At 39.3% G+C, this 72,089-nt stretch overlaps 1 protein-coding gene across 5 annotated transcripts; it reads left to right on the top strand.

Moving 5' to 3' along the window:
* Window positions 1-39,820: 39,820 nt before the first annotated feature.
* CUNH9orf72 (chromosome unknown C9orf72 homolog) lies at window positions 39,821-61,210 on the top strand. Of its 5 annotated transcripts, XM_023764741.1 has the most exons (12): window positions 39,821-39,882; window positions 44,837-45,324; window positions 46,848-46,907; window positions 50,182-50,277; window positions 50,885-50,949; window positions 52,386-52,458; window positions 52,925-53,041; window positions 53,140-53,194; window positions 54,778-55,013; window positions 57,900-57,957; window positions 59,215-59,324; window positions 59,426-59,553. In XM_023764741.1, exons 2-11 carry the CDS (start codon window positions 44,881-44,883, stop codon window positions 59,319-59,321), a joined length of 1,311 nt encoding a protein of 436 aa, XP_023620509.1. In that variant the 5' UTR covers window positions 39,821-39,882; window positions 44,837-44,880; the 3' UTR covers window positions 59,322-59,324; window positions 59,426-59,553. The 5 variants fall into 5 exon arrangements, with proteins under 5 accessions (XP_023620509.1, XP_006101295.1, XP_023620507.1 ...); XM_006101233.3 differs by lacking the exon at window positions 53,140-53,194 and having other exon boundaries at window positions 59,426-61,210; XM_023764739.1 differs by lacking the exon at window positions 53,140-53,194 and having other exon boundaries at window positions 57,843-57,957; window positions 59,426-61,210.
* Window positions 61,211-72,089: the final 10,879 nt, after the last annotated feature.

Below are 72,089 nucleotides of genomic sequence, written 5' to 3'. Positions count from 1 at the left end.
GAGACTATTAATAAAGTGAGTCATACTCACTGATATGAGAAAATAGGTTTTCTTAAATGCTTCCTCGTACTCTTATTAAAGCCTGGCACCTCTGGTACTAAGATAACCAAATGGGTACCCTGAAGAAAGCACTCTTTTAGCACAATAGCTGGTATTACTCTTTATGCTCTGAAAGATCTGATGATGTGTTATATATGTTGATAGTGCCCTGAGGCCCAGGCAAGAGGGGTCACTCCTCTGTGCCCTGTTCCTTAGAGGGCCTGGCATATCACAGACTTAGACAAAGACACTTATCAAAGAACACACAGAGGCCTCTGTCACTTGGGATGCAATGCTCAGTACCAGTACAGCACACACAAACCCATAAACATGAGATTCTTCATGTTTTGAATCTCAGTTCCAGATGTGCTTGTGAGTTAGATCAGTTTTTGAATATTAAACATCATTTATATGAACATTTTGCAATATCGAATGTTTCATATTAGCCTTAAATTTATGTTAATGTAGGTTTAGATATAATGTGATCAATATTTTGGCAATTAAATGAAAGTTGATCATAAGAAGTGCAAAACCTTATCATGAAAATACTTGAGGTTTTATAAATTTATAAAAAATAAGCTAAAATAATTCAAAAATTTAGATAATTAAACAAATATACACATTTATTTATTATACCTTGTGTTTTCTTTTAATTATGTTGGATAAATTTGATATTAAACATTCAACAAATCTGTTAAAAGATCCTGAAAAATAATTTTATTTTAAAAATTTTACATTTCATTTAAAGTTTATATGAAAATGTCTAAATTTTATACAGTTCAAATGTAATTGTGTTTGTTTGATCTTTTAGTATTGCTTTTCTATTGCTACTGTAACAAATTACGACAGTTGAGTGGCAACAATAGAAATTCATGATCTTTCGAGGCCAGAAGTGCAGCCTGGCCACATTCAAGGACTGTGCTCCTTTCCGGAGGCTCTAGGGGAGAACCCACTCGTGCCTTTCCCAGCTTCTAGAGGCTGCTTCCATCCCTTGTCTCATAGTGTCCTTCCCTCCATCCTCAAAGCCAGCGATACCAGGTTGATTTCTCACATCCCATCTCTGGCCCTTATTTCATGGCCTCGTTCTCTCTCTGACTATGGCTGAGAAAGGAACTCCACTTTGAAGAAGTCATATGATTAGACGGCACCCAGCTGGATAATATGGGCTGCTCTCCTCATCTGAAGAACCTTAACCTCAATCATATATGTAAGTCCCTTTTGCCATGTAAAAGGGCCCAAGGTTTAGATGTACAGATTTTTTGGGAGTAATTATTCTACCTTACAATCATTGAGAATGATAAGTCAAGATTATAATAGCAATACAATATGTGAATGTGAACCTCAAAAAGAAAAAATGAAAGGTGGAGAGAAAAAAAAATAAACTGAAAATCTCTGAAGAAACAACAGCCTGCTTAAAGGTTTAAAAACTGAAGACAGCCCTGACCGGTTTGGCTCAGAGGATAGAGCGTCGGCCTGCGGACTGAGGGGTCCCGGGTTCAATTCCGGTCAAGGGCATGTACCTTGGTTGCAGGCACATCCCCAGTGGGAGGTGTGCAGGAGGCAGCTGATCAATGTTTCTCTCTCATCGATGTTTCAAACTCTCTATTCCTCTCCCTTCCTCTCTGTAAAAAATCAATAAAATATATTTTTAAAAAAACTGAAGACAATGGGAGTGAACAGACATCTGTTGAGCATAAAACACTTAAAATCTGTGAACGGGGCATTACAAATTCTTTATACGATGGAGATTTAATTACTGATCAAAACAATTAAAATAAGCAAGAGAATTATTCTCATCAAACCCATAAAACATGAAAAAATCAGACAAAATTCCAACAACTCACATTGTTAACTAAATGAAGACTAATCATCAACCCCAGCAATGAGACTACATGAGCGTCTCCATCTGCGCTCTTGCTGGAAATCTGAAAGAACAGGGGTAAGTTGGCCTCACCTTGAGGCTGACCTGTAGGGATAGCCCCTTCCCCTCCTCTCCTCCACCCACAGGTCCTGTGTCCCACCCTCTCCAGCATCAGAACGTGGACTCAAATGAAAAATACAATGTAGAGGAGAGAGCAAGTTGAAAAAGGAGATGGGGTGGGGGGGGGGAGGTAAGAGAGAGGGTCTCAAGGATAACTATGCTCTTGGAAGGATAGCCACAGGTTATGTGAATCCCTAGAGCAGGGGTGGGCAACCTTTTTGTGAGTGCGTGCCAAAACCAGCAAATCTCTGACTCAAAATTCTTCTGCGTGCCAACCCTAATTTTTTGAGAACATGTTACACCTACTTGATATCTCTTAAGGTGTACATATGTGAAGAACCTTGAAGAAATAATAAAATTCATTCGAGCGAAAAAAACACAGTATATGATGATGAAAAATACATTTATTTTTTAATGTATACATATTATGTAAAATTATTTATCTAAGATGCACCTACACTGAATTTATCTGAAAAATAAAAAAGTTGATATTAAGAAAAAAATTGTAAATGGAAGATTATAAGAGAGGGTTTCACGTGCCAGCAAAAGTTACTGGCGTGCCATGTTTGGCACACGTGCCAGGGGTTGCCCACCCCTGCCCTAGAGTCAGGGGAAGCTAAAAGACCAGAGAAGCCACACCCAATGGATGCTACTCTGTGGATTCTGTGTTGGTTAAGAAATAGTTAACTGCCAGCCAGAAGTTCCCCTGCAAGGTTCCTTCATTCCATATAGGTGCTTGACCAGTGAATGGTAATGTCATTTTGTTTTAGCCTATCCAGTGGTCGGCAAACTCATTAGTCAACAGAGCCAAATATCAACAGTACAACGATTGAAATTTCTTTTGAGAGCCAAAATTTTTAAACTTAAACTATATAGTAGGTACATTGTTATTAACTTAATTAGGGTACTCCTAAGGCTTAGGAAGAGCCACACTCAAGGGTCCAAAGAGCCGCATGTGGCTCACGAGCCGCAGTTTGCCGACCACAGGCCTATACCATCCCCTGTTTGAAAACGAAGAGAGAAATGATGGGTTTATACTGTTAATTTCCTACCTTATTAAAATGGGGAAGCAAAAAGCGAAGCACAATGAAGAGCCCAGACTTTTACTTAATCATCCGTCCACAAAATGTTTGCTAATTCCTTGTCAGGCAGTGAATGACAAAGCTAGCTCACACTTGTGTAGAATATGTCTAAATACAAGTATTTATGAATTTGGTTATTTACTTATAGGGGAAAATGAGACATTCTCAGGCAAATCATTTTTTATTACAAATTCCAAATGAGAATCATAAAAGGACACTTATTATAGCAATAATAACTATATCTGGATGGAGCTCTAATCACCAGCTACTGACACAATCAATGCCCAGAGAAAATAGTTCATCTTTTATTTAATTCATCATTAAAAGCAGCAGCTGGACTGCCTGTTCAAATCTCTCGATCATTTTCTACTGGGTGGTTTTCCTTTTATTAAGTTGTAAAAGCTCTTTATATATTCTGGATAAAAAGCCTTTATCAAATATGCATTTTGCAAATATTTTCTCAGTCTGTGAGGTTTATTTTTTCATTTCCTTGATTGATAGTATCTTTCAAAGAGCAGTTTGTCATTCTATGAAATTCAATTTATCAATTATTTTCTTTCATGGTTATGTGTGTGAGTGTGCATTTGTCCTAAGAAATCTTTGCTTAGCTCAAGTCTAATCAAACTAATTACATAGATTAGTTCCTATACTTTCTTCTATAAATTTTATAGTTTTATGTTTTGACTTTAGGTCTCTGATCCATTTCAGATGCCAAATAAGCACATAAAAAGATGTTCACCATCATTAGTCATCAGGGAAATGCATATTAAAACCACAAGGAAATGCCACAGGCATATATTAGAAAGGCTAAAATTAAGAAGAAAAAAAGGCATCTGACCACACCACATGCTGATGAGGATGAATATCGACTGGAATTCTCCTGCAGTTCTGGTGGAAATGCAAAATGGCACAACCAAATTGGAAAACACTTTGGAAGCAGCTGCACTGACATGGAAATTTTAGTTGGAAAAATCTTAGGGACAAAAAGTATTTCAGCCACTTCCCCATCCCTCCACCTAAGGAGCTTTCAGATGAGGAAAATGTGGGTCAGGGAGGAACTGTCTGTATCCTCTTGTTATTATTATCTTGATGCTATCATAGCCATCACCCTTACTACTAGCTGTCTAGTGTGGGTATTTTTCTCTCTCTCTCTATTGCTTTTCTTATGGCACAATTATTATATGTGCCATACAATAATAGAGTAAATCATGAAAGTCCCCTCATCATCCCTACCCTAATTCCCTCTCTTCATGAGAATAATTCACTATTTCAGTTTAATAAATGTTCTTATAGCTCTTATAGTTTTTAGCTATATGCATACATGTATGTATAGATAGGCAGATGTGTGATTTTTTAACATAAATGATACCAAACTATAGATTTTGTTTTATGACTTGCTTTTTCAACAAAATTACATGTCTTAGAGAAATATATATAGTGAAGTCTAGGGAAGAACTTGTTTATAACCTTGTACACTTCCTCTTTATATATACACTAGAGGCCTGGTGCACAAAAATTTGTGCACTCGGGGGGTCCCTTAGCCCAGCCTGTGCCCTCTCGCAGTCTGGGACCCCTCGGGAGATGTCCACCTGCTGGCTTAGGCCCACTCCCCAGGACATCAGGCCTACACTGGAAGTCAGACATCCCTCTGGCAGCCCGGGAGCCCTTGGGGAATGTCCACTTGCCAGCGGGAAGCAGGCCTAAGCTGCAGTCGGACATCCTTAATGCTGCTGAGGAGACGGGAGAGGCTCCCACCGCTGTACTGGCAGCCATCAGCCTGGCTTGTGGCTGAGCAGAGCTCCCCCTGTGGGAGCGCACGGACCACCAGGGGGCAGATCCTGCATTGAGCGTCCGCCCCCTAGTGGTCAGTGTGTGTCATAGTGACCAGTCATTCTGTTCTGCTGTTAGGGTCAATTTGCATATTACCCTTTTATTATATAGGATAGAGACCTGGTGCATGGGTGGGGGCCAGCGGTTTGCCCTGAAGGGTGTCCCAGATCAGGGTGGGGGTCCCCCTGGGGTGCCTGGCCAGCCTGAGTGAGGGGCTGAGGGCTGTTTTCAGGCTGACCACAGCCCCTTCAGGGTGGGGGGGTCCTACTGGGGTGCCTGGCCATCCTGGCTGAGGGGCTGATGGCTGTTTGCAGGATGGCCACAACCCCCAGCCACCCAAGCTCCCAGTGGAGGCTGGCTGGAAGCAGGTATGTGGGATTTATTTATCTTTTATAATTGTAACTTTGTTGCCTTGAGCGGAGGCCACAGCCGGCCAGGGCAGGCGGGAAGCTTGGCTTCCTCCATTCCCAGGCAACCAAGCCTCCTGCTTGCTCCAGCTCTGTGGCTGCCAGCCGCCATCTTGGTTGGGTTAATTTGCATATAGTCTCTCTGATTGGCTGGTGGGCGTGGCTTGGGTGTAGCAGAGGTGCGGTCAATTTGCATGTTTCTCTTTTATTAGATTAGATTATGTACATCTTAATCACACCTAAGTTACTTTAATATCCTTAAAGCCAAGTTCTATATACATATTCCTTATTTTTCCATGTATAAGACACCCCCCACTTTTCCAACCCAAAATTAATAAGTCAATATTTTAAACATAAAACAGAACACATTTTTATTTAGTAATTGCTGTAGGTAATGTTTACATCCAGTGCTATGATATTATGCAGCATATCACTTTATTCAGCCTCTGTTGCATCACTACTCTCTTCTTCATCATTATTAGTTCCAGACATATCAATTACTTCACCTTCTATTGTATCACTGCTGTCTTCTGAGTCACTGTCTATATATGTGAGATCATCCTCATAAACTGGTGGCATTTTCTGAGCTACCTTTGTGTTCTCATGGCCAACACTTCTCTCCTCATGAAATTGAACCACCGTTTTGCCTTTCCTGTAAAATCAACAATGTTCATTTCGCTTGCAAACATTCTCGCCTGACATTGAATAAGCTTGGTTGACACACATAAGCCACTCTGGTGCTGCTCCATTATCCAAGTCTTAAGCCTCTGCTCCAAGTTTGCCCATTTTGCTGGTTTTCCTCTTACGGCCTTCTTCTTTTTTGGCATCTTAAGGAGTTGTTCTTCCTGTTTTCTCCACTGTCTGATGATACACTCAATGGGAGGTCCAAATTGTCTCTCTGCAGCTCTATTTCCATGCTCTTTTGCATAGCTGATTACATTCAGTTTGAATTTTGCAGAGTAAGACAATCACTTACCGGTGTTGATCTTTTTTTTTTTTTTTTTTTTTGATATCTTTATGGGCTCAGAACACTCTGGTCTCTGTTGCATCGGTGCACTCTCCACCTCCACCTCCAATTACAACATCAGCTGATGTCAGTAACAATAAGGCTCGTGATTGGAAGAAGCCTGTTTGACAAGGTATGTGCAGCTACACAGCCGCACAGCACCCTCCTTGGCTGACTTCCGTGTATAAGACATCCCTTGATTTTCAGTCTAATGATTTTAGAAAAAATAGCATCTTATACATAGAAAATACAGTATATTTTATTTGCATTCCTAATAGGTCCCTGAGAAACACATTAAAAATACAAACAAAATATCACCTAAAAACTATCCTTTTTAGGTGATAATCAATCATTAAAGAATTCCACAAAATCATTTTAAAGAAATTCTTTGAGCTAATATCTGGTTTAAAGATGTTTCTTAAGTCAGAGCAGAGGTTGGTTAACATATTCAGGAGCAATGGACTGGGTGGATGCAGAACTACAGGTATTGGAAGAGACTCCAATTAGAATCTATATAAATAGTTCCCGAAGATCATCAGTGCAGACATCTGAAGACAAGCCAGGGAAACACCAGCTTTGGGCCTCTCAGATGAGATGTCAAAGTATCAAAAGAGTTAAGCCCAAGATGGTGCGTGCTAATTTAGGAGCAGGCGATACTGACAAGACCAGACAAGCAGGTGGACTGGCAGCCACCATCAGAGAGGGTTGGGTTCAAGGCTACAGGTAGTCACGATGGTGGAAAGGGTACTCCACCAGTGTTCTAGAACTGTGTTCCATACCAGTGCATCCCAAACATTAATGTGCATGCAAATCACCTGGGAAATTTGTCAAAATGCAGATTCTACAGTGGGTCTGAGGTGGGGCTTAAGAGTCAACATTTCCCAACAAGATCCCAGATGATGGGGACAGTGCTGGTCCCTGACCCACACTTTGAGCAGCAGGGGTCACTAGGCACAGAGAAGCCCCACTTTTCAGAAGAGTGGCAAAATGGGATAAAAATTTGAAAAGTAATGTAATATAGATGTCAGAGTGTGAGACAACCACTGTCCTCCTGGGCAGTATTCCAGCTGGCTCCTAAAATGAGGGTAGGGTTGATCCAGTATGTACAGGGGTCCAGGAGGCTGAGACTATAAAAAGAGTAGGACTCCACAGACCGGGAGATAGGAAGGGCCAGTGACATCTGCTGCTTTTGAATTTGTACATAAAGAGCAGTCAACTGCCACACAATAACTGTGTCCTCAGCATCTTGAAGTCTTTCCACAGATTGCTGCTTTCATTAATGGGGCCCTTTGCTGCTATTTCTCCTTTTCCCTCCAGCTATCCACATTTTGGCTTTCCAAACCTCCATCAAAAGGTGGCTGCGGAAATACTGGAATGCAAACATGCTCATTTGTCTACTTGTTGCCGAGACTGAACAGGGAAGAAATTGAATGGAACGATTTTCAAACTTTCTTCCTTACAGCTCATTTAGATAAACTAATAGACCTAAGATCCACCTACAACGTGGGCTCCCAATTTTCAATACAGAAAGAATCCAGTGCTTTAATGACACAAATAGATCACGACTAAGTGCCTTTTAGTGACATTCAGGGAAGATCAAAATTTACAGAAATATACATTATTTTCTTATGAAAAATGCTCACTTCACAGCCCATCAAGAGGAAGCCCATGGCCCAGAGGAACCCATTGATCACATGCTCACTGGCATGAGGGAGAGGCTTCAGAACTTTGTTCTGAGAAGCCATGAGGCTCCCTGGAGGTTCCTCATGGCCTAGAGAAGTGTTCACCTGGCAACCCTTGTTTTAATCAAAGCAGCTCTATTTTCATCGGGCGAATGCACCACATTGGGCTTGAAGAATAGTCTCCAGGGCTAATGCAGAGTTTGAGAATCACTGAGTCAGAGTTAAATTTCTGTGTATTATCTTTGGACTTGACTTATTCACACTACACCACCACCCCCCACAAATATAGATAATACAGAGTAAACTAAGTTCACAGAGAAGATGTTCTCAAATTACTTTATGAGATAAACTTGTGCTGCAAATTACTTGGATCTAAAACTAATACGTAAACGCCAAGAGCAAGTAGTGGGGATACTATATACACACACTGAAGCATCTTGAAAGGGAAGAGCCTTGGGCATTGTGAGAGGTTAGGCATTCAAGTGTAACGCTCCTGCCTCTGATCGTTATTTTTAAATACAATTTCATTACAGTGCATCCATAAATCAGCATCCAGGACTATGAAGGGTTTCTAGTAAGAACGAGATGCTATAGATATGGGACTAAATGAAACACTGTAGGTCATGACATGGACTTTCACACCTTATTGTCCATGGGAAGAGGTCAGTAACGCATGGCATAATATACTAGAGCCATAAGAATTACTGAATGCTTCCCAGGCTTACTTATAATCAGCCACAATGTCAAACAAAGGAAGATTCTAATAGCAAAATGATCAATGCACAGTAATTGCAAAAGTGAACTTGAAGGGTTTCCCTGCTTCCACTTCTTTCTGCAGTAGAACAGCCTGAGCAATAGCTTTTGGCAGAAGGCTAGTGCTTATGAGGTTTTCTTAAGGCATCATTTTCCAATTAAAATTTATTTCACAAAGACCTACATCCTTGCCACCCTTCAGAGAGAACAGATGATTCAGCCCTTGATCTAATAGCAACCATAAGTGAAATTCTCAGTCTCAGAATCGGCTGAGCTTTTGTGAGATAATTTTATTTTGGCTTTACCTGGGGATTACTTATTTCATGCCTATCCCCCCAGTAGACTGAAAGTTGGATGAGACTGGATCAAATCTGCCTTCACCACTGTAAACTCATTACCAACACAATGCCTGGCACATGGTCCTCACATGAATATTCTCTCAAAAAATGTTGAGAGAATGGATGTACTCATCAGGAGAGCATCTGACCTCCAAGGCCAAGTTCAAGGTCCTAGTAGCTTCAGCTGTAAGGGATCCTTCTCCTTTCAGTCCTCCATTATACATTTGCTTGGCCTGTGTTATGTGTGTATCCTCCTCACAGCCAAGGGTTTTTTGTTTGTTTGTTTTTATGACAGGACCCTTTTTTGTGCGCATGTATAAGCTTTAAAATGCCTAAATATAATAGAGCCTCAGTACATATTAATAAACAAATGAATGAGATTACTAAGTTTTCTAAGATGTTACAGCTATTCTAAAGACATTTAACACATTATTTGATAATAAAACTCTAGTTAATTATGGAGTCCTGTATAGAAGTGGCTGTACATTTATTATTAATAATAAGCATATGTTTACCAGTGTGCACAACTTGTAGTATGAGTCTGTTTTGCTTCCCTGCACATAGACCACAAACATCCTAAGAAACAAACTGCCACCCCAAAGCTACTGCATAACACAAGCATTTTTAATCCTTGAGGTTTTTCAATAGCTAAGCAATGTGTGTGTTTTTAATGCAGTAACACTGCGATGCAGACATATTTATTGTCCATTCACAAAGCCATTCCTCAATATGATTACAATATGCCTCCCTGAATGTCATTAAAAATGAGGGTCTTATTTTTCTAGGATGGGTTAGCTAACATTCTGCATGAAAGCAAGTAATAGAAAATATGATTTCTCAAGACCCCGTTAGCCTTGTGATTCTGTACTACAACCTTACTAGTCCAAAGTCAACATATGCTTCCTCAAAATCTTTTCAGTAACTCATTTTATTCTTTGGGTAACACATGTTCCCAGGAGCTTAATAAATATTATTTTTGCAACTTATTTAGTGACAAAATAATTAGTCCTTGGTATAATCTTATCCTCTGCTTTGCCATTAGAAAAGAGAGATTCAAACTATTTTAACCAGAACTCAATTCAAGGGCAAAAAGCAGTCCTAAAAAGTGTTAAAATTCAAATATGTAATAACTGCATGTACAGTATGTGCATTCTAGAAAGGGATTTTATTTTAAAAGATAAATTGCACCTTGTTGAGGAATTCCAATATCATCTGGATATATTAATAACTGAAATGCTCCTGATTTTACCAAGAGCTTCCAATGAAATCATGAGCTGCATAGACAAGCACCCTGGAGGAACAACTTTCAAACCATATATTTTTTTATTTCCTCCTGGGATCTACAACAATGCTAGAGCATTAAAGCTGGTGAATGGATCACACTATAACTTTTCCAGCCTCTACTGCCTTTCATGTGTCCATATATCAAGCTTCACAGAAATAACAGATTTTATTCTTTACCTCATTATCCTCTGATTACTTCTCTTGGTTCCTCCTTTGCCTTGTAAATCTTTATTTTATTGGTGGAAAAGGCCACATCTTTGCATCCTGGTATTTTAATTTCACATATGTCACAGACTTTATTTCAAGTGGCTATAAAGTCACCAATGATCATTTTTTAAAAATATATTTTATTGATTTTTTACAGAGAGGAAGGGAGAGAGATAGAGAGTTAGAAACATCGATGAGAGAGAAACATCGATCAGCTGCCTCCTGCACATCTCCCACTGGGGATGTGCCCGCAACCCAGGTACATGCCCTTGACCAGAATCGAACCTGGGACCTTTCAGTCCGCAGGCTGACGCTCTATCCACTGAGCCAAACCAGTTTTGGCCCAATGATCATTTTTAACAATTACATTATTAACTATCATTTGGGTACTACATCAATTAACTAACCATTCATCTTATTGGACATTGGGTCGTTTAAAAATTGTTGCTATTTTGAATAATGACTCAATGAAAGTTTTTGTATATATAACTTTTTTTTTGTTGAGTTATTTCCTTGTGATACATCCCAGGAGTGCAATTACTTTAAAAGGGAAGTACTCAGGAGGGTAATAACTCAACACATAATCCCATTAAGAGGGAAAAATTTTTAAGTGGCTAATCTTTTTAACCCAATAAACAGTTTGTATTTACATTTGGATTTAGAGACCACTTGGTGGTTATAGCTTCACCTAACTTTTATAGATCCTACTAGTGGCCCGCTGCACGAAGATTCGCACAATAGGCCTTCCTTCCCCTGGCTGCCGGCACTGGTTTCCTCTGGCACCCAGGACCCAGGCCTTTGGTCTGGCCACAGCAGTGAGGCTTAGCTTCTCAGCTCCAGCTGCTCCCAACCCCTCCTTTTTTTTCCAGCTCCTTGAGCGGAGCCCAGGGCGGGCTGGAAGCCTGGGTTGCCCCCATTGACCCAGGTCCCCAGCCACTCCTTGAGCGGAGTCCAGGGCTGGTGGGAAGCTTGGCTTCCTCCATTGCGGGGAGCAACCCAAGCCTTCTGCTTGCTCCAGCTCTATGGCTGCTGCCATCTTCAGTTGTCTTCAGTCTTTGCTCTGCACCTATGCAAATTAACCACCATCTTTGTTGGGTTAATTTGCATAGTTGCTCTGATTGGCTGGTGGGCATAGCGGAGTGACACCAATTTGCATGTTTCTCTTTTTTAGACTGTTAACTAGCTAAATGATTTAAATGATTTAAATCTAATTTCACTGAGTTTTAAATTCCTTGATATTGGACAAGACTAGATTGTGTGTTTCAGACTTAGATACCAACCACCACACTGGAAAAGTGAATTCACATGAGACCTATTATTATTATGTCTGGAAGGTTAATCCTCCTCCAAGTGTCTTTCCATCTACAGTGACCAGGGACCAACCTTGATTAATTAATTAACTGCTGGAAGTACCATTGAAATATTGGGATCATATGGCTCTGGATAGAGAATTAACAGGGAAGAAGTTCACTGACAAAGCATAGGAAATACCCAGTTACCTGGTGTCTGTTCACATAAGGAATCGGCAGTCAAGATTTGTAAAAGAGGTGACTGCCTTACGAGGGGTAACCTACTGGACTTCTTAATGACTAGAAGCAAATGGGCTCAAGTAGGATGCAGATAGAATTCAGATAACAACCCACTGGAATAATTAATAATAAAAATGAAGTATTAGTGAAAATTAATATAAGTCTGAGAAAAATTAACATTAAAGAAGCCTTACAGAAAACTAATATTTATACCCAATTCAAGGACATCATACTAGAAGGCAAAATACTCTGGTCCTGGCTGTTCCTTCTTCCTATTTTTTTATTCTTGGGGCCCCAGGTTCAATGTTAATATTAAAATCTGAAGTACCTGGAAAACTAGAATAGTTGAAGATATTCAAGACCTAATAAAAATACCTGTAGCTCTATATATCATGAAATATAACATAGAGACAAAGATCTAACCCTCCCCTAGCCAAACTTTCTTGAAGACCTTGTTATAGGAGATGGAAAGTAATGTTAATGAGAAAGACATAAATTTAAAGACATGGGGGAAGATAATATGTGAAATCATCTGGAAACGGTTTGCAAAAATTACTTTGGTTCAAGTTTAAGTTAAAATCTAGTTTGCTCCTGCATTGTCACCAGGCATCATAAAGTTGATAAAGCCTTCAAAAAGTGTTCAGGCCAGCTAGACCTCTGTCTTCTTCTCCATGCTATCCTGGGATCCTAAGCTCTTCCAACTTTCATACTAGCATTTCCTCAAACTATATAATAAAAGGCTAATATGCAAACTGTCCCCTCAGAAGTTCCACTGACCGGGAGTTTGACCACTCACTATGATGTGCGCTGACCACCAGGGGGCAGCACGGAATGAAGGAAGGCCCCGGCCAGCAGCCAGAAGGCCCCAATAGGCCCCGATTGCCAGCCAGACCTAGGGACCCTACCTGTGCACAAATTTTGTGCACCGGGCCTATAGTATACAATAATACACTCTTAATATTTAGTGTGATGACTGATCTATCAAAGATATTGCAAAATTAATGACTTCAGGTTTAAGGATTAATTTACATAGTTTAGTCAGATTTTAGAGTTAGATTCCCTGATTTCTTTAATAATACTGCCTGTCTTTTTTTACATATTAAATAATCTTTCTCTATCAAAGACAATATGAGGTAGATCAGAAGAGAACTTGATTTTAAATGATCTGGACTGTCAAATGGCCACAGCAGCTTTTGGAGTCCCATAGGAGGTGGCCAAATATATACCTATTATTTGAGGTACTGATCATAAAATTCATAACACAAAATCAAATGGCCTCTATTTACTCTTTGGAATGACAAATTAAGTGCAGAACACTTTTTATACATCTCTCACAGAAGCTACTGAAGTAAGCTTGTACTTGCTTAAGCTGTGTCTCTTCAGTGGTTTTATTTCCTACTACCTTGGAAAAAATAAAACTGCTTAAAAGATTAACAGAGACTACATTTTACAACCCTTTGGCAGAGACAATACGATGTATTTACCAATCTTCCTGGAAAAAAGGTTTACTCAAATTGTTTTCAGCACCAAGGACAATGCCTTGAGCACAAAATACATTTTACATTCAATAAAAGCCTGTAGAATGATAAATTTGTTAATAGATGCTGGGGCTAGCCTCAGGCAAACTAATGTGGGGAGCCTTGTTTTTCATTGAAACAATTATTGCCTTGCTTTATTCCCTCTGGCATTCAGGGCTCTGTGTTCCCTTTTTCCTATCCCCTATGAAAATCTACTTTCAGAGGCGAGAAATATCTTCCCTACTCTATACATAAGGAATAAAATTAGTGTTTATCAAACTATCTATGACAAAGGACTCATTGAAGACCAGGACTTTTGCAAAATGCAATTAAAACAAGTTACTAGAAAATAAAATTTAAAAATCAAAGATATAAAAATACAAGTCTTAATGTTTTTATTATTGGCTTTAAAAGACTTAAAGTTCCATTTCAAGAAATAAAATAAAAATAAACATCATGTAGGAAAAAATAAGGATCACAGCCTGGCCCAATATGCTGACTACACTTCGCCAAACACTGGCATAAATTACTAAGGAGCAAAATCTTCCCCCTGTGGGCATTTCCATTTCCATTACACAAAGAGATGCCCCTGTTTATACATATTTGAGAGACAGAGAATGTGATCAACTAACTAGTGGCAACTGCAGGCTGAGGAGAGAGGGGGGGGATTCCCAGGCCCCTCAGCCATCAGCATGCACAGGTCCAGGCCTGTGCTCAGGGCATGAGCAGCATTCATAGGTCCAGAGAAAAATGTCAGCAGCCAAAGTTTGACAACATTTTCATACTTCAGTCACAGGAAACTCCCAAGCCTCTCATCTGAAGCATGTGGATCCTGACTTATTCATTTGCTTTCATTGAACTGGCTGTGATATTAAGATCTGTTGATTTGATTTGCATTCCAACCAGCGAAATAAGTCAGATTATGATTTATTCATATGTGGGATATAAAACAGAAAACAACAAACTAACAAACAAAACAAACAAACTCACAGACAGACAACAGAAGCTGGGTCACCAGAGAGGAAGGGGGTTTGGGGAAGGATGAAGAGGGTAGAGGGGTTAATTATATGGTGACAAAGGGAAACTAGACTTTGAGTGGTGAGCACATAGTGCAATATACTAGTATAGATGACATAGAATTGTACACTTGAAACTTGCGTAACGTTATCAACCAATGTCATCCCAATAAACTTAATAAAAAAGACTCTGTTTTCAAGTTAACATGTGAAGGTACCAAAGGTTTAAAATGTAGACATTTTTAAATGTAAAATTAGCCCAAGTTAAGCAGCTCTGCTCAATAGCAGATATATTTGCTATAATATGGGGAGAAAGAAAACTAAGATTAACATTACCAATCAGAAACAAAAACAAGACTTTGAAATGAAATAAATGCATCCATTTGGGGCCAATTGAGAGATTATTAATAAAGATTGTAAGATATGTTAAACATTAGACTGAATGAAGATAATGTTTGTAACTTTAATGTGACAATTTTATGTGATGAGAGACATCATGGACTTTGACTTATTGTTTATTGGCACAGTTCTAGAATTATAATTCTGACTTTGTCTTGAATTAAGTTGATGAGAGGGCTAGAAACAGTACATATCAGTACATCGTTCATAGGACTGTGGAATAGGTAAGGTTTGTATTCTCCTCCTGCTTCCCTCGTTTTAGCACCTCCGACAGACTTTGGAACTCTCCTGATATTGTCCTGTACTTCAGATCCTCCATCTGATCTTGGACTCTCAAGGGTTTCCATCCCTGACCCACAACCTTCCCTCCCTGCAACTTTACAAGCTGGTTCTAGCCCAGTGATTTGGTTTTGGCTTGTAAAACTCTGTCTTTGCCATTATGTAATCAAATTGGAGAGCCTCTACTTCATGCCCGTGGCTGGGTCTTGCGGCCAGGAGACTGTGAGTCTTTGGCCAGTCTCTGGTAGGAAAGTAAAAAAGAGCAATGAAGACAATTATTCCATTGATTTCAGCTATAAATACCACTTTGCCTGAGTTGTCTGAATGATGAGTATTCTGTGCAGATGCTGCTCTCTAGTGCAATAGAACTGCAAATAATGCACATCTATTTCTTATACTCCCATTCAACATACCCCCAAAGGTTCAAATCTATCAAAACACACGTAATATGACAGTTGGTTCATAATGTAAGTATGGGGAAGAGGAGGGAAATTTCAAGCATGAGGATGCTATAGAGCAGCGGTTCTCAACCTGTGGGTCGCGACCCCTTTGAGGGTCGAACGACCCTTTCACAGGGGTTGCCTAAGACCATCGGAAAACACATATATAATTACATATTGTTTTTGTGATTAATCACTATACTTTAATTATGTTCAATTTGTAACAATGAAAATACATCCTGCATATCAGATATTTACATTATGATTCATAACAGTAGCAAAATTACAGTTATGAAGTAGCAATGAAAATAATTTTATGGTTGGGGGTCACCACAACATGAGGAACTGTATTAAAGGGTCGTGGCATTAGGAAGGTTGAGAACCACTGTTATAGAGGAAGTAAATATGCTTAATTTAAGTAACATCATGCTAACTTAAACAGGGGTCACCGATAAGGAAAGTATTACTAATCCATCAATAGGCAATTACTAACAGTTTACTCAGAAATAAAGTATGAAGGTTGAGAACCACTGTTATAGAGGAAGTAAATATGCTTAATTTAAGTAACATCATGCTAACTTAAACAGGGGTCACCGATAAGGAAAGTATTACTAATCCATCAATAGGCAATTACTAACAGTTTACTCAGAAATAAAGTATGAAGACAGAGGAAGAATAAAATGTGGTCCAGGTGAAAAGATATGAAATAAGAAAATACATATTTGAGAGAGAGAGAATGTGATACAGGCTCTAAACCCATACTGTTCAACACAGTATTCACGAGTCACATGCACAGTATTCACTAGCCACATGCACAGTATTCACTAGCCACATACATAGTATTCACTAGCCACATGCACAGTATTCACTAGCCACATGCACAGTATAGACTAGCCACATCAAGCACTTGAAATATGGCTAGTCCAAATTGGGACTGCTGCAAGCATAAAATGTAAACCAGGTTTCTAAGACTATTTTTAATCAAAATATTTCATTAATGATTTAAAATTGATCATATGTAGAAAGAAAAATATTTTGGCACTATTAGAATAAAATATATTAAAAGGTATTTTACCCGTGTTTAGAAAATGTAAAAATATGCACATGGTTTGCATTTTATTTCTATTAGAAAACATAGCTTTAAAAACTGTATTTCAGAGGAATGGGAGCTAGGTAGAGAATGGAGTAATCTGGGTCCCATGGATGAAATAGGTCTTGAATAGGTCTTACTGAACTTGGAGAGACAGAGAGAATAAAAGGAAAGTAAGATCTGGGAAATGTCGTGATGGAATGAAAGTGGGGAGAGAAGGTAAGACGGGCACAGAGGGAGCGGGAGCTGCAGTTTGGGGGAGATTACAAAGAACAGCCTGACAGGGAGGAGGAAGGCTGGGGGGCTGCAGAGAGATTGAGTCTTTGAAGCCAGGCAGAGGTTTGTGGGTTCCTTAGAAGTAAGGCAGCCCTTGAAAGGGTTTGAGTCAGGGCAATTACGTATGAAAGCTGAAGTTTATGAAGAACATTTTAGTATTGAGGTACTTAAACCTCTCATCATATCAGAAAGTTCTTATATAATCACTAAATTCAGATTTGCAGTTGACAATACCAAAGTATACAGCTCAGCCACCCAATTCAGTAAGAAATAACGGCACATTCTCACAAATGCAATTAACCTTGGCCTTTAGTTGACTTTTTTTTTTTCTTTTGTCGTTTTCAAATGCTACTGAATAGATGTGCTGTAATTTCTAATTGTGAGAAGAATAAGAGAGTGGAAACTAAAGCACGCAAGAGGCTTGGAAAAGCTTTCAGATGATGCTCTCTAGGCTAATGGTCCCCTTTCGTTGTCTTTGGGAAAGATGCCTTTTCTTCAAAGCCCTTCGAAATGATGAAGGGTGCACTGATAAACATCCATTCCTTCTAATTTGTAATGTTTTCCAGTTTGTCTTCCTCTTTTCCACCCTTTATGTTGGTCCAGAATGTGATTGTCACAATATCTGGGTGAGTAAGATTGTGAAATGCGGCCATAAAATAAGTGATTATTTCTAAACTCATCTTTGTCACATTGTAATGCTCCACAAAGCACCTTTCTCGGGGCTACGTTTCATTTTAACTGATCCCATCAGCACCATATCTATATCCTGAGTGACTTCACAATGCCCTCTCTTTCGATAGAAGCCAATCAGGTTATGGGTTTGTTAGTAATAAAAATTACCAAGGAGCAGTTTGCAGATGATAAGAGCAATGCAAATTCTAAAAGGAAGTAATAAGAGAAATAATGAGCATCTTCATCACTTCTTGGAAGTGAGCAATTCCAAGCTCCCTGAAGCAACAATTAACCTATTGTATTCAACGATAATGGACAAATATTAGAAATGTTGATGTCAGCTTTCAAACTCTGTTGGCATCACACTGTCATTTAAAAGTTAAGTTCTCCCAAGTATTCTTTGTCAAGTTGCTTTCTACAGTACTCTTTCCCTGTCAGGACAGAGCCTTAAATAAGCAGAATAATTTTGTTCTTGTTTTAATGATTTGTTTACTGGTTCATTCCAGAGTGTGAGCTACAAAAGGGGGAAGTGTCATAAATAGACTTTTGTGTCCCATGATTTTCCACTATGTCACTATTGGTATCATTTCTCATTGCCAAAACTATTTGCAGAGCCTAGTAAATGAGCATTCAGCAAGCTGCTATGGAGACTTCAGCACTAACTAAAGCACAGACCTCACACATTTTTCCTTCACCCCAGCCTCCTTGAGCGTGTATCTGCTAAACTTTTTATGACATATCACACAGCGAGGAAAGTTAGAGGCCAGCAGCCCTAATTACGCAGGCAGCTCTCCTCTCTCTATAACCAAGAAGAATTAGTTGGACTGGAAGGGGGGTCTCTGGGGGAGTTGCGAAGAAGAATGAGAAAGATGTGACAGAATCAGAAGAGACTGAGAGGGTTTCCTTTTAGGAGACTGTTTTTGGTTGGAAAGTAGACTTAATGCATATGATTTACCTGAAGAGACTTTAAAGGGCTCTTTTGAAGAAGTCCATGAGGAACTGGAGCTATCTTGCACGATGTAGATTCTAGCAAGCTCATAGGGCTTGGTGAAGGAGAGGCAGGAGCTAGGTATTGTCAAATATGCAGTACCAGCCTTCTTCCCTCCACACTTGGGGCAGACAGACAGCTTACCCAACCACAGCATCGTTATTAAACAGATCCCAATAAAGCCTTCCCAATAAAGAGATCCAGGCACCACAGCTGATAAATGGACATTTGCACTTGAGGTGAACTACATGTCACACTTGCTTTACTTTAGGCTTAAAAGTAAAAGACACCACCCATTTTCCTTTTCAGTTTGATTCATCTAATTCCACTTAGAGAAATAAAGACAAAGCTTCAAAGGAGAGGAAAATGAACAATAAGTTAATACACTTAGAACATGATTATAAAATAGTTATCAAATTCCTATACTTAAAATGTGCCAAGTATTATAAATGTCATTCCTTAGCCCCATAATAACCCTTTGTAGTGGGCATTATCATCATTTCTCTTTTTGTTGTTGTTGTTCCTAAAACTGGGACTAAGAGAATTTATTTTCCCCAAATCACTGACAAAAGAAATTAAAGAAAATGTAAATATGTGGAAGCATATACCATGACAGAAACACCAATCAGAAAGGATATATGTGCCCCTATGTTCATAGCAGCGTAATTTACAATAGCTAAGATTTGAAAACAGCTTAAGTCCCCATCAGCAGATGAGTGAATTAGAAAACTGTGGTACATCTACAGAATGGAATACTACACTGCCATAAAAAAGAAGGAATTATTACCATTTGCAACAGCATGGATGGAACTGGAGAGCATAACGCTAAGCAAAATCAGCCAGTCAGAGAAAGATAAATATCACATGATCTCACGCATTTGTGGAATATAATGAACAACATAAACTGATGAACAAAAATAGAACCAGAGTCATAGAAGCATCAAACAGACTGTCCAACCTATGAGGGAAGGTGGGAGGTGAGGGGGTAAGAGATCAACCAAAGAACTCGTATGTATGCATATGAGCATAACCAATGGACACAGACAGTAGGGGGTTGAAGGCATGTGCTGGGGGGTGGGAGCAGCCGGGGAGAGGTCAATAAGGGGAAAGGAGACTCATGTAATACTTTAAACAATAAATATTTTAAATTTTTAAGAAAGGAAGAATTAACATCATTAAAATGTCCATACTACCCAAAGCATTTTACAGATTCAATGCAATTCCTATCAAGATATCAGTGGCATATTGCACAGAACTAAAACAAATATTCCAAAAAGTTATAAAGAACCATAGCAGTCTTAGGAAAAAAGAACAAAGTTGGAGGAATCATGTTACCTGATATCAAACTGCACTACAAGGCCATAGCAATCAAAACAGCCTGGCACTGGCATAAAAACAGATTCATAGATCAATGGAAAAGAATAGAGAGCCCAGAAATAAACCCACACCTTTACAGTCAATCAATATTTGACAAAGGAGGCAAAAATACACAATGGACTACAGATAGTCTAGTCAATAAATGGTGTTGGGGAAATTGGACAGATATGTGCAAAAAAATGAAACTAGGCCACCTTCTTACACCATACACAAGAATAAGCTCAACATGGATTAAAGACTTAAATGTTAGACTCGAAATCATAAAAATCCTAGAAGAAAACATAGGCAATAAAATCTCAGACATTTACCATAGTAATATTTTTTCTGATATCTCTTTGGGCAAGGGAAACAAAAGAGAAAATAAACAAATGGGACTACATCAAACTAAAAAGTTGTTGCACAGCAAAGGAAACATCAACAAAATGAAAAGACACCCCACAGAACGGGAGAACATATTCACCAACACATCTGATAAAGGCTTAATATCCAAAATTTATAAGGAACTTATAAAACTCAACAAAACAAAAAATCCAACTTAAAAATGGGCAAAGGACTTAAATAGACTCTTCCCCAAAGAAGACATACAGATGGCCAATAGACTTATGAAGAGATGCTCAATGCCACTAATCATCAAAGAAATGCAAATTAAAACCACAATGAGATATCACCTCATACCTGTCAGAATGTCTATTATCAATAAATCAACAAACAACAAGTGTTGGTGAAGATGTGGGGAAAAGGGAATCCTTGTGCACTGCTGGTGGGAATGCAGACTGGTGCAGCCACTGTGGGAAGCAGTATGGAGGTAACACAAAAAATTAAAAATGAAATTGTCTTACGATCCAGCGATTTCACTTCTGGGAATACATCAGAAGAAACCTGAAACACTAATTTGAAAAAATACCTGCATCCCTATGTTCATTGCAGCATTATTTACAATAGCCAAGATCTGGAAACAGCCCAAGTGCCCATCAGTTGATGAGTGGATAAAATAGCTACAGTACATTTACACAATGAAATACTACTCAGCCATAAAATAAGAAAATTTTACCCTTTGAAATAGCATGGATTTACCTCGAGAACATTATGTTAATGAAATAAGATAGTCAGAGAAAGATAAGGACCATATGATTTCACTCATATGTCAAATCTAATGAACAAACTAAATGAAAAAGAAAAATAGAAACAGACTCATAGAGAGTAGGCAAACAGCTCTTGGCAAGGGTCACGGAGGGATTGAGAAAAAAAGAGAAAGAACTTATTAACATGGACAACATTGTGATGATTATGGGAGGGAGGTGGAAGTGGAAGCGGGGATATGGGAGATAAATGATGATGGAACAAATAAAATAGCCCTGGAGGAGGGTTGCAGGTTCAATCCCTGATCTGATCGGTGAGCTTAAGGGAGGCAACAGACTGATGTATCTCCTGTGGTCGATGTTTCTCTCCCTTTCTCTCTTTCTCCTTTCCTCTCTCTCTAAAAACTACTTAAAAATAAGTAAAAAAATTTTAAAACAGAAAAGAAGTGCCCTGGCCATTGTCTCTCAGTGGTTAGAGTGTTGGCTCATGCACTGAAGGATCCTGGGTTCGATTCCTGGTCAAGGGGTCAAGGTCACGTATCTGGGTTGCAGATTCCATCACTGGACCTGGTTGGGACCCATGCAGGAGGCAACCAATCGATGTGTCTCACATAAATGTTTCTCTCTCTCTTTCTCTCTCTCTCTCTCTCACTTTCTCTCTCACACACACACACACACATAAATGTTTCTCTCTCTCTCTCTCTCTCTCTCTCTCTCCCTCTCCCTCTCTCTCTCCCTCTCTCTTTCTCACCCCCTCCCTCTCCCTCACTCCCTTCCACTCTGTCTTAAAAAACCAATGGAGAAAATCTCCTTGGGTGAGGATTAACAAACAAACAAAAAAGAAGTATGCACTTATTTAATATATTTCCTTTATTTATGGAAAGTGATAGTGGTTTCATTTTTATAGAAGTGATATAAAATCTTCTTTTAAAATAAACTACATTTCAAAAACTAACATTGATTTTAAGAAAGTAATAGCTGGAAGAGATGGCAAATGAGTAAAATACATCCATTTATTAGTAAGTCAAAGTGAAATAGCTTGAAATAAGTGATATTTTTCCTGGCCACTCCTTAAAGCTCACACAAAAGAGGTAGTACTCAAACTCAGACATACAAGGTGAAGAAATGGCTTCCTAAACCAGTCATGTGCTTCCTCTTCTAAGCTCTTGAGAAATTCCCTCTGTGTTAATCAAGACCTCACAGGCCACCGGGGGAGTTTTCTATGCTCTGTACACTGAGATTGCAGTTGGGAAATGAAGAAGAATCTGTCCTGCACTGTGTTCCCTCAAGGTCAGGACCTGTGCTTCTCACGGTGACAATTAGCTAACGTACACAATTAGACCATGCAAATAAGGTAGAGGAGAAACCCAGCAACCAGTGTCCTTCCCCACAGCCTGAGCAATGGTGGGGCTGTTAAGGTGGTAGGAAGGAAGGGGGTATAATGGGACAAATGTTTGAGGGCAAGTGGAGTTTTGAATGAATTCCTGAAACCACGTGATGCACAAATGTCCCCATTACCCCCGAAAGGGTAGCTTGCTCCTACCTCCAGCGACCGCTGATGAACAACAGCAGTGTACATTTCCTGAGTGACTTCCTGATTTTTTTTTATTTTTAGAGATCACGTTATCAACATCAAACTAGCTCTAGCCAATGTCATCTGCTGATATCCTCAATGGCACTAAATTGAATTCTAACATGCACATCCCCACACACACATTTTAATATTTCTGAAACTGGACTGGACTTTACACCTGAATGTACATGAAATGTGGTCTTTCTTTTTCCTTCTTCATTGCATCTCACACCTGATTTCCCCTTAGAATTGAGTAAATATAATGCTCACATGTGTTCATGAGAATTAGGGTCAGTCATCATTTTAGAAGTATGTCACCAAATATAAGTTTCTCAACATATTATTGGCTTTGAACTCATTTCTTTTTTAACTATTAAGAAAAAAACCTAACACAGTTTTTTAGAAAAAAAAATGCATTTGAAGAAGAAACCAAGCTGGTAGAAAGAAACATAAAAATAATCAAAAGAATGCTACTATGTCCCAAAGGCTAGAGTCACCTTACTATCAAGAGAGAAAGACTAGATCAAGGAGAACCAGATAGTGCACAAATTGAATATTCCAGTGCTCATTTATCTTTATTTTTAATAATTCCATTTGTATGCATGTGTTAGATCACAAGGAAATGATGTTACTCTTCATGCTGACTTCTCATATAAATTACAAATAAGTTTTTATGATAATGATTTATGGGGTTAGCTATTTCTCTTGCTGACAGAGAGTTACCTACAAAGAAACAATTATTCTACTTCTGAGATGGGATGTCATGAAAGGGATGGTTTCCAGATGCTTTGATTAAAAAAAGATTACAGAATATATGCAACATAAAATTCCAAAGCAGGCAAAACTAACCGTGGTAGCAGTCAAGTTGGCTACTTCTGGTGAGAAGGGATGGGGGAGTGATAGAGAAGGGACTCGAAGGTCGCTCCTGGGGAGGGGAAGGCTGGCAGTGTTCTTTTCCTTGACCTGGATGGTGATCTCACAGGTGTATTTACTTTTGGTGATTCACTGTGCTGTATACCTATGAACCGTGCATTCTTCTGTATTTGTGCTCTATTCTTCAATTTAAAAAGAATTTTACAAAATAAATGAAACAGATATAGGACTTCTTATAAATTATTATTTGTCGACCCAAATGAGGTAATTTATTCTGCCTTCAGGTAAACTGTCCTACTGGCTTTAATATTACATTGACTAGGGGGTAATTAATTTTAATGTTCTCCCAAACCATTATCTATTTTCTAGCATTATCAGAATAGAACATCTCTCTTTATAAATGATAATCTTTGGTCATTCTCAAAGAACAGCACGAAGCATGAAAATCAGAATTATTGATCTTGTGTTGTATAATGATGTTTCTATTGATGTGAAATACTGTAGTTTCTATAGAATTGTAGACCTTCTGTTCTAATACACATAACCGGTCCTGGAAGACACCCACAACTAGAAATGACTTCCTTCAGTAAGCAGGTCCAACAGGATAGTTTAGGGGTAGGGATGCTGGATTCCGCCGTCTCAGCTTACCCAGGTTACCGAGGTTCAGCAGAGGCTCAGTAAGTACCACCCTCTTTCTGCCCCCACACAAAACAGGGAAGATGCAGTGGATGGGGCTTTGAGCAGGAGTGAAAGAAAGACAAGAACCAGCAGAGGACTCACGTCTCTGGGAACCAGTCAAAATGGGAGACTAAAAACATTTGTTTGAGATTCTGGCACCCACCAACATGTGTGGGGACATACAATTGTCTCAGGTGCCAAATTTGCTTGCTTCACCACTGAAGTTGAGTAGTGTCTGTTAGAGATGGGAACACAGACATGTAAGCCTCCATATCTCTTCCCACTCCCAGAGTAAGTAGATTCATGTCAGTGGATAAGTCCTGGTACTCCAAAAGAAGCTCTGTATGCCTGCTGAATAATGCTCACCCCCGCTCCCCCACCCCAGATACATTCATGTCCAAATCTCTGGAAACTATGAACATTACTTTTTTTAGAAAGGGTCTTTGCAGATGTGATTAAGTTAAGGATCTTGATATGAGATTATTCTGGATTATGCAGGAGGGCCCTAAATTCAATGACAAATGTCCTTATCCTATATAATAAGACCCTAATATGCAAATCGACCGAATGGTGGAACAACTGGTCACTATGACACACAATGACCACCAGGGGACAAATGCTCAATGCAGGAGCTGCCCCTGGTGGTCAGTGCGTTCCCACAGGGGGCAGCTCAACCAGAAGCCGGGCTCATGGCTGGCGAGCGCAGCGGTGGTGGCAGGAGCCTCTCCACTGCAAGCGGGTGGTAAGGAGCAAGGGGTCTCAGACTGTGAGAGCCCTGGATTGTAAGAGGGATGTCCGATCGGGCCTAAGCTGGCAGGCAGACATCCCTCAAGGGGTCCCAGACTGCGAGAGGGCACAGGCCAGGCTAAAGGACCCCCCCGCTCTCAGTGCAGTATTTCAAACACCGGGCCTCTAGTAAGAGATAAAAGAGGAAAAAGCAATATGAGAGTTCGGTGGCAGTGGTTGGAGATATGTGGTCACAAGCTAAGGAAACCAAGAAATGCCTATAGCCACCAGAAGTTGGAAGAGGAAAGACAGGATTTCCCCCTTGAACCTTGTAAGCATGTCAAATTCGCGGCCCACTGGCCGCGAGTTTGACATGCTTTAGGGACTGCAGGCCGGCTCACACCTTGCTTTGGGGCTTCTGGCCTCCAGAACTGTGAGAGAACTGATTTCTTTCATTTTCAGCCACCCAATTTGTGGTAATTTCTTACAGTAGCCCTTGAAAACTAATACAACTCCTTAGTACACCTTGAAAGACACTGCTTGCTCATCAAGAAGCCCACAGTGCCCCCTGATTGAAATATACTCATCTTTGGGTAAATTCTAGGCATTTTATTTTGTCCCAGGGGGGCAAGTGGTAGTGTATCTCCACAGAGGAACACAAGAAGGCGAGAGAGTGTGCCAGGGACACGTAATTGTCCCAGCTTCTCCCTGCACACACCCCTCTGACAGAGAGGGTGAAGGCTCACTTGAACATTCTATTCTCTTATCTACTTCATTAAATGAATCATCACACAAATATGATGGTTCCAAACCCTCTAGAGTAGGTAACTGGTTTCTAACTTCTGAAAGGAGCCGAATTGCTATCAAGACACGGTAACATTCAAAGTAATGTCTTTGAACTCAATTTCACTGAAAATGTAATTAATTACTAGGAATTATGGTGCCTCCTTTGCCTTTCCTGCATCTGCACCATTCTTTCTTATTTATCTCAGCTACACTGCCAGTCTCTGCCCCCTTTCTTTGCTCACTCCGTTCCCTCTAGTCCTGATCACTCATAGAAACTTCTGCATCTGCTGGGTACGTGGCAGGGTTCAGCCTTTCTCTCTCCTTTGTACCTGCATGACTGGGCCCATGTCTCTTCCACCCCTTCTTCAACACTGTCTGAGTCTTGCTCACCTCCCTTACATTTTTTTTTACTTTTTATATTCACCCTCAAGTTAGTCAGTGTGTGACTTCGATCACCCACTCCTGGTGATGGAAAAATTATTTCACTTTTGTGAAATAAGTAGATTAGATCTTCAATTTTAATGAAGGTAATAAATGAATTTTGGGAGGAAACTGTAATGCCCTCTGTATAAGGGCATGCTTTAGTTTTACAAGGTAACAACAATGCAATAGCATTGGTAAGCAAAAGCAATTGTAGTTTTGCTTGTATCTAATTATCATTTTTCTATCAGGCGTCCTTATTTCCCTTGCATGTATCTCAGAAAATGTAGCTGTTTTCTGAAAACATGAAGACCTCTGTCTTTGAATACCTGGATTCAAAAGTCTGCTCCAACGCTTTCTAATAATGAGTCCAAAACAAATCACTTCACTTCACTGAGGCTCGGCTTCTCATAGTTAAAATGAGGCTCATAAAACCTACCTGACTTACGGGGATGCCTTGAAAACTTCATTTTAAATGATCTTAAGCAAGAAACACAGGACTTTTTGAAACATCTGGAGAATGTGACTGTGTATGAGCGGGAAAGCCCCAGGTCAGCTATTGATTTGGAAGGCCCCAGGTGTAACCCTGGTGATTCTGATACCTGGCATGTGTGAATCCTGATGCATGTTAAATATACTCTTTCCCTAGTCACACTTTGGTAGCAGAGCCATTAAATGAGGAGAGAATTTATTACAAACTCAAAGCCTGTGATGTCTGTCTTCCCCACCCACCTCAGCTCAAATAGCCTTTGGTACATAAATATCTAGATTAGCAAACAGGCTGCTGAGAGGTGAGCCAAGAGGTGGTCTCTGTTGGGTGTCCCATGCCCTCAGAACGGTGTTTCAGAAATTAGGTGGCGATGTTCCAGCACATGCTGATTTGTACATACTACACGTTTAGTGTACCTCAAAGCTCAGTCATTAAAATTAGCATGCTTTTTAGACATACATAAAAAGTAACCATGCACAGCTCTTTATCCCCCCTGACTGTTGATGGTTTCTTAAAGAGAAAAATTAAATTTTTACATTTTACTGGTACTATCATTTTTTTTTCAGTCCTAAAGATGATTAACAGACATGTTTATCCTGAGAAGAAAAAGAAAGCCATTGCCACTGAAGAACCTATCTGCATGACCAAGTTTTAAAAGTAGCATGACAGCAACAAAAAATGAGGGAGCCTTATAGTTACTTCTGAGTGTGCCCTGTCCACAGACACCACCCGCACCAGCGTTAACAACTGGTTCCTCTTGTTTTGGTTTGGTTTTCCCTGCCTTTTGTGTGCAAAAGAAGTGCTTGCAAAGTTCTGTGCTAAAAAATATCTGTAAAATAAAAATCGCTTCAAAGCAAGTTCTCACAAACTGGTGCTAGCTCAAGAAATCATTATCTAACTATCAGAAATCTTGATTAAAAGTGTTTCATGGATTTTTAGGTGTTTCGTTTTTATTGTTGTTTGGTTTGTCTTTTGGGAGGGCCTCTTTCCCACACGTTGGCTTTCTGGGCACTGCTTTGCCTTCTCACTGAGATGACAGCAGTGTGCGTGAAAAGAGGTCATACCCTGCCCTCTCTTGGTCCTTCCACCAGCCTCTTTTGGATATAGTGTGTAGAGCAAGGGATTTTTTTCAAGTGTTAACACAAGGAAAGAAATAGCAGAGCTTAATTGGTTTATACTTAGCAGCAGTAGCTGTGTGAGGACGGTGGATGATGAATAGTTAGTAACCTGATTTCACTGAGAGAAATCCAGCCAGACTTTGTGACAGTTAACCACCACCAACCAACCAACCAAACAAACAAAAAAACCTACCTGACATGGAACTGGGTGGATTAGAAGTAACGTATGTGAAGCACCTAGCACGGTGTCAGGCATATCATAATTATGATTGAGGTTTAACAGAGAAATCTTTTTAGAGCATTTCATGAAGATTAAATAGAGATTAAGGATAAACAAAAAAAAAGTCTGTTGATTTAGTTTTTGTTGGTTTTGTGTTTGTTCGTTTGTTTCTCCTTTTGCCTATTTGATCAGTTGTTTCTCTGAATTAACCAAATCAATCTACTGGCTTGGAAATTAATATGGTCACAGCTATTCACAATCAATCCATATTTATGGATTTCTACTAGGTGAATTTCTGGAAAAAAAGATGAAGTTGGATTCCTCACTTCATACTATACACCAGGATGAACTCCAAATGGATCAAAGATCCATCTGAATTACAAGAGAACTATAAAAGAAATATGGAAAACTTTTTACAATCTTGGAGTAGAAAAGACCTTTCCAACTATGACTCATAATTCAGATGTCAAGAAAAGATCAACCAATTCAACTAGATTTAAAAAAAGGGGGGGAGGGCAAAATCAAGAGACAAAATATTGGGAAATTATTCTATAAAGGGCTAATCCCCATAATATTAGTATGTTTCTGGAAATTGGAAAGAAAGAAAAAAGACCAACAATCCAACAGAAAAATGAGCAAAATATAAGAGTGGGGGGGAGGGGAAGAAAATGCAATTGATGCTTAAATATATGAAAAGATTTCAATTGTAGTCATGATAAAAGCAATGCAAAAAGAATACCAAACTAAGTTAGAATTTCTCACCAATCAAATTTGCAAACATCCAAAAGTTTAATTAAACATTTGGTTGGCAAATTTGTGGGGAAATCTGGACTCTTCGTGCACTCCCAGGGGAGTGAAAATGATATAACACCTATTGAGGAAATTTGGAAATATCTTTAAAAATTATAAATGCATTTATCCTGGCAATCCTACTTCTGGGGACTTATATTAAAGATATACCTGCACAGTTATAATATCACTTGGGTTGCGGGAAACGAGTTAAGTCGGCTCTCGTGAATTGCGCGTACTCCGCGGGAGCCGTCTTAAAACTCGGTTCATATAGATTTGCGGTGGAGTGCGGGAAACGTGTAAACTCGGGCCGATTGTAACTGCGTATTACCAAATATTTCATTTCAATCGAACCCATACTTCAAAAGATATAGGCATTTTAACGCGCCATCTTATATTTTGGCGGGAAATTCACCCCTGCACAGTTATAATATAATTAGAGGCCCAGTGCACGAATTCGTGTATGGGTGGGGTCCCTCAGCCTGGCCGGCAATTGGGGGGTGACCAGGGCAGGCCGAGGCGGGTAGGGACCTCGGGAGTTGGCTATGGGAGCGCACTGACCACCAGGGGGCAGCTCCTGCATTGAGCATCTGCCTCCTAATAGTCAGTGCACATCATAGCTACTGGCCAGTCCTCAGGTCTTAACAGTCGCTTAGGCTTTTATATATGTAGATGAATGTGTCAGGCTCTTCATTACAGAATTGTTTGTAACAGCAACAACCTGGAAGCAACACACATGTCCGTCTAAAGAGGTCTGGTTCTGTAACTATGGTTAACCACAGAATGGAATACTCTGCAGCCCCTTAAAAAGATGAAGAAGCCCTTTTTGTATTGTCATAGAAGGAACACACAGATAGTTGAATAAAAAATATATAAAAATGGCTGCAGTGTATGAAACGTTTTATCTAAGACAGGAAGGTGATATAAGTACATATTTATATTTGTTAGCATTTCTATAAAGAGGTACTAGAAAAACACAAAAATTAAATAGGAGAAAGTGGTTTCCTGCAAGGTAAGAGATGTAGAATGGATGAGGACTGGGGGAGCTAGAGTTCCCAGTGTATTCATTTTAATATCATTTTGATTTTTTAACATGTGAATGTGTTACCTATTCATAAAATTAAACTTAAGATGTATGTATTAATTACCTGCTATGTAGAAAGCCCTGTGTTCAGTACTACAGTACTAACACTTTTAAAGCAGCTACAATGAGTATTTTCAGCATCTATATGCTAGACATGGTATTTTGCATTGGCTGGTGGGGGTCGGGGAGGAAGGGAACTCATGGTTTATAAGTTGTATTAAAGTTTCCACCTTTGACTTGTACCTCCCTCCCTCGGGGCATAGCAGGTATATGATCTTAGGAAAGACAGACACATGAATAAAAAGATAAATTTCAATAATGCAGAACAGTATTAAATAAGTACTGAAGAAAAAGTGCTCTAGCTCAGAAGAGGAAAAAGTTCCATTGAACTAATCCAGAAAAGCCTCAGAGGAAGTAAAAGGTAAAATGGGTCTTAGGTATAATATAAATTTTTTCACAAAAGGTTCTACAGAACTTTTTCTGTAGAAAAATATTTTTTTAGAACTGCTCTGATTTTATTGATTTTCTAGAGGGTTGAGGTGAAATGTAAGAAGGAAATGCCCCCATCATTTCTATATTATTTCTATTCCTTTCTATTCAATTATCAAAAAGTGAATAATGTTGCAAAATTAGTTTTTCCTGGTCATCTTAGTACTTCATTAAAACAAAAATAGTACATGGAAGTAACAGTTGGATTGAAACTCATAATTTTAAAAAGCCTCATTTCTTTATTTTATTCCTGTCTAATTTAAAATTATAATCATCTCAGGAACTTTTCTCTTTGACAGCTTTTGCAGACAACTTCTCTGTGTGGCTTGGCCAGAATCAGAATTGTAAGTTTCCATTCCTGTTCTACACTTACAAAGAGGCTTCATTTTGTAAATGCTCTTAAGGCCCAGTGAGGAAGAGGGAGCACACCCCTGAAGGAATCATTTGTCACACCTCTCGGGATTGGAACCGCTCCTCTAACGCCTGAATGGCCTCTTGCACAGCCAGTCCTTCCCTGACCCTTTACCCACAGAAACTATTGCCACTGTCATCTCGAAGCAGCTATACCTGCCAAGAAGTTCTTAATGCTGACCTGGAAAATCTCATATCTTCAACCCAGTGGTTCTACTGCTAGCCTCAGAGCCCACCATAGTGGAAGTAGCCACTCCAGAAGAATCATTCTGCCTTACAGTAGCTTGGAGATAGGATGTGGGGGTGGGGAGATGAAGGGGAGCAAATAACGAGTTTTCTTCTTGTTGCTGTTAGTTTGGTTTTAAACACACCTTTATAACTTTTACATTTAAAATAGTTAGGTACCAATATTTAGATTAATTGCAAAATATGATATTACAACAAAGAGTAAATGTGCTATTTAATCAGCTAATTGACCAGATTCACATGAAAAATAACATTTTCAACAGCATCTTAAACATGTAAAATGATTAGCAGAATAACAATTGTCTGCTAAGGATGCACTAGAGAATTTCAATAGCCCCCTTTACTGTAGAACCAAGGTGTTCAAAGAAATAACATTTAGTGCTGTAATGATAAGAGACAAGCCAATTCTCTTCCACTAAAGTTATGGCTGCACAAAAATAAGGTGTTTGAACACTTTCCCTGGAGAAAAAGAAAACTGTTTTTGAATAAAGTGCTGCCACCTAAGTTGGTAATACCCCAAGCAAATTTGATGGCTATGTAAGGAAAGAATTAGCCTACTCATTTGGGAGTTTAGTGGTTTTTGGAACGCAGAAAGTGACAATGAGGTTGGGAATGGGTTGGCTTTGGGGCTTGCTCTGCTTTATAAATAATAATGAGCCTTTTCCAACATGAAGTAATGTGAAATAAAAAAAAAATCTGTCCCTAGAGTATAAAATTACCTCTTAACCCAATTTGCATTTCTCCACTCTGAGCACATTTTCTGAGAGTTCTACTTAGAGAACGAAAGCTGCTGTATGATAATTAATTTCAACGAGCACTTGGCCGACTGAGCTGGACACTATACAAGCTGCCCTAGACAAGTGAGACTCTGAACTGCACTTTTTCCTTCACAGTGACATTACTTAGGCATTTAAAAGCACCCGAACTGCAACTTCACTTGTTCTTTTAATTCTTCATTTGGATTTTTTTTCTTTTATTTCTCCTTGAATACACAAGCAGTTTGTAACAACTGTTACGAAATGCGGGAGATAATTGGATCTTGGTGTACCAAAACTAGAAAGGTATTAGGTATTTGCTATTCATCAAAGGGACCAAATGTTTTCTTTTCTTTTCCCCCGGTGTTCAGAAAAGAAATGTGCACATCTTCCGACATATAATGTGCAGTTCATTAGTGGAAAAGGGGCTGTAGAGTTAGATCCTTATGTCATTTCCCATGCAGTATTCTCATTCTTTTCTCAAAGCACTATTTGGTAAAAGCAAGTGATAGTCTTGAGATGTGATCAGCAATGTTAGAGCACTATTTCTCTTTTATATCCCTGCACATGGAACATGGGCAAGCAAATAACAAGCCATTTCTGAGCAGAAAGATAAATTCTGAAAGAACTCATACTATGATTTTTATAGTAATAACTTACCTTTCATCTATGCACCCAGTTCAGTGATTTTCAACTGGTGAGCTACAAGAATTTTTAAAACATGCAATACCTGACTACTAAGTTAGGGGCACTGACCTCTTTTCCCTTACACTGTCAAATAAAAAAATGACAACAGCCAACACAACCAGCCATCTGGTATGAATCAACCAAAATTATAGTCAGATCGGCAAAAAATAAATTTTGTGTGTGCTGCAGAATGTTAGTAGTTAGTTTATGTGTGCCATGAGATGAAAACAGTTGAAAAATTGCTGATCTAGTTTATTGTTCTATGCTAAATTATTTATACATGTTTCTGTTTATAATTTGTATGAAAAATTATAAAATCTTAATTATGGCGTAAGACATTCTGTAATTTCCCAAGCAAGCTACTAAAAAGATGAATAGCTCTCTATGTATTTTAAGATGAAAAACAATGACATGACAATTCATTCCTTTTTACATTTCTGAAAACAGATTTACTGCCTGTGATTCAGTTGCTTGCTCTCACAGAGTTCTAATTAACTTTCATGATAAAAACTTGTCAAATTCCATTACTTCTATAAAGGCCATACTATCTTTCATAATCAAATTTTAAACCCATGATTAATGCCATGGGTACAACAACAGGTTAAAAATAATATGTCCGCATTTCTTATCCTTTTATCTTGGCAGTATATGAAATGCTTACTTTTATCTATCTAGAAATTTTGATGCTAAAGTGGCCTGTTGTTTGTGTCACCTAAAAATACAATGACACTCAAATTAAACTCTTCCTTATCATGTCACTTGAGATCATGTGCCACATTTGTAGCTTAGTAAAATTCTGTAGACAAATCTATGCCCTGATTAAAGAAATTTTGTTATTTTTGTTTCCGATGGGAACTTGGGTTAAACTGCATTCAACATCTACTGAGATCTAACATAAGCAAGGCACTATGCTTAGACGCATGAGGCAGACAAGGGTGATTCAGACAAGGTCCTCATCCTCAGTAAGCAGTCTAGTGAGCAGATAAGACATACTAGCCTTATGCTGATAAAGCAGAAGGAGCTCTTACCTGTTCACTAGTGCAAAAAGGTGTTGGTTACAGAGTTGGCCCAAACTAAAGGTGCCACCTGAGCAAGTCTCTTTGCCCTCTTAGCATCTTCATCTGTACATGAGGAATAGACTTATTCAACAAACACAAATTGAGCATCTACCATCATAGTAGCCAACCTTAATGGGCAATTACCATGTGGCAGTTATCAGGGTAAACATTTCACATTGATCATCTCCTTTAATCCTCAAAGCAACCCCATTTTCAAGAGGAGAAAATTGAGGCTCAGAGATGTTAACTAACTTCCCCAAGATTACAAAGTGGTTGAGTGGGATTCAAGTCTAGGTTGTTTCAAGCCCAGAAGCTGATGCTTTTAACTCCTACAATGTGTTGCTTCAATCACCTCTAATAGCTTCTAACTCAATATTAAATGACCATTGTTTGCCCCCAAAATGTAAATATCCATACAAAGAGTTTGGTTTTTACATTAATAATGGAGATTAAGAGTGCATAATAGAATAACACATTGCTTCCACCTAGGGAAATCTAGGAAGACTTCCTGAATGAGGCAACACATAGCTGAAAATTACAAAGGAAGAGTAAGATAAGAGTATTCTAGGCTGAGAGAACTAGGTGAGTGGTTACAGAGCAGTAAACACTCATGGATCTGCAAGAAACCTGGGGAAAGGGCAGTAAGAATGAAGCCTTGAAAAGTCAGCCACAATCAGATTGTGGGGAGCCTAGAGTCATGCTGAGGACCCTGGACACCACAGGAAATGGGAAGCTACTGAAAGCTGAAGAATATTAGAGTGAAATGATTAGGGATTTTTGTTTATTTGAGGATTATTTCTTTGTTTTGTTGGGTTTCTTATTGTTGTTGTTTTTAATTACTTACAAATAATAACAACAGTTGTCAAGGTTGCCAAATACAAGATGAAACTACAAAACTAGTATGACTAAACTAGTGACAAATAATTTAAAATGTCATTTTTAGATGACCCAATTTTCAATAGCAACATAATTAAAATATAACTTGGGAAAAATGTCACAAAAGATGTGAATTGTCTCTTCTGAGAAAATTATAAAACCTAATTAATAAATATAAGAGAATTCGTAAGTAGAAAGATATACCATGTTCAAAAATGGAAAAACAATAAATTGATCTATAAATTCAATGCAACTCCAATGAAAATGTCACAAAGGTTATTTGTGGAATTTTACAGCCCAGGCAATCCTTAATGTTTACATGAAGGAGAACGGGCCAAGTTTGTCAAGATAATTTTGAAGAAGAAAAAGGACTGATATCAAAAACCTCCCCCAGATGTCAAAACATTTTAAAACTAAGTGACCTGAGAATGGCCCAGAGACATTACTGTGGTTTTATATTTCTTTGTTGGGTTAAAGAAATCATGTGGAGAAGGGAGATGGGAAAGATGACACCGATGACAAAGGAAGATGAGCTCCTCCACAGAGCCTCAGGCACTTTGAATAGGAGTGAGCCTGATCCTTAAACAGAGGACCCAAACTCTTAAATAAAGACAAAAACTATTTTCAAAAGAAGCACTTGCATCACAGGAGCCTAGCGTAAGGATAATAATTCTTAGTAGCTAGGAGTAAATTTCAATCAGCCATCTGGCATTGCTAATCATTTGATGTGTGCTAATCACAAAGGAGTCAGAAGATGAAATTGTAAGTACACTGTTCTGGATCTCAAATAGCCTTTGACAAAGTTGAGAGGCAGAAGTCACACATGAAATAAGTAAAGAACTACCTACAAAGCAGCATACTAGTAAGTAGAATAAAGAAAAAAAAAGTACTGAGAGTTGCAAGTATAGCAGTATCAAACCATAGGCAGATGTGCTCAGGGAAATATTCTGAGGTGGGTCTGGGTAGTATATGGCTGCAGAGGGAGTCATCATCATTGAGACAACTGCCTGCATTTGTCCACCTGCTCACCTGCATTTGTCCACCACGACTTAGGCACCAAAACCATCAATGTGCACTGTTGACTGCACCTACATTCCGTCAAATTATGACCAACTTGTCAAAATACAACTTCAAAATCTATCTTTCTCTATAAGAAATTAACTAATGACCCTGTCTAAGATTTAAGAAAATGATAGGCTTGTCTTCCTACTTCTTGTTCTCTTTTTTGTTGTCTTTAATAATGCTGCACAGAGGTAGAAATTTCTTCCCCCGGGGACTCTTTATTTTGGGCCTTACATCACTCACAAGTGTTGCTTTTGAGGTGCAGAGCACCAACATGGGCGGAATAAAGGTTTAATGCCTGGTGGGGGTGTTGATTCCTTTCTTTGAGAAATTTATTGGCTTACTGTTTAGACAATCATGAGTTCCAGGAGGATCTGAAAAGAAAATATATTGTATCTTAATGATGTCCTCTTTCAGGGCTATTGCCTACCTTGTACATCTTTAGAAATACAGACTGTTCGCTTTCTAAACCATTTATATTACACTAGCTCACAGAACCAACTTTTATATCCAGGAACCAAGATTTCAACTGGAAGAACCTTAGTTGGGTGCTGCTCGTCCATATTCCAAAAGGTAATGTACCATATTGCAGGTATACTGATAAGTCTGCAATGATTAAGGCAACCACATAACATCTCATTACTTAAAAGAAATTAAACTCACTGGTTTATACAGCTATAGTCCTCATTCATGTCCAACATCAGATCACTCACATGCCAGTGCAGTTGAATATAATGTGTCATAATCTTGGTAAATGGAAGGTAATCAACAAGTCCTCAGCTCCAGCTCTGAAGCAGCACATAATCATTTCTGAAATACATTAATAAAGAGAGATGGCTTCCCGACAATAACTGACACTTGCAATGTAGTAAGAAGGTTCCCTGAGTTCTGATATTATATTTATTGGAATTATAAGTAGGTACATAGTTTAGAAGGTTTATAAGTCATTATACTGCTTGTTATTCATGTGTAGTTACTAACGTTGATACTAGAGCCACCATTTCTCGAATGTGCTGTTGCAAAGTCATAGCTTCCTTGATCTCAGATGAGCCCCACAGCAACCCTGTGAGAAATTACTCCGCTTGCATTTTGCAGCTGAGGAAACTGAGACAAGGAGCAGTAATGCCCAAAGTCTCATAGAAGACAATGCTTACACCAGCTCGGATTCCAGAGCCCAAGCTCTTAACCATCTGCTCCCCTAGTTGTAGAGCCTTTTTGTACGATTATTCACTAACTATATGTAGAAAGGTAGAGAGTCCCCAAATTTCTAAATAGGGCTTAGGGGTATCGTTCTGCTTGGAAATGGAGGACTAGGGCTCTTGCCTGAAGCTATATTTCAATAGCAAAACCTATTTTAACTTAGCTGGTACAGTTATTTGGGGTAGTTTATTTGGGCTGATTAACACTTTGGAGGGGAGAAGAGGTAAAGCCCTCTCAAGTCATCCTTTGGTACTGCCAGTATGGGTCATGTTACTACACACTTAATACCATTTTCTCTTTGGTTCCCTGGAGAAGGAATGTGTGCTAGGATTTATCCTCCTCTTACACATTTGAGCTTTACACATACTATGGACAAACAATACTAAGTCATAATCACTTTCTCCCCTCATGATTTTTCTTAAAAGATTATCTTTCATTTTCATGAAGAGTAGCTTTTTAAAAAATATATATTTTATTGATTTTTTTTACAGAGAGGAAGGGAGAGGGATAGAGAGTTAGAAACATCGATGAGAGAGAAACATCGATCAGCTGCCTCCTGCACATACCCCACTGGGGATGTGCCCGAAACCAAGGTACATGCCCTTGACCAGAATCGAACCTGGGACCCTTGAGTCCGCAGGCTGACGCTCTATCCACTGAGCCAAACCGGTTAGGGCCCCTCATGATTTTTTTGATCCAGTCCATTGAAAGACATACAAGGTACTGCTATGCAATACCTAAATACTTGTTCATTTAGATGTGGTGGAAATATTCACATTCATTGGCTACAAAGCGTTAGGCATACAAAGCCACTTTCTTTATATATTGCCGGGGTGTTTCTCAGCATCTAGAAGGGTTCAAGAATCTGGAGAAGGGCTGAGAGTAAATTAATAAAGAGACCAGACATGAAATATAAATTTGGAAGGCATTTTGGGGAGCCAGAGGACACCTAGCTTCAGTAACCAAGTTCTCTGAATCTCTGACCCCTAGCTTTTTATTAACACAAATTGGCCTAAAGCAAAGCAGATATACATATCAAAGGTAAGGTTTGGTATACAGTAGGCACTGTCATGTTGGGGGAACTGCCCTTGGCTGTCAGGCAGCAGGCAATAAAATATGCAAATCTTTAGGTTTGGGGAAATGCTTTCAGCTATTCCAGCAGGCAAAAATATGCTGAATATAGAAGCCCATCAACCTTTTGAAGACTTCTTGCATTTAATTATGCCCTGCTAGAATTAGCTTCCAGCATTATATCTTATTTCTCATGGTCATGCAGAAAACTTAGGCCGTGGTGTTTGGTCATTTCTCTCTTAGGAAGCATAGTTGTTCTGGGTTGATAGTGCACAAAACCAGAAACCTGTGGAAGACGCAAGGAAATTGTTTTGCCTTTAGGCAAAACTGTGAAATAGAAAAAACTATTCTTCCCTCTGAAGTCGGCTGGGACTTGATCGGAGCCCCGACCTTATTCTGAAGTGGGGTGTCAGCATAGCCCCCCTAGGTCCACCTGAGGAAGCCGTCATCAACTCAGGTCCAGCAGGTGTGGGCAGGACTCCGTGGAATTGCACAAAACCGGCCCGAACCAGCCAGCTCGGTGGCTTTGGGAAAGTCATTTGATCTCTCTGAACCCCAGTTCTGCCCTCTGTGAATCAGGAATGACGCTCTATCCGAGATATGCCCGGAGGATTAGGCATAATTCTTCGTGTGGACTGAGGAGCACAGCACCGAATACAGTGGGAACCAGCTAAGTGGCAGCTACTTGGTGTTATAAGCATCGGGCAGTGGGGAAGGCATGTGTTTCTAGGTTTGAGGAGTCGTTTGTATTTTTATTCCTCAGTGAATGATCAGGATGTGCTGAGTGATTTTTAAAGATGAAAACTGTGATGTGCCACTCATCTGCGGAGAATAACCTGCAAACGCAGTTGCAGACCAAAGGCTGATTTCACTCGAGGCTTAAAAAAATATTGCAACACATCAAACAGAATGAATGGTAAAGCGCACTTTCAAAGGTTTAAAAAGAACTCACTTTGTGCAACTAGTAACAATGACTTTTAAAGGTGTGAAAAGCACGCTTGAGAAAACGTTTACATGTAAAGCAGACAAGACTGTGGTGACTACGTCTTGTGGGAAAAGGAAATGACCTAAGTCAGTGGTTCTCAACCTTCTGGCCCTTTAACTACAGTTCCTCATGTTGTGACCCAACCATAAAATTATTTTCGTTGCTACTTCATAACTGTAATGTTGCTACTGTTATGAATCGTCATGTAAATATCTGATATGCAGGACGGTCTTAGGTGACCCCTGTGAAAGGGTCGTTCGACCGCCAAAGGGGTCGCGACCCACAGGTTGAGAACCGCTGGAAGTGGACTCGGGGTGAAATTACAGTACTTATTGTGTCACAGGGTTAAAAATAAAGACATTCATTTATCAAATATCTGTTGAGCGCCCACCCCCGCCCAGCACACACACCAATTCACAGCACCAGCTCCGCGGGCTTCCCCGGCTGACACCTGAGGCCCCATTTCTGCAGAGCTCGCCACCAGCTACGCAGCCGAGCAAGTGCTCCGCCCCGTCCGCAGGCCTCGTTACCGCCCGTCACCGCCCGGGAAAGCGCCCCGAGGGAGCCTACGGTGTCCCACGAGGACAGGGAGGCGCTTCACTCGGAAACTTGTCCGCCCGAATTAAAGATGGCGCCTGGGGCGTCAGGTGTCCCTGCTGCGCGGCCCTCCCGTCGGGGGCGGGGCCTACAGAGAGCAGGTGTGAGTTTCAGAAGGGTATGTTTTGCTTTTCCCGCCCTCTCCCTCCTCCCCTCCCTTTCCCAGCATTTGCTGAGGGTGAACGAGGAAAGATTCGATCAAATTTAACCAGAAGAACTCAAGGCGGGACGCAGCGCAGCGACTTCTGGGAGAGCCGCGCGCGCGGCTGGGCTCAGGGGGCGGGGCCAGGGCGGAGCGAAGCCGGGCTCGGGGGCGTGGCCAGGGCGGGAGGGGCGTGGCCAGGGCGGCGGGGCGGGGGCTGCGGTTGCGGTCCCAGCGCCCGCCGCGGTGGCGGAGGCGCAGGCGTTGGCGAGTGGGTGAGTGAGAAGCCCGCGGAACGCCGTCTGTCTGGGGTCGGGGGACGGGACCGCGCGGGGCGGAGGCGGGGGCTGTCCCCCGGGTTCGCCTTTCCTCTCTTTTCCCCTCTCTTCCGCGCCCTAACCCGGGCGTCGGGTTTCCCTGCCCGGAGACCAGTGGAGTTGTCTGCATCCGGGCCCCGGGCTTCCCGGCAGCGGCGGCGCCGAGAGCAGGGGATGGGGATCGAGCCTCCCCGCCGCTTTCCCTCCCGCGGCCCCCGAGCCGGCTCCTCCTCGGGACCCGGCGTCAGACCCGTGGGACCCGCTGCCTCGCGGGCTCCACGGACCAGAGCCTGGGGCCCGGGAGGCCTTGCCGGGGGAAGGCCGAGGGCGGGCGGCGCGGCTGCTCCGGACCTGGTTGGGGGGCAGCGAGGAGGCGACGCGGGTGGGAGGGCGGGAGGGCGGAGTGGACACACCGCGCGTCCACGGGCCCGAACACCTGGGCAGCAGCTCTAGGCTGCGTTTCGCTCCGTTCCGTGGGCCGTGACCCGCTTGCCTCACCGTCCGCGGTTGCGCCGATAAGGGAAGCATTGCGACGTGGGCATCACTTGATGATGGTATCAGTTTCAGAAAGAAGCGCACTGATTGCAAGTCTGAGGGCCCCGCGAGCCCTTCCGGGCGTCTGTGCTCGGAGGCACCGAGGGAGGCCAGGCACTTGCCCAGGAGATTCAGAGCAGCCCTTGTCAGTCGATAGCAAAGTAACAGCCTGGTTGTGGCCCATGGATAGATTCCAATTAAAAGTGTTACCAGTCTTCACCTGTGATGCAAAGCAAGGGGACACACTGCTTCTGGCGTTACTTTTAATTTGTGCAAAAGCTCTGGGACATACTGCTAGAGGGGATCCTTCTCAGACTTTGGAAAACTTAACATAATGGGAACATTACAGAAGCAAGTATATAGCATATGGGCGACTAACAATCTGGAGTCAGAATACTTGACCTATGATGATATGATGGTGTATGTGACGAAGGTACTGTCGCCAGCACCTCAGCCAAACCCTGCCACTCTTTTCGGAAAGGACATGAGCTGGATTTGCCTTTTGATGATGAAAAATGAGAACTATCGATCCCATTACAGACCGTGCCGTGTGCTAGCACTCACCTGCTCCAAGAAACAATTGCATAGGGGCTAAATATTTTTTTTTTCCGTATAAAGTTGATTCAAAAAAAAAACGCAACTCTTTATTTGGCTCCCTTAGCAGTCTAAACTTTTCCTTTCAGAGAAAGAGGTAGAAAACCTATAAAAACTACCCAGTCTTTCAAGCCTGCCCTTGGGCTCCATTTAAAAAGTCCAGCGGAGGGTAGGTTAGCCCATTAGCTGAGAAATGCGAAGCTGTGCGAGATGGTCTGATAGTGATATCTTGATCATCTCTGTGGGTCTTGCCTAATGAAAATTTAGAAAGGGTTGCAGTGTGTGGTGTTACAAGCAGTTCGCTGTCGGTAAAGTTCAAGTCCGTCTGGCGGCTTCTGATTCCGAAGGCAGGCTGGGCTGACTTGGGACCCTGTTTCTCTCCGGCTGGGAGAAGAGAAGCAGAAAGCATGGCTGCACGCAGCGTGGGTCCGAATGATGGTTGAATTCGGATTGACAGCTGCGGGGGAGCACCCCCCTTTCTAAATACCAGTCAGGAAAGAGGTGACTGATAATTGGTAAAGGTTTAGGAAAAAGCGAAGCTTCGGACCTACCCCTCTGCTAACAGTGTCAGCAAACAACAGTTCATATAATCTGCATGTGTTATTTTCAGAAAACATTAGGTCCATCTCCTGAACCTGCTGTTTACAGGAGTGGCCAGCCACAGGGCCGCCCATTTTGGATCCTGGCTTCCCTCAAAAGACTCTTTAATAATGTTTGATAAGCCTCTGGAAGCTAACACTACATGTAAATAGATTCGTAGATTAAAAAAAAAAAAAAAGACTACTGGTTTTGAACCGGTATTTTTTTGGCCACATTTATATATATGGATTTTCCTCACCAAAATGATGACTAAGTGTTAGTAAAATCATTTTTACAGCTTTCAATTAGACTTCTCTGTGACATTTCATTTCTGAAGTTATTTCTTTTGGCAGGATTTAAAACTAAATATGATCCTTGTCCTTTATATCCTTTCTAATGATACTAGCAGTGAGACTGAATGTAATTAGTGATCTATCATAGTTTAATTTTCACTGTCAGTTAAAAAGTTTTGCCATAATCCAACCAGATTTTGCCTTAGGGCTCAATTCCATTTTAGGAAATGCTTTTATTTTCAATGTAATGATGAAATGCTTGAGTTGCAATCTTGCCTTTATGATTATCCATCATTTTTATCCAGAAAAAAAAAGAGTAAAAGAAAAATATATTACAATACTATTTAATGGCCGTGTGTTTACTTAATTCATTTCCTTGGCCTCCAGTTGGCTGTTGTTAATGATGCCAATAGCAACATTACAGTTTCAATTCAAATTACATTGCTGTATTCTGTCATTGTAAACTGACTGCTTAAGTTGTGTCCAAAACAGTGACTATTTTAAACGTGCTATACAGCTTAGATCCACTTACATTGTGATATAACGCATTAAAAAGTAAGCATTCCATAAATGAATTTCTGAAGTAAAAGATGCACACATAAGAACTGTCTTCGTGTTAAACCATATCTGCACATACTTAGTGTTTGCCATGCTGTATGTACCTATTTTTGACATCATGATAAAAGTGTACATTTAGTGCTCTAAAAATAGAAGTCACTGCTTTTCATCAGTTTCTGAACTCTTGACAAGGTATAGATAAATCCTTTAAGTAAAATGGTTTACTTTGACATGAATTTAGTTATAGATCGAATGTGTTCTCCCAAAGCAATCAAATAGGCAAAGATAGGGATATCACATTTCAGCTCACAATTGCTGTGCTTTACAATTTTGATGAGTGGAATCTACAGTTTAGACTTGCTTAAATGAAATTGTAATTTTTAAGATATTCTGTCTTTGAATACAAATATCAAATTTTAATATTAAGCAAAACTAGAGGCCCAATGCATGAAATTCGTGCACGGGTAGGGTCCCTAGCGGCTGCCGGCTGCTGGCCAGGGCCTTCCATCGTTCTGCACTGCCCAAGGTGGTCAGTGCATGTCATAGCAAGTGATCGAACTCCCAGTCAATTGAACTCCCAAGGGGACGCTTTGCATATTAGGCTTTTATATACATATAGATAGATGATTCCTTTTACACTAACATCATGTAGAGTGTGCACCCTCAGAGTGATATATTTGAGTAGGTTGAGATAGACAGGAGACCTGGATTCTAGCCTGGGGCTCAGTGAACTTGGTCACTTCATTCTTTCTGTTTTCTCAGTAGGTTGAAAGGATTGAACAGGGCTCATCCAGTCATGTTGTTATCTATATGTTGTAAATAACTGAAGCTTTTTAATTCAGCAATTTTCATAGAACTCTCTTTGTAGTGATAAAATGCTATACTGCTTTCTTAAATAGCATATTAAATGTTTTATCTTCATTTTAAAACCCCTAATGGGCTTTAGTACCCTGATACCCAAAGAGTTCATTGAGAATAACAGGACCCATTTGCTTACTTTCTGTTACCAGTCCACACTGCTGATTTTTTGCAATTTTTTGGTCTTTTTCTTTTTTCTTTGCCCTTTTAGCAGCTTTTAAGGTATTTCTATTATCAGGTGTTTTACTAGTTTTCTAGAATTGCCATAACAAAGTACCACAAACTAGGTGATGTAAAACAAAAACAAAAAAATTATTCTCTCACAGTTCTGGAAACTAAAGTCCAAAATAAGGTGTCAGTGGGGACAAGGTCCTTGGAAGGCTGGAGGGCAGAATCCTTCCTTACCTGCTCTTAGCTTCTCTGGCTACCAGCAATTGCTGACATCCCTTGGCTTGTAGCTGCATCACTCTAATTTCTGCCTCCATCTTTACAAGGCCCTTTTCCTTCTATGCCTGTTTCTCCAAATCTTTCTCTCCTTTTAATGACCCCAGACACTGGATTAGGACTCTCCCTAATCTAGTATGACACCATTTTAACTTGATTACTTACATCTATTTCCAAATAAGGTGACATTTGCAGATACTGGGGGTTAGGACTTGAGCAGATTTTGGGGGGAGAGACAGTTCAGCCTACAATAAGTGTTAGTGTTTCTAACTGAACTCTCTCCCCTTTCTCATTTAGTCCTCTTTAGTTGATATGGTTTAGGAACCAAATACTCCATTATATTAGAACTAGAAGCCCAGTGCACGAGATTCGTGCACGGGGGGGGGGGGGGGCGGCGGTGAGGTCCCTCAGCCTGGCCTGCGCCTCTCGCAGTCTGGGAGCCCTCGGGGGATTTCCGACTGACGGCTTAAGGGAGCAGGCCTAAGCCATCAGTCAGACATCCTTTAGCACTGCCACTGCACTCACCAGCTGTGAGCCGGGCTCAGGGCTTCTGGCTGAGCGGTGCTCCCCCTGTGGGAGCGCACGGACCACCAGGGGGCAGCTCCTGCATTGAGCATTTGCCCCCTGGTGGTCAATGTGCATCATAGCAACTGGTCATTCTGCCATTCGGTCGATTTGCATATTACCCTTGTATTATATAGGATTGCACATAGACTGGATATTTGGGAACAGGGAGGGTCTATTCTATGAGCTTTGGTTCATAATATTTCATCTGAATGTTCAGAGGCCATTTTTAGTTCCTTGTCACTTTGGATTTCTAAGCATATTTCTGAATATAAGTGACAAGTTACTATGCATCGTAAAATTACATCAGCAAACATTCACTGTGCACCTGCCATGCTAGTTGAATGCCTCTATGCTGGTTGGAGACATGCTTTGAAAACTTTTTTAAATGAAGGGGAGAAAACCACATATGCTGAAATTATTTGGATTTTTGACAGATGACTTTAAAATTGCTGAACCTAATCATTGCTTTGTGTGCCCTTGTTTAGATATCCTTGGAGCACTTGGATAATGTGACAGTTGGGATGTAGTGATGTCGACTCTCTGTCCTCCACCATCTCCAGCTGTTGCCAAGACAGAGATTGCTTTAAGTGGTGAATCACCTTTATTAGCTGCTACCTTTGCTTACTGGGACAATATTCTTGGTCCTAGAGTGAGACACATTTGGGCTCCAAAGACAGAACAGGTACTTCTCAGCGATGGAGAAATAACTTTTCTTGCCAACCACACCCTAAATGGAGAAATCCTTCGAAATGCAGAGAGTGGGGCTATAGATGTAAAGTTTTTTGTCTTGTCTGAAAAGGGAGTAATCATTGTTTCATTAATCTTCGATGGAAACTGGAATGGCGATAGGAGCACATACGGACTATCAATTATACTTCCACAGACAGAACTTAGCTTCTACCTCCCGCTTCACAGAGTGTGTGTCGATAGACTAACACACATTATCCGGAAAGGAAGGATATGGATGCATAAGGTGAGTGGTTCTGAGCTTATTAGTCATGTTAACTTGACCATTGAAAGTTTATCTTCTGTGCCGAGCCAGCTCAGCCAAGGGTTTGAAAGCCTGAGTGTGGGCGGCGAAAGGATGAAGAAATGACAGACAAAGAGAATAAGCTGGGTCTATGGATCTTTCTGTGCCTGGCTGAGGCCACAGAGACAGATCCAGAGGCAAGCTGAGCCTTTATTTTATAGCCAGAGGTAAACAAGGTAGTGGTCACCATAGTTACAATGTTCTTGTGAGTTTCACTTGTTTTGGCAGCACTTGCTGCACCTCCCACAGCCCATTAGCTACCTAGGAAGGATCTAGGGAGCATCATAAGGTCAAGCCTAATTATGCTAAGAGGGCTGTGCCCTCTAAGCTGGGACTTGTTTGTGGCTTTGCCAACAGATCAGTCCGAGGCTTAACCCTATAGTCGCGCCCTACAATCTTCTGACACATTTATATCTAATTTTTAGAAATTATATGCAGTTAACTTCAAACAGTAGCTATTATTTGCAGCTACCGTATTAGATACAGATCTAGTCTGATGTCTGTCCTACTCATAATGACCAGGGAAGGTAGGAGATGATAGCTCCATGTTACAAATAAAAAGCTAAAGCTTAGAGAAAGTAGAGAACATAAGTTTCAGATCCATTGACCCTCAAAGCTATTTTTTTTTTTTTTTGGAATTACATGCCTGTGTGTTTTACTTACTACTTAGTGTGTGTGGGTGCAAGCATTTCAAAACAATTGTTTCATAAGCAGTTGGCCATGAAGCCTTTGGTCCCTTTAACTTCTTTGCCAAGTTTCTATATTTGTAAAATAGGAGGTTGGACAAAATGGTTTCTAGGAGATTCCTGTCATTTCATTTTCATAACATAAATGATAGTCCTATTCATTTCATTCCTCTTGCAGATTGGGCTAGAGGAAATTATTGTTATTTCCTAAATCCTATAGTTTAATATACCGTATAGTGATACTTATATTTCCATGTACTTTTGGCAGATCTGAAGAACAAATTTATTTCTCCTTTCTACTTTGCAGTTTGATACTAACTTGGAAATCCATTAAATAATTATTAATTTTATGAGGCTTTTACTAGATAGTAAGGAAAAATAGTATCTTTTAAAGAAATAGTTTCTTACCATGTTTGCAGGCTTGCCTCATTATTTTTAACATGTATATGAAAATCATTTAAATCAGGAAGCTCTATATTCTCCAGGTTCAACTTGATCTTAGTTCATTTGAAAGTGCAAATCATTATCTTTGTGAAACTATGCAGATGTTACATTGACTGTTTTCTGTTAAATTACCTGTTTTTAACTGAAAAAAAAGGGTGGTTTTATGTTTGGTTAATTTCCTCCCTCCCCTTTTTCTGTCCTAAAGTGAAAGTATTTTTCCCATGAACTAAATTACACAAGAACATGTCTGCTACTTAACTGTATTGTAAAAAATAAGCATCACATGTTTTTTTTGTTTTTGTTTTTAATTATCTTAATGAATTTCCCCTTGCTCAGGAAAGGCAAGAGAATGTCCAGAAGATAGTGCTAGAAGGCACAGAGAGAATGGAAGATCAGGTAAGGTGGAGATTGCACGCTGTCAAACACTGCCAGGCACACGGTGTGTCTGTGTAAGGCTGAAGGCTACTTGTGTTAGGGTCTTGAGGCCCTATTAATTTGACAGAGTGAGCCCGAAAGTGAACAGACCCTTTATGGAGATGTGTGGAATAAACCTGATAAAAACTTGCATACCTTAGACCTGAATAATTAAATGAAAGTCCAATGTAGTCACATCTACAGAGTAATATTTTGTTACCTGTTTTCCGTATCCACAGAATAAATTTTGAATAACTTTCTTATAGTCAAAATTAAAAATTATGTTTGAGATTTTCTTTAAAGTCATGTTTCTCAGACATTTCCGCAGAAGTAGTAACAGGAGGACAGTGAGTTCTCCTATAACAGTGATGGCGAACCTATGACACGCGTGTCAAGGTGACACGCGAACTCATTTTTTTGGTTGATTTTTCTTTGTTAAATGGCATTTAAATATATAAAATAAATATCAAAAATATAAATCTTTGTTTTACTATGGTTGCCAATAACAAAAAATTTCTATATGTGACACAGCACCAGAGTTAAGTTAGGGTTTTTCAAAAGGCTGACACGCTGAGCTCAAAAGGTTCGCCATCACTCTCCTATAAGGTATCTGTAGATGTAGGCACAGCTCTAAGCATAATATATCTTTGAAATGGTATCGTTAGAATTCATGCATTACATTTTATTCTATGAAATGTCTGTCTGTTTTAATGTTATAATTTGCCGGTGATATTCCTCACCTTTATACGACCAGGCTTCTTATAATACCAGGTCTCCAGGAAAATGTAAATGTTTATCCCATGACTTTGAATTCCCTTAGGGAGCAGGCACCAGAGTTTGGAAAGCATGATTGCAAAGATAGGGCTCCCTGTGGAAATGAAGTACAAGTGATTTCAGCATAGGGCCGAGCAGTCCTTCTGAAGGGGACTCTCCAGTGGAGAAAGGGTTCTTTGCTTTTACTGCTGTTGCCCCAACCACCCTCTTTGTTTCTTTGAAACTCCAGTACAAACATGGCTGATTTTCTTTTCTCTGGTTCTCTTCAGCATGCCCGAGATAGAATACTACTTTAAACAAAAATTTTCTTTTTCTTTTTAATATATTTTTATTGACTTCAGAGAGAAAGGGGGAGGGAGGGAGAGAGAGAAACATCAATGATGAGAGAGGATCATTGATTGGCTGCCTCCTGCATGCCCCCTACTGGGGATCGAGCCCACATCTCAGGTATGTGCCCTGACAGGGAATCGAACAGTGACCTCCTGGTTCATAGGTCAATGCTCAACCATTGAGCGACACTGGCCAGGCTAAACAAAAACTTCTAAAAATTTGCGAAAATGCAGGGGCATTAAGTAAGGAAATACTTTTGTAAAAAAACTTTCCAGACCAGAATAACTATTCTGGGGAAAGGTTTGAGACTTACAAGAAATTGTTTCTCTTTGTCCAGAGAACCCCGGCCTATGCTTGCTGATCAATAAGCAGGGGTGACTTTTGCAAACTTCTAGTTATGGAGTATTTAGAATTACCTCAAGATAAGGAAATTTAGGATCCAGTAACATTCTGCTTTTACTGAAACTTTTTCAAACCAGAAGCCTGTACTTATAAAGTTACCACTGTTAATGAATGCTGTCTCGCTTTTAAGGGCTCTTAAAGACATAGTCCTACCCCTTCTGTTGTCATGAGGAAAGTATACTGGGACAAACAAGGTTCTTAGAGGGGGAAACATTCTCTTGCTCAGAAGTTTAAGTTAGAGAAGTTGGAGAAGGAAAGGAAGCTGAGGGATTTTCTTCTAGAGCCTCTCTGTGTTCAGCCTAGTAAGATTTTTTTGTTAAGCTTCAATACAGATACTCATTTGCTTATGGTGATGAATGTCAGATACTGTGTATGAACTACTATATATGCCCAAACCTAAGGGAAGGTATTTTCCTCCAATTATCCTTTCTGAAAAGGAGTTGCCTGATAATTGAGGCTTTACAAATCTCACATAATGTGCCTTCAATGACTTTATTTTAAACAGTAAAGACTATTTGGGGATGACATGTAAGTGTGAGACAACTTCAGTCAGTGCGAGTTCTGGATGCTCAGGGTTGTCCTCTGATAAAATCACTGTACAAGCACACAAAAGTAACAGCACCTTCAGTCATTATTCTTGTTGATTTGTAGTGTTATTGATTGTAATTGTAAACAAACATTTACAAATTACTTTAAAGAGCAGAGTGGTTATGTTGTAGAGGTTACTACAGCTTGAATTTTTTTTTTTAATAATAAAACCTTCTATGATGCAAGGGAGCTTCTGGCATAGGATAAAATTTCCAGAGACAGCATTACATTTACTTATATAATTGTTTTTGTGGCTTTTTAAATTTTTTAAATGTTATTTAAAAAAACTTTTTTATTTTAAGTGTTGACATATGCCTTACTATGTGATCACCACACTAAGTCTAGCAACCATCACATTTAAATTCTCAAGCAACTTACATGATCAGGGGGCTCTGAACACTGAATTAGGTCACTCAAAAAATGAGTGTAGGTATGACAGGTTCTAATTTGAAGATGCATGTGAGGAATCTACGTCTCAAAGTTTATATATTGAGGATGGTCAGAAATTTTGGGCGAGTGGTAGTGATAGTGCATAAATGAGGGATCACTTGATTTTTAGAAGCTTTACATTTGTGGTATTCTATATTTTCACTCTAGAGACTACAGATTTCAAAATTACATTTTTGACATATAAAAGAAGTAGAAGTATTATCTTGAAAAAAACTCTAAAGGAAACTTGTGTTTTATTGATTATTAAAATATATATGTGATGTTTTTGATTTGCATTTAGGTAGATTAAAGCTTATTATGAACGTAGAGGTTCAGGCTTTACTACAAGTTCATTGCTGAAGATTCTAAAGTCTTATGCTTCGCTTTATTTATTTTAAAATATAAAACACTGATAACATTTAATTAACAAGATACATCTCACATTTCAAAAGGAGATCCTTTCTGAATTTGGATGATGATTTAATTATTGCATTTAACAGTAAATGATAAACCAATGATTCTATTGTAAGAAAATTATTTCCGGTATAATGGAAATGAGTTTTAAATAGCATGTAAGTCCTTTAGAAATGTTTTGGAGTTGTAGACTTGTTTGGAGCTGTGTTTGAACAAGTTAGCAAGTATTTCTATCTTTGCTTTCAGTGTTTAATTTTTTATTGTCCAGCTTATCTTATATTGTGTGATTTTTCTTCACCTCATTTACTTTTTTGTGCAGGGTCAGAGTATTATTCCAATGCTTACTGGAGAAGTAATTCCTGTAATGGAACTGCTTTCATCTATGAAATCACACAGCGTTCCTGAAGAAATAGATGTAAGTTCTTATTTTATTAAATAGAAACAATGATATCTTTTATCCATTTTTTTCAGTTACATTACTGTTAAGTATATTAGTAGTATTCTCATTTTGTTATTATAATTATGATAACATTAAATTTATTTATTTGTCCTCTTGTGTATTTCCTAGAAGTGGGAGAATTTCAGACCTTATAGAAGCAATCAATATAATGCAGTACTTTTGGTAACACAACAGTGTGTAAATGGAAGTTTACCCATATTCACCAATGTAGTTTCCTTAATCATTTGTTGAGGACATTTAGAGTCACATCTGTGCAGCTATAGAGAATTTTTAGGAAACAATTTTTGTAGCTTTCTGACATTTTTGTCATTAGGATTTGTCTCCTGATCCTGACAGCTCAGAAGAGGGGGTTGTTCTTGTAACAATTGTTGCTTAACCTGCCTGACCAGCCTTCACATTTGTTCTTATGAAAGTTTATGGTAGTGCACAGAGATTGTTTTATGGGGATTCTTGATGTTTAGAAATGAGGGCAATATGTTATATTGAACCTAGACTTCAGAAAACTTGTATATTAAAAGTGGTTTTCAACATTATTATACCAGATTTTTTGTGTGACTTTTAGATTGCTGAAACAGTTCTCAATGACGATGACATCGGTGATAGTTGTCATGAAGGCTTTCTTCTCAAGTAAGACTTTTGTTTATTTCCATAAAAACTGGATGAAGCAGATACAGACCTTATGCTTACCTATGACAGGATATTGAGGAAAGTAAACAACAGAATGACTACCCCATGTTATTCTAGGGATAACATTGCATATGTGAACTATTACTTAGCTTTGTGTTATCTTTTCATTTATTACATATCTGTGATGTATTTGATGTTACTCTTTTTTTAATATCTAAAGGAGCTGAGTTTCGATAATGCCCAGACAAGAAATCTTAGTCCCTTCTTTGGTTCTGGTTTCTTGTTTTACTTCTCATTAAAGCTGAAACTAATAACTTTTTCAATATAAATTGCATTGTGGATGTACTTGAGTTATTTGGGCCTAGAAAAGAAAATTATTTATATTTGTATTCATCCTTTCCATCTTACAATGGATTTTAGTACTTAAAAGTGTGGGCTCTAAAATCAGATTTTCCAAGTTACTGCTGAATAACCCTGGGCAAGCTACCTGAACTCTGTGTGCCTCCATGCCCTCATCTGCAAAATGGGAATAATAATAATAATAATAATAATAATAATAATACTTCATGGGATTGTTCTAAGTGTTGAGTGAGATCAATTACATTAAGCATTTAAAATAGTGCGTGGCATGTAGTAATAGCTAATAGCTAATATTTGCTATTTATGTTTCTTCTAAGGAAAATGATAATAATAATAGCCAGTATTTATTGAGTGCCTACATGTTATTCCCTAATCTAAGTGCTTTCTCTTCATATATAGTCTCATCTTCTGCTTTAGTGTTTCTTTACAATTGCAGTTTATCATGAAGTTTTATTTTTTTTAAATATGTTTTTATTGATTTGAGACATAGAGAAAGGAAGGGAGAGGGAGAGAAACATCAGTCGGCTGCCTCTTGCATGAGCCTGCAACCTGGGCATGTTTCCTGTCCAGGAATGGAACCAGTGACCTCATGGTGCACAGGACCACGCTCAACCGCCTGGGCCACATTGGCCAGGGCATGAAATTTTATTTTGAAAAATGAGGAATGAAAAATGAGGAGTGCTTTTATGCCCAACAGTCTTTTCCTTTAGATTTATGATGGAATAGTAGAGGCGAGGGTGAGTCTAACCTAGAGGCCTTAGTCCTGATTCTGTTCAGTGTTAGCCATTCATAGCATTAATTTTAATCTCCTTTGACTTTAAGTCACTTAACCTCTCTCTGTACCTCAGTTCCTTCCACTATAAAATGGTAATATTTTACTAAATGGGTTGTTTTAAGGTTCAAATGAGAGAATCTCTGTGAAAGGCATGTAGAAATGAAGATGCATTATATTTATAGCTTTGGTGCTTCGCATGGAAAGCTATTCTAAATGATTTGAATAGCTTTCCTTCTTTTCTTTTACTTTGTGGAATTGTTTTACAGCCAATTTTTTAAAATCTCTTTTCTTCGATTTACAGTGCCATTAGCTCACACCTGCAAACCTGTGGCTGTTCTGTTGTAGTAGGTAGCAGTGCAGAGAAAGTAAATAAGGTAATTTATTTTATAATCCAGCAAATAATCTCACTTCTTAATACTGCTAACACATCATAGATTGTAATTTAAAGGTTAGGTTACAGACAAAATGATCTAATAGTATAAGGCAATATAACCTGACCAAATAACTGTGACACCCTAAGCAAAAAGGAGGGTTCCATGGAGAAAGTCTGCGTATTATATCAGCCACCTGGAGAGTCATAATACGAATTCAAATGGTACAGGCTTTGAGGTATATTGTAAATTTACCAGCATTTCCCAAACTTATTTGACCACAGAATCCCTATTTTTAGCAATAATTGTTATCATCCATGGACTATTCTGTGTGACTAAGGAATATTTATTTCTCAGGTTATATTTTATTGGCAAAAACAATTGAAATTTCAATTCTAATTTCTTTCATAAGCAAACCAATGCTGTTATTTTACATTATATTTTAATGCTAAATTCTTTTCTTTTACAGATAGTAAAAACATTATGCCTTTTTCTGACTCCAGCAGAGAGAAAATGCTCCAGATTATGTGAAGCAGAATCATCATTTAAATATGAATCAGGACTCTTTGTCCAAGGCCTGCTAAAGGTAGAATCTACACTGGTCACAAGTGAAACCATTTTTTGAGACTCATCATAAGTGTCTTTTGAACATTAGTATTTAATGTATCTCGTTTTTCTGCCAAGGGGCTGACTTCCTTTACACAGACTGAGCATGGAATCTATGTCTTACTGATTTATGGTTCGTAGCAGTGAAACATCACAGAACATCTTTGTATTTCTCTCTGGTTTCCTGTAGCTGCCTGTTTGACTTTAAATTTTTTTTTAATATGTGCTTAAATCAGGTTATCTGAAATGGGAACATTTATTTTTTTTTTACTGAACAAATTTTAATTTTTGTGTTACCATTTTGTTTATGTACCATATTCATTTATTGACAAAAAATTTAAAGCTTCCTTCTAACTTGAAAAAGTATATAAGGTTTTATCAATTCCTGTGTATGTATTAAACAATATTACTTTCATTTTTCTTTTGTTTAAATCTGCTTCTGAAGGGAAAAGACATAAATATTAATTAGCCATTATTTTGAGTAATTACAGGGAGGACAGTTATTCACTTTATCAAATCTATTGTTGATGTTTTTATCATAATCAAACACATGAAGATATAGATTCCTAAAGCTTATGTGATTCTCTCATAGTGGATGCTTTCTTGAAGGTGTAGATATAACAAAATGAACAAAAAATAGTAAAAAATTGTTACAAATAAAAATTATATTCAGCTTTTGCATTTTCAATAATGTGCATGCTATGAGCTCAAAATAATAGTACTTAAATACAGAAACTATTTAAGGGAAACATTTCTGATTTGAATTGTACAAATCTGAAAATTAGAACTTCTTCTCTATCAAAGACATAAGGTATTTAGTACTTTTTTTCCTCAGCAACCTCTCATTTAATTATATAATTTTATCCCTAAAAGGGTTTTATATTAGATCTGTATAGGAAAGCTTCAAACTATAACATAATGAAAACATATTTGTTAAGAATTTTACATGCAATTATAAATTGTGTAATCTTTTAGAAAATGGTTCGACATTATATATCAAGAGCCTTACAAACGTTTAAAGACTTAACCTATTGTTTCTACCTCTGGAAATTCTTCCTAAAGAAACAATTATATGTGCAGAAGATTTACATATAAAGATGATTATCACAGCATAATAGGAGTAAAAAAAAATGGAAACAGCCTTTATCTTCTGTTCTCTTCAAGTACATAGCACGGTGCCTTATACACAGAATGTCCTTATTCCATGGCAGCCCAACCAACTATACCTAGAAAGAAGTGCATTCTTTACTTATTATAAAAATACATATATTATTAGAAATTACAAGAGCATGTGAATAGTCAAGAAGAAGAAATGGTTACTTGTAACCTCACAATCCGGAAAATAACCATTGTTAAGATTTGACATGTATCTTCTGGTCTTGTTTTCTTCTGTGTGTATTTTTTTCACATCTCCCCTCACCCCCCAAAAAATTGGATTATACTTTGCATATTCTAACCTGGTTCACAATACATTGTGAACATCTTTCAATATCAACACATAAACTTCTGCAGCTTAATTTAATCACTTCTCTTTTTGGATTCTTAGGTTGTTTCTATCACTAAAACTTTGTACACAATCATGAGTAATATATGAGTCTAAATTTCTAGAGATGGACTTGCTAAATCGAAACCAGGGTGTGTTTTTTTAATTTAAAAAAATAAATCTTATATATCATTTGGCAAATAAGACAGTGACTTTTCCTTTCATTGTGACAGGATTCCACTGGAAGCTTTGTGCTACCTTTCCGGCAAGTCATGTATGCTCCCTACCCCAGCACTCACATAGACGTGGATGTCAACACCGTCAAGCAGATGCCGCCCTGTCACGAGCACATCTACAATCAGCGCAGGTACATGCGGTCAGAGCTGACGGCATTCTGGAGAGCCACTTCAGAGGAGGACATGGCTCAGGATACGGTCATCTACACCGACGAAAGCTTCACTCCCGATTTGTAAGTCATGCTGTCCTTTGATATTGTCGTTAAGCAATATTATGAAATTGTCTTTTGTGAGTAAGAGCAAAACAGATGAGTTTGTGTTTAAAAGGAAAGAATGGTTACTATGAGTTATGCTTGAAGAAATACTTGGTTAATCAAGCATTTTTCTTAAATGTCTATTTTTCTTACTATAATCGTGTTTCTCATAAGATAGATTAATTTTTAAAAATAAATATTTAAATATTTAACAAATATCTATTGAGCCCTAGGCACAGTACTAGATACTAAGGTTAATAGTGGCCAAACAGCCCCACTCTAACATTGCTTATAGTCTGATGTATAGGAGTCACTAAAAAGCTTATTAACTAAACCAAAGAAGTAATTCTAAGTCTTTTCTTTCTTGATGTATGAATATAAAATACAACAAAACTGTCAAAAATATTAACAGAGCATTCTTTTACTTTGAATTTTATATTGTGGTATTTGTTCCTTACCATAAAGTCTGATTAGTATTTTTAAAAGATAAAAAGTAATGATAATAAAATATTCAGTGTTAACCCAATTAGGAAAAAATGGTGATGATAAATCTGAATTATAAAACCCTAAGAAAACACTGAAATTTTAGGTACTTTCCTATTTACTTCTGAAATCAGGAAAAGATTTGTAGCATACTGGGATACATTATGATTCTCTTTAATTAAAGTGCCTGGCACATAGAATGTACTCAACAATTGTTGACTAGAATCATACAGGTTTGAGTATATAGGGGAGCAGTAAAATTGGAGTGATCAGCCTGTCCTGTTTTTCTAAGAAAAAATTTGAGCTGAGGCAATAGACATGTGGAGCACCAGTAGTCACACAGAATGTGCTGACCAAAAACAGAAAAGGAACACCATGTTCACTAGAAGAGGAACACCATGTCCACCAGAAGAGGAACACGGGATCTCAGCCTTGTGTATACCAGGTGCAGAGAGATGACTTCATTAGGACCCGTCTTTCCCAGCTCTCCAGTGTTCCTGTTGGTTCCTTAGAAAGCTTTAGGGAAATTGGTTAGAACATGAATTGTTCAAAATTGGAATTCCAGGCACTAAGCTTTCACATACACTATTGGTAATTTTGGTACACATGTAAAGTTCTCAGAATTCATTTGTTCCTTCAAGCATTTTCCTCTTTCCTAAAGTATTTAGTTTTTTTTTTTTCTTTTTTTGCTTGGTTGCTTCATAGCTCTTTTGGGGAATTTGGTGAACTTTAGAATCGGTTTACAACCATCTAATATTTTTTTAGAGAGGATATGTGTATAATTTAACATTTCTTATTCCTTTTAGTCAGTTATGCTTGCTTCACAAATTTGACAAACTATGATCAGCCAGCTATTGTTTTGCTGACATAACAAAATAATGTTATAAATTTAAAATTTTTTTCCCAGTTCTATGTAAATTTTCTAAACATAAAACTGTCTAAATATATTTTCAGCCACTAGATTGTGAATTGTTAAATTTTCCATTAGACATATTTTACTTTTAATTTATTTAAAACAATATCACCAATTTTTAAGATATTTTTTAATTTTAATGTTTAGATATAATTTCAGTCACTGCCTCAATCCTACTGGGGATCAAGGCCACAATCTGCATGTGCCCTTGACTGGAATCGAACCCAGGACCTTTCAGTCCACGGGCTGACGCTCTATCCACTGAGCAAAACCAGCTAGGGATACTTTTTAACACTTTGCTTTATCTAATTCATTATGAACAAGATACTCATTCAGTGAAACAGGCATATTAAGAACAGCGGACTTTAAATAGCCTTATTCTCTCTCCAAAGCCAGAGAAGGAGTGCTGTCAGGGTCCACATTGGCCACTAATTGGATACCTTGTAATTATGCTGCTTCTCCCCCCTCCCCCCTTTTGGGTTTTCTTCTGTTGTTTGGTATACTCTTCTCTTAAAACTAGGAAATTTTAGGTACTTTCCTATTTATTTCTGCACACTCACCTCTTTCCTGCCACTCCTCTCATTATATGATGATCATTACTATTTTCAGTTCAAATTGCTTACCTTATTAAATGTTACATTACCCTTTTGATTTGAGTATAACCTAACATCTCAGTAAACTCTCTCGGGAAGTAGAAGGCAAGGAGAGGGAAGGAAGAAGAGAAAAGATTGAAGGGGTTCAGACCTGGGAAGAGAGCAGTCTTTTTTAAGCACCTGCTCTGTCCTGGGTGGTGTGTGAGATGCACACTCTCTCAGGTGGTGTTACATTTTAACTTCTTGTCTGATCATTGTTGACAAGGCAGATGGTGCTTTCCTAGAACATTAGCTGGTTCATGTTACTTGCCAGATGATGGGCTCATGATGCAAACCCAGTGGTTGTGATGTTGCCGATAGTCATCTAGCTGTGTCTCTTAATCCCACTCCAATGATTGTTAGCATCCATCCTTTTGCCTTTCTTCATCCTAAAATGTATACTAGAAGCTATTAGTACATAACATTATCCTTCTATTTTGTTTTGGTAGTGTTGTGTGTCTACTTTTATTGCTGTTTTATTTTTGAGATGGCAAGAATTGGTAACTGTATTTACTAATTGCCTAAGGCTCTCAACATTTTTTAAATGGTGAGTGTATTAAAATAGGTTGATAGATATTACATATCATTCTTGGGATTGCTTATCTTTAAAAGAAAAATAATTATATAGTGGCCTGACAAACTCCAGTAAGATACAAATGTCTCCTTGAGCTAAAATAAATACATAGTATATATTTTAAAATATATATGTCTAATTTTTATTTAAAAAATGTTTATATGTAATATCCTATTTCTAAGAATTTAATTTATTGGCTGGTGTAGAATTATGGAAAGTAGCATTGTGCAGCCATTTCAACATTTGGACTATTTTCTTCACAGGAATATTTTTCAAGATGTCCTACACAGAGATACGCTAGTAAAAGCCTTCCTGGATCAGGTAAATGTTAAACCTGAGGTCGTTGGAGTGAATGATATGACATGTTTTTGTTTTTTATTTCATGCATTCTACAATGCCTGTACTTTGTATGTAACATCTTAGAATTGAGTCATTATCTTTTTGTAGTGTCTCTGGTCTTTTTGAAAGTGTCTACATGGTTTTTCTTTTGAGTTGTTAATGAGTAGTAGTCTGAATATTAACAATTAAAGATGCATCATCCCCCCATTCAAATAATAAATGTTTTCATTCTGAGCACTAACCTATAACTCAAAGTATTTTCTTTTGTGGGGGTGAAGGGAGAGGGTGCTTAATGTTTTTTATTTACCTTAATTGCGTCAAAAATGTCTTTAAACCCGCATTTTTATTGTCTCCTTCTTTTGAAAAAAAAATCTGCTTAATTATACATTTGAAGAAAATTATAATTATATGGAACTTATTTCTTAATATACTAGAACTTTGTCATAGTATCATTCTGAGGATCAGGTCAGAAAACTTTGTCATAAATGCAGCTTTGAAATAATGAGGTCCTTATTAGGTTTAGTAGAAATTTTTGATCAAGTCTGTAGTCTGATATATTCCAAAGTTCAAAGATAATATGTAGTCATGTGATTCCATATTTCTCAAGCTGAAATGAGATCCTTCTATTGTTATAGCTGTACCCTCCCCATGTCCCTTCCCTCCCCCCAGCAAGAGTCCTAGGATATGAATATCTTAAAATCATAATTTAAGTGGGGCTCAACTTCTGGGAGCTACAATTTTATTTGAAGATGTGGGCAGAAAAAGTCAAGTAACATAATTGAAAGTAACTTATAAGTATGATTTTTTTATGATTTTAGAGAGAAAAGTGAGAGAGATAGAGAAATATCAGTGTGAGAGAGAAATATTGATTGGTTGCCTCTAGCATGCACCCTGACTGGGAATAAAACCTGCCACCTTTTGGTGCACAGGATGATGCTCCAACCAACTGACCCACAATGGCCAGGGCCAATTATTACTTTTAATAATAAAAATAAATATGAATGTACTCTGAGGTAGAATAAAAAATACTAACTCTTAAATATGAAATAGAACTGTCAGACTGCTTCCAGACTCAGTATTTCTGTCATACTCCTGCCTGATAGGAGACATCTATGGAAATGATTGCGGGAACTGCTCTAATGTACATTATCTGCCAGGCTCTGTTAACACTGCGATAGGAACATGCTGTGTAAGTAGAACGAGAGCAAAATATTTATTAAAGCATTCATTTTCCTGTAGGTCTTTCATTTGAAGCCTGGTTTATCTCTCAGGAGTACTTTCCTTGCACAGTTTCTGCTCGTCCTTCACAGAAAAGCTTTGACGCTAATAAAATATATAGAAGATGATACGTAAGTAAAACTATATGGAAGAAAAACCTTTGTGCATTTTTAAAATTTGTTCCTTTTTAACATTTTCTATATTACATGTATTTGTTTTTTATTATTTGTAGGCAGAAGGGGAAAAAGCCCTTTAAATCTCTTCGGAACCTGAAGATAGACCTTGATTTAACAGCAGAGGGCGATCTTAACATAATAATGGCTCTAGCTGAGAAAATTAAACCAGGCCTGCACTCCTTTATCTTTGGAAGATCTTTCTATACTAGTGTACAAGAACGAGACGTTCTAATGACTTTTTAAATGTGTAACTTACTAAATATATTTCATCACAATCATAATTGCTGCTAAAGTAGCTCACTTGGTATGGGACACATCAGTCCCTGGGGTCATACTTCAAAGTCCTACTTGGCAATGGCAGTCAAACTTAGTTACACTACAGTTGTCACAAGAAGTCTGCGAAGGGATGTCAGGTGCATCGTTAGCAGTGGCTGGATCTTTTTCTAGTTGTGCTCTCTTGGGATACAGACTTATGTTTACAATTATAAATATTATTGCTATCTTTAAAAAAGATATAATAATAGAATATAAACTTGACCACAACTACTGTTTTTTGAAACTTAGGATTCATGGTTTACATGTATCAAAGTGAAATCTGAGTTAGCTTCCAGAGATAAAGTACTAGTTGACTTTGCACTTTTTGGTGTTTCTCGGTACATGGGATTACTAATATTGTTGCAGTCAGCTGAAAACTGGAGCTTCTGAATCATTTCAGTTCCATAGACAGGAAGTTAACTTGAAGCTAGGGTAAGCTTGAGAAAGAAAATATTGTTCAAGCAGATGTTTAACTAAAGTTAATTATTAGATCCTACTTTGTAGATATAGTCATTCAGAGTCAGTGTGTGTAGAAATGAACACAATCAGGGTGGTTTTGTTTTGTTGCTAAGCTCTGTCAAAGAAAATATAGGAAATTGGATTTTATGTTTTAGTAGTCGTTGCCAACTTTTTAAATGAATGTTCATTATTTTTGAGCCAAGTGGAAATGTGTACTTCTGTGCCCTTTTTTTCCTCGGAGACTATAATTACTTGGAAGAAGTTTGGATTTCACTGGTCAGTCATTGTCATCTTGTTTTCTTCTCGTATAGTCTCACCCTGATGGCAATCATTGTAATTCCGAGACTATGAAATGCAATAGAGAATATACTAATAACTTTTTTCAGGAATAGAGGTTAGTACCTTGTCTTCTTATATTTCTGCACATATTTTTTAAGTTGTTGCCGTGTGTCTTTGCCCGCATCGTCTGAGGAGTAGCAGGAGACACTTCACTGACATGCTATTAACTAGGTGCTACTTTGGCAGAACTGAGTGGTCTATTTCTTTTGTTTTCTTAATGTGTTTGGACCATTTTGCTGGCTACAAAATAACTGATTAACGTAATTCTGTGCTAGGACAATGTTGACGTAGTAGAATATGCAAGCATAAAAAATTATTTAAAGCTGTGGAAGTAACACAAAAGGGAAAAATATTTATAAGAAAGGGATAAGAGTGATAGAGCCCCTCTGCCCTTGCCCAAATTTAACCAAAAGCATGTTCTGTTTTGAAAAGTCCTAATGGTCTCTCACATCACTCATAAGAAACATTTTATATACACAGAACTAGATGACTGATGCTATCATGAAAAAATGTACACATACCACCTTGTTGTACCCTGTACTCACTGTTTTTTACATGATAAATTATTGAAGTGCTGACTGGTTTTCTGTTTTTTTGCTGGTTTATTGTATTGTTATTTAGAATGCAAGTTGTACAGTGAAATAAGTTATTAAGGCATGTGTAAACATTGCTACATATATTTTCTCCTAGAAGGAGAATTTTGAATAAAATATCTTTGACATTTTGTCTCTTACAGTTGTTTGTTTAGAAAAGCAATGCTATGATACTGAAAGACTGCTTTCCTGTTCAGCTGACAGTCATATTGAATCTAAACTTCTTTCTTTTATTTTTATTTTGAAAGTTTTATTGATGCTGGTGAAGGGGAGCAGTGTTTGCCATCCTAAAATAGGCCTTTTGGGATATTGGTTATTTTAATCTGGTTATGTTTAAGAAATAAAGGACTCAAAAGAACCCTTGACTTTCTCCCAACTGCCTAAAAACATTAGCTGGACGACCTGCACCAGGAAGGGAGATACCATCACAATTAACTGTGGTTTAATATGAACTAAGTCCGATAAGCCAGGACGAACCGAGCAAGGCCCTTTGGATTCAAGTCTGTGCCGCACAGTTAAAGATGGCCCAGCAAACAGTTATTTACCAAGCATTTGCTTTTCCCTATTTTGGTAAATTGCTTTCCTGCCCTCTGAAGTCCAAGCCACACCCCACCTCCTCTCTCCTTAGTTCAAATTGACTTGTAAGCCTTAACTGCCTGATAAGTCTTGGGATCTCATATTCTTATGGGATGCCCATATGTACATACATAATAAATTTGGTAACTTTCTCCTGTTAATCTGTCTCATGTTAATTTGGGTATTAGTCCAACCAGAAGAATTTAGAAGTTAGAAAAGTCTTCCTGCTTAACTACCAGGATTGCATTTTGATGTTTTAAATGTATACATTAATATTTCAAATGTAAAATAATTATTGGGTAAATACATTTTAAAATTCCTGTTATGATATTGATTTAACCAGTGTTACAGGATTATAATAATATTGATGTAACAGGATTACAGGGTTATAGCAAATGATATACCACTTGTCATATACAATAAGTATATAGTATAAGAACCTTATAATAGTATACTTACATTTCTTTCTCATCTGTGTGCTATTGTGACCTCACATTTTCCTTCTGCATTTATTATAAGCTCCACACTTTATTTTTATTTTTTGTGTAAGCAGTCAATTATCTTTTTAAAGGAATTTAAATATAAGTATCCTAAATATCCCAATGAAAAGGCAGAAATTGTCAGATTGGATAAAAAACAATATCCAACTATATGCTGTAAACAAGAAACTCATGAAGGACAAAGATTAAAAGTGATAGGATGGAAAAAGATATACCACACTAACACTAATCAAAAGAAAGCCAGAGTGACTATTATTAATATCAGGCAAAGTAGATTTCAGAACAAAGAATATTACCAGCAACAAAGGTAATTTTATAATACCAAACATCTTGCTGACGTTCAGTAAGAGGCCATAACAGTCCTAAGTGCTTGTTTACCTAACTACTACTTCAAAAATGCACGAAGCAAAAACTAATAGAACTGTAAGGAGAAACAGACACTCTACAATTAATATGTAGAGATTTGAATACCCCTCTGTCAATGTTGGATAGAACAAGAAAACACAAAATGGGGATATAGAAGACTTGAACAAGACTAAAAACCAACTTGATGTGACATTGTAGCACACACCAGTGCCTAACGGTAATAGATTACACATTTACACAATGAACATATTCGGAGCCATAAATCAAGTCTCAATAAACTTAAAAGGATTCAAATTATACAAAGTGCAATCTCTGATCACATGGAATTAAATTAGAAATGAATAATAGATATCCAGGGAGACCTCAAATAGTTGGAAACTAGCACTTTTAAAAGATGAGATAATTTATAAATTGTGTGTTGGGGGATAAGAGGAATGGATTGCAGATCACAAAGGAAAGAATCGGTATTTCGGGGTGATTTTTATGAGGAGTGGAAGGAACTCATCCTGCCTTTGATGTCTGCCCCCGACAACCCATTATTCACATGGATTGGAACAGCATGATCCTTGTAAAATTAAATCTGATGGTCGCTTCTGTTTAATGGCTCTGTATCATTTATGAACATAAATCCGAAATCTTTGCAACAGTTTCTGGTCATCCCTGTGACCTCACTGTTTCACTCTCACTTCCTTGCACTTCCTCTTTTGTTGCGTCTGTTCCCTATGCCTGTGCTTGTCTGTCTCCACCTCAAGGCTTGAGTACATCCACGTCCCTTTCACTTTTGTGTCTCTGCCTAGTGTGGTGCCAGGCACAAGGCAAAAGTTGAATGAATATAATGAGTATGTTAAACATTATTTTCTCTGCCCTCTCCCAAAAGAGTCAGTTCCTGAAAATTAAGGCAATGGCTTAATCAGGAATTCCCCCTCCTCCTAGAAAGTCCTTCATTAAAATTGAGCCTTTGCACAATCTAGCTCTAAAATTTCAAAGACTTGAAGGCAGTGGTTTCCAGTCTTTTCCAAGTAATAATACCCTATCATTTTCTGTTTCTGCATCTGTGCCTCGCTATCTCATCTCTTGCTGAAATATTCTTTTTAAACTAATAGCTTGATAAATTGCTAAGCAGGTTTCATCAGACCAATTCGGACAGTGGCAGGTATCCATCTGTGGAGGGTGGGCATTTAAGAAATGTGATCCCGTATTTAGAAAATCATTCCCCCAGCTCAGAGTTGGCTCAAACTGGCACCTTCTGGCATTTGCTTGTGGGTGGGGAATGTGGAATGCTTTGAAAGCTGAATGGATTTGTCAAGTTTCAAAATACCCTTATGGCTAAAGGAAAACAACATTCATTGTTTAACATCACCATTGTTTGTTTGTTCTGCTTTTCTGGTCTTTGGAGCCTGATTCTGCAAAAACATTCACACCCAGCATTTTGCTCCACATACCTCTCCTCATACATTTTCTGGAGACCTGGGAGGCATGGAAACCTTTTGGGGGGATTGTTCAGAATGTTCAGACAAATTGAAAAAGTCCATTTTAATGCTTATGCTGAATTTTATGGAGAAGGAACATATTTCTATCCTTGAAGGCAGACGGTAGAGTTAACAGGAGTTTGGGTCCTGGAGTTAGACTTCCAAGGCTCAAAGCCCTGCTTTTCACTTCTCAGCTGTGACCTTTGACAAGATGTTCAGCCTCTCTGTGCTGCCTCAATATCCTCATCTATTAAATAGGAATAAGAATAGAACCTACATCATCGGGTTATGTGACTAGTAAGTGGGTTAACACATGCAGAATGTTTCAAGGGAACTGGCACAGAGTAAGTGAACAAGAAAATTCAGTTGTGGCTGTTTTCATTCTGTCATTGCCATCATCATCGTTAAGCAACTGAATGTAGAGTTTCCAATATCTAGATATTAAGCCACAGCAATTCTACAGTCAAGATTCTAGGTGATGCCATATCAGTAGCAGGATTATTTTATTAGCTTGAACCCACACTAAGTAGAGAGTGTTGCCTTAGGAGAAAGTTGTTCTAGGGCAAGAGAGAGAGGGTGCTAGTGAGGTACTACCCAAGGCCTCAGCCTGTTTTTCAAACGTTCCACTCTGTCTCCACTGCCACTATTAGAACCTCACTGTTTCTCATCTGAATTAACTCAACAGCTTTCTTCTGGTCTCCATAGTTTCACCCACTAACCACCGTCCTTCTGCCCAATCCATTTCCTCCACAGAAGGCAGTGTGATCTTTCTAAAATAATATCCCCTTTAATGTCCTCACTCACTTGCTCTAAGGAACCTCACTGGCAACCTTTCACACAATGTAAAGCCTGCAATCCATGGGGAAGCACGGGGCCTAGGGATCTGACCCAGCAAACCTCTCCACCCTTTTCCTCACCATTCATACCATCATGGGAGCCCCGTGAACTACCTGCACTTCCCCAACTCACTGTGCTCCCGTCACCGGCCGATGTGCATGCTACTCTCACTGGCTGAAGTAGGCACTTCACCTGGATCAACTTGTCCGTCAGGATTCACCTCGGTTAGTGTGTGTTTGTCCAGGCCCCTCCCTCAACTTCAGACTAAAGCATTCCAGACTTCAAGCTCCATAAGGAGAGGACCATGTCTGTGCACTAGCTTACACATAATGGCCTGGCACGCCATGTTTATTAAATATATGTTCGATTTATTGAGGGGTTCAATAGAGCCCCTCTATTCAGGGCTCTCGTAGGTTTCTGTGATCATAGTCCTAGCATACCACTTAACTCTATGCATCATCATTATGGGTTGCTTGTGTCTCATGGCACTCTGAGCTTCAAAAGGCTGGTTCTTGTGTTACAATCATTGTATCCCCAGCTCCCACCACAGTGCCTGCCATAAAACAGGAACTCAGGAAGTTCTGAAAGGATGGATAGTCTCTGGTTTTAAATTTCCCCAGATTCTGAAGCAAGGGGATTATGGACCCCTTTGACAATACATGATGTTATCCCAATCATACCACTGACGTGTATACATATGTTTCTGGGTGGTGGGTCTATAGCCATGTTCAGGTTCTCAAAGGAGTTTCTGATTCTTCCAAAAGGCAAGAATCTATGTCCTAAAGAGTTATTAAACAACAACAACCTGTGAGGTGAAGTGTTTATGATGTAGTTTGATGAATCAGCCCATTTGACCTAGATAAGTGTGTTTGTGTCTCCAGCCCGACCTCCGACCTCCAGCGTCTCCCTGCTGCTGGACTGGTCATTCCCCACTGGGCCGCAGTGGGTGTTTGTCCTAGATGAATGTCCCTTTGTGGTGGCCCCGCCCACACACCTGTAGGAGGAGTTTGAGGCTCATTTGCCTGGCCTTCTGGGCTCTAGAAGCACTGAGGATTCCAGCCCTGGGACCAGCAGCACAGTGTTTTAACTAACCTAGGAGCAGAGGCTTTTCTGTCCAAATTGAAAACCTGTGGTCCAGTTTGGCTGGATATCCTCTGGCTTCCATCAACACACATGGCATTTTTTGCTGGCCTAGACCCACAAGAACAAGAAGACGAGCGCTTCTCTAAGAAGCTAAAAAAAAACCCACCCACATTTTTAAAATAACTTGAGCAAATTAATTCATTCTGGTGCAAGCAACCCAGCTACATAAAATAAACTTCTTCAGAGTTTCACAATAGCAGGTCCTGAACATGTAAACAACCCAAGGTCCACATGAGCCGCTTGGCTGAACAGAAAGAGTCCCTGGCCCAAATTCTGCTGAAATGAAGAGCACCTTATAAAGCTAAGAGTCAATCAATGACTGTCATGTGAGAACAAGATGGGGGGAGGGGCAGGACAACCCAACCCAAGGACAGTGAGATAGTCCCTTGACTAGATACTCAAAATCCTGGCTTTCCAGACCAAACTAGGATGATGAGGGAAGGGAGACTACAGCCTATGCCTCAAGCCCGTGCTGAGACCCTACCAATCCCCTTCTTCCCTGGGGAAAGCCAGAGTCTACTCACTAAGCCAGAGGAAGCCCCTGCAGGTTCTTCCATGTGTTCTGTCGACAAGATAATGGTTTCATTGAAACCGTAATAACATTTTTGGCCAAAGGAGCCCTATTATAGTAACTTTATAACTAGCCCTTGTTTTTTTTTAGCACAATAATATGTTCTGTCTTATGAGGTTCAGGATGTTCTAGTGAACTTATGCTGTGCTTATCTGTGTACTAAAATAGTACTTGCTATAAATAGTAAACACAGTGATGATCATTTCATCTTTGTCTAGTTCCCCTTCAAAACAAAGTATGTTCTCTTTCCTTAGTAGGACTCAGGTCCTCTCTCTGTGGGGAGCATTCTGCTAGAATTCATAACTTAGAATGGACAGATCTTGGAGAAATTCAGAGAATGGGCACATAAAACATTTTTAAATCAAGAAAATAACATCTTATGGAAAAGCGTGAAAGAACTTGCTATTATTTATCTCAGAGACGTGGGACATGTTGGGGTAAACCTCAATATTATGTTTCAGGTATACAAAGGACAGTGGTCAGATTAGCAGCATTTATTGAGCCATGGCTATGTGCCAGGTGCTTCACGAGCAAATTCTCATTTGACCCTCAGAACCAAGTTGTAAAGCAAATATCCCATGGTCCATGAAGAGGACACTGAGGCATACGTTCAATGACTGTCCAAATGGGATGAACATTTTTCACAACTATCCTGCTTTCTTTCTCTTTCTCTCTTTGCTCACCTGGAAGTTGGATTGTACTTTCTCTTTCAGTGGAATTTAGGCATGACTCCATGATTCTCTTTAGCCAAAGACATTTGAGCAAGTGACATGTGTCGCTTTCAAAAGGAAGGTTAGAAGGGAACCCTCATTCACTGCTGGTGGGAATGTAGACTGGTACAGCCACTATGGAAAGCAGTCTGGCGATTCCTCAAAAAATTAAAAATAGAGCTACCATACGCCCCAACAATCCCACTCTTGGGTATATACCCAAAAAACTTGAAATCATTTATACACAAAGATATATGCACCCCTATGTTCATTGCAGCATTATTCACGGTGGCCAAGAGTTGGAAACAGCCAAAGTGCCTTGCAATAGAGGATGGATAAAGAAGTTGTGGTATGTATACACAATGGAATACTATCCGGCCATAAGAAAGGATGAAATAGCGTCATTTACAACAACATGGATAGACCTTGAGAACATTATGCAAAGTGAAATAAGTCAAACAGTAAAAGCTAAAACCTATATGATTTCACTCACATGTGGGATATAAAACTGAAACTTAGGAACACAAACAGCAGTGTGGTGGTTGCCAGAGGGAGGGGGGTGGGGGAAGAAGGGGGTCCTAATGTGAGGTGACAGGAGAAGATTTGACTTTGGGTGATGGGCACATGGTCCTATATACAGATTTTGTAAATTAGTAATCCACACATGAAACCTATATGTTCATGTTGAGTAATGTCACTCCAATAAAATTAAAAAATAAAATGTTTATTAAAAAATTCAACAAAATCTCCAAAATCAAAAGGAAGGTTAGAGAGCCAATGTGAGCTTTGTCTCTTTTTCACTCTGCTACCTTCGCAGTGCCCAGGAATGGTTGCTCCACAGCCTCCATCCTGCAGGGGGAGCTACAGGAGCAGAGCCCCTGCCCACCCCATCAAGTTAAGATGAGACATTAATCTTTGTTTTAAGTTTTAAGCTTTGAGATTTGAAGCTTTAAGCTTTGAAGTTTTGAAACCTCAGCTCTAACCAACTGAATTTGGGGGGTTGTTTCTGTAGCAAAACCTGACTGATAGACCAACTCACCCAGCTGAACTTGACCTGCTCTGTTGCCCATGACTTACTCCTAACTAACATGCTGTGCTGCCTTCCAGGCGCAGAATGGTGGCTACGCACCTTCTACCAAGTTTAAGGAGCAGGAAAAATAGGTATTATCACCAGAGTTAGGAATGGCGATTCCCCAGGGGGCAGTCGAGACTGATGGATAGAAAAGTGAGGAAGATCAAGGGAACTTCCATTGAAGATTTACTCAGAAAAGAACAAAACAGTTAATGTTCTGATGCATTTCCTCCCAGGCATGTTTACTGAACACTTTGCATATATTTCCTCAAAGAGAGTTCTACTTAAGTGAAAATTCCTTAATAGAGTTTGTGGCTTGGAATTGTTTTCTCTGTTTCAAGGTCTCTCTCTGGTTTAGTCTGAGCATATTTGCTTACAGGCCTCACCACAATAACCTTCTTCCCTCCTATTCAGCACACAAGATGTTCTTTATTTCCAGTCCACCAAGAACCCGATTATCTTGCTTTGGATTCCCCCCAAATCAGAGCCTGAGACAAGAATGTGAGTGCAGTTAGTTTATTTGGGAGGTGACTCTGGGAAGCAGGAGTCAGAGCAGGCCGACTGGAACAATAAGAAGGAAAAGCCAATATGAGGATGAACTGACGACCGGCCACTTCAGGCGTGGGTCTGTAAGACACATCCAGAATCCTCCCATGACTGTCCACCTCAAGGACAAGAGGGTAGAGCATTTACTCATTGGCTGTCATTCCCATTGGTTATCCCTGGGGCCTTAGCCCTCCCTACGTACAGACACTGCTGTCCCTGGGCTGAGCGGGCTCCTGCAGCTGTGGAAACAGCCCCAAGGGACACAGTGAGCTCACACCTGGTGGATGCTAGAGATCTGGGAAACCAGCCATTGTCGATGCAGTGGAACCCGAGATGTGAGGAGGGATACCAAGGATGTCTACCAAACCCTATCCCTAAACTCTAACCTCAGTTCTTACAGGGCTGATGGATGCAAGGTGATACAACGCTGGGTCTAAGAGCGCCAAAGAAGGCCTGTGTGAGCCCTGGGCAAGTTTCGTAATCTCTGTGAGAATCGGATGAGCTGATAGCCAGCACAGCTCCTAGCGCATAATAAGCGCTCAGTAAGTGTGAGTTCCCAGCCCTCCTCCTGTGAACATTCTTGAGCTGTGCTAGACAGAGGCAAATGGTCCCGAGGGACCTTCCAGCTCTCACCCCAAGTGTTCCTTTTGGCTTCTGGTGCTGACTGTCCACTATTTAAGCAGCAACTTTAAATGAAAACCTGGCTTAGCATCTGCTGAGATAAACAGAAAACAGGGAAGCAGAAAGACAAGGGAAGGGAATGAAAGTATAATTCAATTTATTTAAAAAAAAGGAGAATTGTTCTTTTGGGACATTGGGCAGAAATCTTGATGAGTTGCCTAGCTGTCCCCAATCCCCTTTGGGACAAAGTAACAAAGGAAGGGAGGAAAAGAAAGGAAGAAGGGATAGAGGGAGGGAGGGAGAGAGGAAGGAGAGAATAAATAGAAGGAAGGAAGGGAATTATCCATTCATCTCTGGAGACTCTGTTGAGCATTAAGCAATAAGACTTGGGGGGAAGTTTTAACAAACTTTTCTAAAAACCTTCAGGGAGATATTTTTTCCCCTCAGAAAAGCAGCATCAGGGTTGCTCAATACCCAAGGCAAGTCTCTTTAATTTTACTGGACATGAAACACTATCACAGTTGAGACTGGCTAGAGGCCATTTAGAAATTCGATAGTTATTCCACCCCAGGGGCTTTCCAAACGGTGTAGTGGCCTCTTCGGAGGAAATTAATATTGAGCAGTGTATCACATCTCATTGGGATCTTGAGAAAATAGGGTCCTGAGTAGGTAACGCAGCTGGAGGCTAAAGTAGGTCAGGATGAGGGGATACCTTCACGTTTGTGCCTTGCCTTCATTGTGATGTGAAAAGAAAAGCCTTGTTCATTTTTATGCCAGGAAGGCAAGGGGTGGTTTGGAGAGGCTCCCCATTCATCAACAGCCCCCTCCAGCCTGACAGTAGGAAAACTGACTTCTCCATTTCTTTCCACAGACCCTCCAGGTTAGCTCAGGAGGCACCAAAGACGTTCCTTGGTTTGCCGTTCAGGGCCGCTGGGAGTTAACGACAGACTTCTTGGCTTTGGAGGGGGGCATGGATCACAAAGGTGGTCAGGCTGTGTGCTTCCCCCTTTAGGAGGAAGTCCGTTTGAGATCCTCATCATTTATTTTCCTGTTTGGAAGAGGAAGGGGACGGATCCAGCCGGGAGCACCTGTGACGTCCACTCTCTTACCTGTCCTCTGTGGTCTGGGTTTCCCATGTGAGAAAGGTGATGCAGGCTCCCTCTTGAACTGATTTGGGGATCTGGGCTGTGATGTCTCCAGATGAGACGACCTTTCACTGTCCTTCACCTGGCAAGCGACCCTCCTGGGTCATCCTTAAGCTGAGCTGTTTTATGGTGAGACAATTCCTCCCCATCATTGAGAATACTGAGGCTGGCCACACGTGTGTCACACCTGGCTTGTGTCAGGCCTGAGCAAAAGCATCAGGCTCACCTCCTGCGAAGAGTGACTTATTAAAGAATCAAGCGATTAAAGAAAACAACCCACAATCTGGGAGGGAGATCTGAAGGGCACTTGGGTCCCCAGGAAAAATACAAATGGATCCTCAGAGCAAAAGGAAAGCTCACAGTCTCATTTCAATAAAATTAATTAAAAAAATAACTTGGGAAAGAAAGTTCGACTTAATTCTTACAGAATTGAAGCAGATTAATGTCCATTAGGGTTCCAAGCAGCACTGGCTTGCTCAGCTGCACGGATACAACTTTGAAGAGTGTCGTGGGTTCTGCCCAGCCCGCAAACCCTGTCACCATGCTCAGTTCCTCCTCAAAATGGGACTGATGTAATGTGGGTTTCAGAGAAAATGCCTAGTGTCATAAATGTTAAGAATTATGCCTGACCCTCGCTGGTTTGGCTCAGTGGATAGAGTGTTGGCCTGTGGACTGAAGGGTCCTAGGTTCAACTCCGGTCAAGAGCATATGCCTGGGTTGCAGGCTCGATCCCCATTTGGGGGGGGGGGGGTGCAGGAGGCAGCCAATTGGTGATTCTCTCTCATCATTGATGTTTCTATCTCTCTCTCTCCCTCTCCCTTCCTCTCTGAAATCAATAAAAACATATATATAAAAAGAGAATTATGCCTGCAGAAAACATGCTTTCATATAACATGGATTCTGTAATGGTTTGAAATGTCTTAAAAAGTTATATATATATATATATATATATATATATATATATATATATGATACATATATATGTCTAAAGATACTTCTATACATGTTATATATATATATATATATAGTATAGATATGTTTATTTATATATCTATATCTTTTGCTTGAATTGCCATTATTTCAGTGCCTAGAGGGAGCCATGCACATTCATTTCCAGGACCCAAAGATTTCCAATAAAGCATTGAGACAATCTCTGCAGCCTTCTGACTAGTCAGGGTTTTGAAAACAAAATCAAAGGAAGGAGAAAATGTGTCTTCCCTTAGAAAAGCTGTTAGGTAGACACTTAGGTTTGTGAACTCACTGGTTAGGGTGAAAGGAAGGGCCCTGCTGTCTGTTAGTAAGCTGCCCCTCACCAGTTCAGTTAGCACTCCATGACACTGGGCAATCAGCCGAGTCAGAATGAAGAGGAGTGCCCTCCCACCAGGTCCAATTTGAATAGCCCTTGAACTCTGAGCACTATTCCCCAGAAGCAAGCATGTCACATTCATGGCCCAGCCA

This window comes from Myotis lucifugus, unplaced genomic scaffold, assembly GCF_000147115.1.
Source record: "Myotis lucifugus unplaced genomic scaffold, Myoluc2.0 scaffold_346, whole genome shotgun sequence".
Taxonomy (NCBI): Eukaryota; Metazoa; Chordata; class Mammalia; order Chiroptera; family Vespertilionidae; genus Myotis; species Myotis lucifugus.
The sequence above is the reverse complement of the archived record's forward strand: the minus strand, read 5'-3'. Positions and strand labels throughout refer to the sequence as shown.

Excerpts from the sequence above, each read along its gene's own strand:
- CUNH9orf72 (XM_023764739.1), top strand. The coding sequence starts at position 44,881 with ATGTCGACTCTCTGTCCTCCACCATCTCCAGCTGTTGCCAAGACAGAG. Across the intron at positions 45,325-46,847 it reads GAAGGATATGGATGCATAAG|GAAAGGCAAGAGAATGTCCA; the intron begins GTGAGTGGTTCT and ends CCCCTTGCTCAG. Across the intron at positions 52,459-52,924 it reads GTGCAGAGAAAGTAAATAAG|ATAGTAAAAACATTATGCCT; the intron begins GTAATTTATTTT and ends TTTCTTTTACAG.